Here is a 60,948-nt window from a genome sequence, read left to right as displayed (position 1 = left end):
ATTTAAACTGGATCTTGTCCTTAAAATTGGCGATCTCAGGCATATATGGGGAGAATGAATACCTGCAGGATAGACAGCATATACTAAATATACATGTCATGACTTGAAACTCACTTTAATTGTCAGTTCTTGCTTGGACCAAGTGATCGAATTTGAATTATCAACACGACACTGTCATCTGTGTGTGTTGCCCTTCTCTTTCTGAGGATGTACGAGAGAATGAACTGTTGCAGACAGCAAGCACACTAAAACTAAAACCAGAGCCATAAACTCAAATCCATTTTAGTTACAGTTATGGGCTGGTTAAAAGGTGTGGACTTAAATTATGAATCCCCCTTCCTCCATGAGCTCATTAAGCTAGCTGTCTTGCAGCACTAATGAGGTAATGCAGTTTCCCTCTTTGTTTAGTGTGAAAATTTCCCAAAACTATATAGGGTCCGCACTAATATAAAACATGGATTGAAGAAAAACAAAATTAACAGCGCTTAATTAACGAAGAGCAACCACATGAACTAGAGACCAACGTTGCAATAACAAATCTCCCTCTCCTCTATACCATTATGCCCAACCCCTTTCCCCCCTAAAACCAAAAGAGAAAAAATCTAATCAAAGAAAGTGAAAGGGAAAAAATTATTAGTTCCTCATATATATGATCTTCTTTGAGGACTACAACATATATATCTCCAATAAGCCCCAACACCCCGCCTAGTAACAGATACATTAGAAAGAAAGGCAATGTCATGCATATATACATACAAAAGAGAAAATCAACTTAACAAGGAAGTTGCACCCAAGGATATCCTTTCTTCAAGGAGACCCTTCACACTGTCTAGTTGATAATGATACCTTAGGCCGATGAGACGGAGAGGATCCGAGGTTCCTCTCAGAGCAAATGGGGTTCCTCAACCTTGTTCATAAAAATAACAGGCTGAATTTTGCTGCTGACATGATCGCTCCGATCCAAACTCCTAGCTCCCATCGTTGCTTTAACTCCATATATATGTATTTTTGTTTTTTCCTTTATGAATTCCATCCACTGTGACCATAAAATTCACTACAAACAGAAGTAATCAGCAGAAATCTAAGTAGCTAAAAAGACTCGGACTATTAAAAAAGAGGGAGATGAGAAGAAAAACGATAGCTGGTTGGGCTAGATTAGAGAAGTGACGGAAGACCCCATGTTTGGAAGATCGGACCAGGCGCCGAGACTCGTTAAGTTCCAGTAAAGAGAAGGATCAGAGGAGCCGATTTGCTCCATCTGATTCTGGCAAGGAACACTATTCCACTCCAATGTGTTGTGGCCTTGTTCGCTTTTCACTTCTTTCATGGCCATGCTGGTGTTCCCTGATATTTGCAGGTCTTCATAGGGTACTAAGGGCTGAAAATGATTAGCTCCTCGACTTTCTTTTAGATCACCATTCATGAACTTCTGCTGTTGCAGGCTAGAATTGATCAAAGAAGCCATTGTTGGAGTAGTGGTGGAAGATGAAGATCCAAAGATGGAATAGTTTGAGAGAAGTGAGCTTGAAGTAACCAAATCTTGGATTTGTTTAGCTGGATTAAAGCCATTTCGGTAATCATCAGTGCGAGCATCATTGGCTATGATCCCAGAAGAAAATCCTAATCCAAGAGCACCCAATTGAGGCTGGAGATCATACCCAGAAACAGTATCCTCATTGGAGGCTCTAGAATTGAACCTTGGAAATGGAAGATTGAGCTCGGAAGGATTACTAGGTAAGCCATAAAACAAAGGAGTAACATGGTTTGACGAAGCGGATAGGTCGATCTGGGATGGAGGGGGAGGGTTAAGAGCAGCAGTAGGAGCAGAAGAGGGAGCATCAACGGAAGAAGCCGGCCTCTTCACACGCTTGTTCTTCCTGCACCCACCTCCTACAGGAACGTTTCTGAGGGTTCCACCTCTAGTCCAGTAACGCTTACAGGCCTTGCAGAAGTGCCTAGGCTGAGACAAGCTGTAGTTGTTGTAGTAGCAGAACTTGGTATTGGAGGAATCACAACGAGGACACTTGAGGGCTTGCTGCTCTTGGCCTGGTTTCTCCATAACCCTACCCGTTGAAGCCATCAACCCCTTATCATCTATCTGATTCTACACCCAAAGAGAAAAAGGAAAAAGAAAGAGTTCAAAGTGGCGTTTTAGGGTAAAATAACAACACAGCATCCATATTCTCTTCCAATAGCTAACATACAAAAATGGGGTCATGTTTTGTCTAATAATTGAGAAAGAGAAAGAGAGATGAACCTCTGGCCAATCGTTTGTAGTTGATGAGATGACCACCATCTTCTCACAGTTACCCAACATTTCCTTTCTCAAAGGAATCGTTGAAACAAAGAGTAAACAGACAAAGAGCAGGTGGCGACTTGAGCCTTCCTTGATGGGTTTCAATATATTTAAGACCCCTTTTGTTAATTAACAACGCAAAATTAACCCATTAAACTATTTAATTTCACGTGATGGGTCTGCCCTAAGATCCAATTTACCATTGCCATTATTCCTTTTCTTTTTTTTTCTTTTTTTTATTTAATGAAAAGAACATTCAAAATCCAAGAACAGGACACAGGGTTAAAAGAAGAGAGAGAGAGCAGCATTGCAGATAAATCTCAGCAGCTTCAAGAAAGAAACACTTCATGACTATACACAACACACTACTCCACATCACTACGTAACATTCCTTTGTTTGAGGGAATCCCTAGAGCTCAATGCCCGAGGCAGCGCCCACTGCAAATCCCACTTCCCACTTTATTTATTTCTGATCATTGTTGTGTATTATTTATCTACGGTTTCACTATTAATTTCCTGAAAAATAATTACTAGGAAGAAAGACATCTATACGTGTGGTGCACCATAGAAGCAACACTTCCCTCGATATTTATCTTGATCTAATGGCGCAGGTATCTCAATTTGAACTTGATGGGCTAGCTTTCCTCGAGATGGGTGTGGAGCTTTGACACTGTTGAGGGCGTAGAATAGTCATGGGACACGAATTTTGGAGTCCATCCAAGGGTGAGGAGATGGTAGTACTGAGGAGGGAACTGTTGATTTTGTAGTGAAAATTCCAAGGGAAAGGGACAAGAGGGGCCATGTGGGCATGTACATCCCGGGTCTCAAACATGGGAAGACCACGCTTTATTCGCGAGGGGCTCATGCTGTGGTTCCTTCTTCTTTTTATCTCACTCCTCCGTTGGGTTTGGAGAAAAAAAAACCGTTAATATGGTGTCAGAGGGGAATTGAGATGGAGGCACAAGAGCCCAGACCCATGTGGTGGCAGCTCAGCTTCATAAGAGTAAAAAAGCAAAGTATGGTTTAGGGAACAAACGGATTTTGTAGTCTCCCAAGGGATCTTCTCATCTGCCTCTACATATCCCATCATTATTCCTTGCAGTCTTCCCCTTATTAAACTTTGTTCTTTGCTAATTTCAATAATATTGCCATTTTGGTCTTCGCATCAACTACACATGTTATTCTTCTTTTGAACTTTGTGTAGGGCTGTGAATGATTTGGGGTTTGAATGTGGACAACACTGACCTGGTTTCCATGAAAATTAATCGAGTTGATGGCTTTTATTTACAAATACATGGGATCTGTTTCAATGCACGTCTACTACTGGAATAGTATATCCCACTTATTATTGATCATCAGGATTATCTCCCACGGCCTTGCATGTTTATAATGTGAATTCAAATCATCACAACACATTTGGGAAAAGAAACATGATGTACTTCTCCTGTGGCTATTTATTTTAGTAGTTCCTGTTAAGCCTAATTCAATATAATACAAATTACCATAATGGTTTTTTTTAATGTCTTTGTGCCGTGGGTTGACCTGTGTCCATTAGCCACTGATATAGACATGCCTCCACTAAGACAGATGGGGAGTATGGACGGTAATTGGACAAGTTGAGTGTGTACGAGTTAAGATGATTCATGGCTATCACTCTGGCCTACCATCGGTATTGAATCTCCCATATCATGACCCCCATCGATTGAGATGGGCAGAAGCATACACAAAAATCCTATGAACTTCATTATGCATAATTATTAGTGCTCTATAACATATGGTAATATCCCACTTACTGTAAAATATATGATTGGAAAAAGTACCACGAATGTAATGATCAAAAAACAACAAAATAAGAAAGAGAAAAAAAGGGAAAATGCATGAAAAAGGAGTCACTAGAGACAAGTTGGTTAGTGAAACCCTTGATTGATGTTGGATCGTATTTGCTTTGCTGTAGGGACATGCATATTCACCAACACTGGTAGGTAAATTGCTAACTCTGAAAATGGTTGAATGCTCTAAATAATCATTCTTGCACTACTCCCACTGTTGAAGAAGCCCTTCATCAACTAGTTGGCACATGACCCAAATGATTTTTTTTCTTTCTTTATTTTAGAAAAAAATTCTAAAAAAATTATGGGACCCTTTTTTTCTTCCATAAAATACTGTTAGCCTAGAGGGTCAGGTCAGCAGGTGTGAAAGGATGAAGTTTGGAAAGAATAGGAAACAAGAGGGTGGAGTGATTGGAAATAGGGGAAAGTTGTGTGTGAAATTGTGAATAATGTTTGATGGAAAGATAAAAGGTTGGTAGTGGGGAAGAAGCAAAGGACGGGAGAATGGTGGTAGTGAATAAAGGGAAGCGGGGGAGAGGGAGAGGAGGTGGGTCCTCATCACCACCCACACTGGGGTCACTCACCACCCCCCACCACTACCAGACAAGAGATTCCAATTTGGCAAATATGAAAGAAACCCAACGCGCACGTTAAAGGAAAATGTTGTTGTGTGAGAAGGAGAGAGAGAGAGAGAGAGAGAGAGAGAGAGAGAGAGAGAGAGAGAGAGAGAGATGGGATTGGGGGACCAAAGCATCAAATCCCAAGCCAACTGTACCCATCAAAGGCTGACCACATTGCACCCCAAACAATGTGCAGACAAAGATCTCGCACTCCATTTTGTTCGGTTTTCCCTCTTTAATTTCCCCCACTTAATCATCTGAGGCCCTTATCTTTGTAAAACTATGGTATTTCCCTCTTACTATAACCTCCTTGCCCTGTAGCAACAAGGCCACTTTTGACATTTTCTCATTAATTTGGTTGGTAAAGGTAAGGTACCCTAGTGAACACAGAGGTGCTTTCAATATTTGCTTCAATTCTCTCTTTTAAAATAATCTATAGAAAATGGGAATAGATTCTTTTTTTAATATCATTTGTGACTCATCTATCACGTACGTTTACTGTACTTTTGTCCAATAGATTAAAGCATTATGGATGGTGATCCTTGTTTTTTTCTAGCTTAGCTCATACCACACATGCATATGCTCGGTGATAACCCAAGAAAGGCACGTTTCATGAGCCAAAAGAAAGAAAGAAAAAAAAAAGGAAGGTAGGAGGAATCACTACCATTCAGACTATCCAACAAGCTCTGGACAAAGCAGTTTTTTGTCATTGGCACCATAGTTTGGCTCTTTTCAAGTCAATCCTCTTATCGGAAAATGAGAGGAAGGTGAATCAATGTTTTATGAAACCCCTTTTAGTGAAGCATGCAAAAAGAGAAAAAAAAATAAAAATAAAAAAGAATTCTTTTCCTCAAGTTGTTGGAGAAAGCCAAACTTAATTGGGAAAGGGGCCCGAAAGAACAGCGATCATGGAAAATTCATGTGACTAGTAGTAGTACTGCAGTCTGATCATATACATGGTCCTTAGAAAGAAAAATCAGCCACAACTCAAGTCCCTTCACATAAGGTTAGAAGGCATGGACTGTTGCCTATGGAAGTTTCAGGTGCCGACTGTCCTGTGGGGCCTTCAGAATGTTGGGGCAACAATCAGTGTTATTTTAATAGGGTGCCCTAACACATTCCTTGACAGATGGGAGAGGCCTTTGGAATGTTTAGTGTACAATCTCAGTGTTTTTTATAATGAAGGTGCCCTAACACGGTTCCACTATCGTCCAAATGTTGGTAGACTTAGGATAGAAATTAATAAGGTGAGTGAGATGTTGAGAATCTCCCACTTTAATGATATTTGCATATTATAGTCTGAGGGTCATTCTCTCCTAAGCTGTCAACAGGTCACCTTAATCATAGTATAGAATATATATATATATATATATAAATCTCACCTTTGTATAATTATGTTCATCTATATTGATTTGCTTACATCATTCAAATTCTCTTCATCACTTGTATTCTTTTGTCTTCCAAAGTGGTTAAACATGATCATGAATGATCAAAATATGATCATTTTACTTTAGACGTTTCATTTGGTTTATAATTAATTAGTCATTTTAATATTGAAGAGTATTTTGTTTAAATTGAAAAGGACTGCAACTGAAGCTTGTTTGTCAAACAAAAGTCCAACTCCTCCTCCTATGTTTTGTTGTTCTATGGGAAATGACCAAAAAAGGGAGAAAAAAGGAACCTATAGAATTAGTTAAACTCCTTAGTTCGGTTTGGGAACTATTTTCAGAAATAGTTTTAAAAAACAAATTTTGAAAACTAAAAATGATTTTAACTTATTTTTAATATTTTTTAAATGCATCTTAAAAATAATTTTCATATCTAATACTTTATTTTTAATTATTTTTCATTTTTGCATAATCATTTTCTTAAACAACTTTTAAAAAAACATCATAAAACAACTAAAATATATTTTTAAAACATTTTTCTTATTTTTTAATAATAAAAAATAGAAAACAGTTTATGACTGTCAAACATGTTTTTTTTTTTTTGTTTGAAGAATAAAAAATTATTTTTAAAAATAATTGTCAAACAAATCCTTAATTTTTATAAAGAAAAAAAGAAATGTGATGAAAAAAAAGGGTATAATTAAAGAATGGGGAAAAGAAAAATATATCGGAGTAAAGTTTATATATACTTGACTTTCATTTGGGTTTTTTTTTTTTTTTTCTTATCATTTTCCTTTTGATGAAGAAATGGGCATAATCCAAGGATGGATGATAGATTTGTTCAGTGACCAAGCCTGATTTGAATGATCACCATAATTATATATGGAAAACCTCAATCCAAGAGATATATATCCAATGATGACATGTTTTTTGCAGGCAATGCAGTGCAAGTGGCGGTTGGTCACTACAAAATGTTGGAGAATGCAATATCAAAGGGGAGGTACCAAACCCTAAGCATTAGGTGCAATTCCATCTATTACATCTCTACGTGACTAGCCTCATTGGACCACTGATTCACATCTTAGGTGATATAATTATGGTTCGTTAGAGTCAAATCCCATTAATTTTGTTTAACTTCAATTACTCTCCCACAAAAGCCACTAATCATGCCACTATCCGGCCCCTATTTATGGGGCCACACTTTTGTGTATTATTTGTGACAGCACTGGATCCATGGGTGGCCTCCGTGTGGCCACTGTTGGTCACAGTAACTGATGGGTTAGGCTGCATTCAGCGGATGGCTCTGATGTTTATTCTTTTCTTTTTTTTCTTCTAATCCCTCTTTTTTTTTTTCCTAATTTCTGTTGTTCATGACCATGTCGGTTTGGTTGGGCTTGTGAGCCCGTTTCTACAAAGTCAAGGGCCCATGAAGCGATATTGGGCTGCTGGCCCGAGTTGCGTCTAGGCTTCGGTTTGGACTGGTTTTGCCTTTTGGGTTAGTGTTCATCAAACAATTTCTGATGACCGATTCAGAATGCTTGGGTCTGGCACCATCATTTTTATTATCATAAAATTGTTGGGGCAAATGAGAGTGAAGTTTTTTGGTGATTCTCCACATGGCATGTAAATATTCTTTTGTAAAAGCTGAGGGTAAATGGATTAAGGTTATATTTGGTTTAAGAAAATTGGGGGGAAAATGCAAGGGAAAGAAAATATAAAGGAAAAATTGAAGAAAATAAAAAGTAAAAGAAAATTAAAAATAAATAAATTAAGGGGTTGTTTGGTACACGGGAATAGGAAGTGGGAATAGACATCTCATTCATTTTCTCCCTTATTCCTATGTTTGGATAAATGTTAAGGAGGCGGAAATGAAATAAAAAATTATTCCGGCAGAAATCAAATCCAACTTATGAGTCGGATTAGCATTCATTAAAAGTAGGTGGTATTCTGATTCATTAAACCTATTTGATAATATAAAATAACCTAAATTATTATTTTACCCTCTTATCTTGTTTTTCAAACCCGATGTTTATCTTCTTTGTAAAGGTCTATCCATTCATCATCCAGTTCTTATCTTTTTTTTTTTCTCTTTTTTTTTTCTTAGTAAAATATAATTCTATAGCTTTTTTGCATGACAAATTATTTAAAATTTTGATAAAAAAAAAAAAACGAATATTTAAAATTTTTAAGGTTATGGATTTTATCGGATATGATACTTGTTGAAAATTAGAATAAATTTGAATTCTTTTATTTCCTTTTTTGAAAATAGGAAAAACATTTGCCAGCTTTGAGAATTTAAATATTATAATAAATAATTTTTTTTTGAAAAATATAATTTTATAACTACTTAAGCATGACAAATTATTCAAATTTTTAATAAAAATAATAATTGAATATTTGTGCATTAGGGTTATACGATTTTTTATGGTTAATTTTTTATTTATTGAGTATATATATATTTTTTAGTCTTATTATTTAATAACAAAAACCTCTCAAATTTTTTTTTAAATAAAAGTAAAAATAAAAAAATATTTTAAATTATATGTAAGGATATTATTATAAATTTATTTTTTTTTCATTTTCATTCCTATTATTATCAAACATTGGAATGGAAACAAATAATTATTCCAATCTTATATTCCTAAGTTCATCCAAATGCTAGAAATAGAATCATCAAATTCATTCCATTCCACTAAGAAATAGGAAATGAAACAAAATATTATTTCCATTCCCTATTCCGACGTACCAAACACCCCCTAAAAGTCGATAAATTATTTTTACTTACTACTTCAAACTGATTTTACTTATTTTGACTCATCGATATAAAGATTAAATAATTTTAAAATACACAAGTTTTTAATCAGTTTTAATTATATTTGATTTTTTTTTATATTTTTCATAAAACAACAAAACATAAAAAAAATTATTTTCCTTTACATTTTTTTTTCTTTTCTTAACATTTTTCGGAAACCAAATATAACATAAGAGACATAAATAATTGAGACAAACTAAAAAAATAAAATAAAAGTTATTATTATTATTATTATTCATCTTGGACTTAATTACTTAAAAATAAAAATTAAATCGATCACTCAAATTTAAAATATTATAATAATTTTTAGAAACTAAATCAAATTTGGTTTGGAATTCCAAGTGACATCCTCTTAACCTTCTAAAATCTTTAAATTTGAAAAATTTTGTAATCAACGATTTGAACTTAAGACCTTACAAATTTTAATTTTAATTTCTTTTTAATAATATACTTATTAATAAAATAATGTCTTGTATTAGTATGCTTGTTTCGATCATCGAAAATTAGTTTTATTGATAATGCAATCATTGATTTGTTGTTCACATAGATATCTGTCAATTCTTTTTTATTAAGGTAAATTTTGAGTCAAATTGCATAACATATACATGATATTACTTCATAGGTTGATTCTTTGATGTCCAAGTAAATACAATATATCAAAAAAAAAAAAAAAAAGGTGCTTTTTCAATCATCCAAGTCTGCTCTCTGATCACCATTATTATACACAACATGCTTAATGTAAGACCTCACACTTCCTAGTAAATTACCTCAACCTTGTGTCAAGACTAGCAGATGAGTGCAGCTTCAATCTTTGTTGAAAATTCTTCGAAGGTTGGAGAGATAGAGGGCTATGATAAAGTAATGACTACTCACGTGCATAGGTTTTTATAGCAGCACCGTATAACGATATTCGAAGTAGGTTTTCAAATTAGGTTTATAAAAAAATTCCTCAAAAAACGTGAAAGACAAGTTTTAAAAACAAAAGAAACCAACCAATACGATTGAACATCAGGTTAAGGTACCAACATAATAACCAAAAAAGGAACAATCTTCTTCTCTTGAGTGAGATGCCATCATAGTTTCCAACAAAGCCAAGCCCCTTATAACAGGTTTCAATAAAACCCAAACTGAAGCGGCCCCTTCACAAACTATATATATATGAGCCCAACTCCGCTTGAAAACCAGGCAAGCTGTGCCAAGTGGGAAAGTTGGGCCTTAACTTGCCACCCTTTATAGAGGTAGCTGGCTGCTATGAGGCGCACCTAATCAGTTCCCTAAGCGTAACCCTCATTTTTCATCACCAAAATCAACAATGAACACATTAGATTTTATGGTATGGTGAAGCTGCCAATTCACAAGGGAGAGCTCCTGTCAGAATTTGAGGGAATGTCAATCAGCCGGTTACAATGTCAGATCAGTTCCATCATCTGCCGGAGTAATAATTGCTGAGAGCTTTTGTTGTCTTTCATTTGAAGCCAAAGGATTCAATAATTATGGTTTTCAAACCAGCAACTCGCGTCATATATAAGCTGGTGAAGAAAGCATCTCGCTTCCGCAAAACTCTCTTGTTTTTTCTCGGTAGCAGGAGCTTTCCTCCAATCATTATAACGCACGGACAGGTGTGGCAACTGGCAAGCTGTTTTTGAACATGAGGTAATAAAAAATAAAAAAATACAAAAAACAAAGGTGGATTAAGACGTCATGATAATTTAGAATTCATATTCAGTCCAAACGTGCCAAATAGGCAGAATTGTCTCTACTGTTTATTAAGGGATTTTGGGTATTATTGATGCTCTCAGGCTCAGTTGACCCTTTTCTCTTACCTAACCAGAAAAAGAAATAAGAGCATATGGCCTCAACCCCCACCGCCATGGTATAAAAAAACCAAATTATCGAATAACAATGACTTGTTCTTAAAAGAGATATATAAATATGCTGTGATGCATCTAGCCATAATAATAAAAACTAAACCAACTGATAGGACGACTTCAGGGTTTGTAAGTATAGGCACAGAGACACGCAGTTGACAATTGGAAAAGCAACCACAACACATGTTAATTGGCTGTGTCTGCAGGCCAAGGTCTTACATGGACCATTAATATTGTTGTTGCAGAAGAGGGTATCTGCAGCATGAAGCTAATCTTGAAGTGCAGCTCAGAAAAGGAAATGCCCAACTTGTAGTGTAGTGCCTTATGGATGGTTGATGGGTTTTTTTTTGTGCCCAAAAGGAAATATGAATCTGTAACATATGAATTGTTGGATCACCTTCCATGGGTGCGGTTGAACCCACTCCAAAATTTCCATGCTATAGCCAGAACAAAGTGCTACAAGATGAAAGGGGACCAACAATAATTCTGACGTATTAGTGTGGTCCAACCATGATGGAAGAAGTGCAGCCCACAAGGAGGACGGGTGGCCACTTTGCTGCAACCCAGTTGGCCAGATTAAATGTATTGCGAACCAAAGAGGAACTAGGGAAAAAAAATTCATGCAAGGACTTACAAAAGTATGGTCGTACAACACGTGTCAATGTGGGATAGGTCCAGCTAGTTATAATTGGACCATATCTATGGTTTTCACCTTTCACTCTTCAATAATACACCAAAATATACAGGAGTAGTCGCTCTCATGAAAAGGAGTACTGCCAACTGTTATGGATATCTCCAAATGGAATCCTCAAAAAATTAGGTGGCACAGGACCTATTTGCCTTTAGTGACCTTACATTTTGAGCAAAATGAGAATGACACACTCATTCCACAATGTTTTTATCGATTTTAGGCCATATTAGATAGGAATCAGACTACATCCACAAAAAAATTGGTGGTGCAACAGCCACCATAGGCGAAACACTGAAGAACTGATCAGGAGAGAGTCTAAAGGTGCCTGAATGAATGAGGGTTGGTGGCTGGAAACACTTCCAATTAATCTTGATCTTTTATACTGTGGGGTTCAAAATAGTCATGTGGTGTAATTATGTGATAATAGAGTCAGGTGAAATTAAGATGAGAGTAGAACGGAAAGGTATGAACTGTATTCTTGATATATAGCACTGGGCTGTTGCTGTCCTGTATAACCTTACTATATATAATGTATTGTTGGAGCTCTTCTAGTACTGTTCCCCTTAGCTGAAATGAAAAAAAATGGAGCTTGTGGTCCTCACATATTCTGGTTCTCCTTTTTTCACCTTTTTCTCAAGGTTTATTCTTCTTTTCTTCTTTTTCTTTTCCTTCTTCTTCTCCTCCGCCTAGTTGTCTGCCCCATCTCGATTCCTTTGGTTGCCTTCTCTTCTTCTCAAGTATGGAAATGAGCAAGGCTCAAGGTAAGAGAACCTTGATGGAGGAGGAGGAAGAGGATGATGAAGATGCTGTTGGGTTAGGGTTTGGAGAGGATGAGAAGAAGAAGAAAGCAGTGACCCTCACCAACAAGAAAGGATCTGGGGGAGCGGGGTCAACGCCGCCTTGTTGTCAGGTGGATAACTGCACCGCTGACATGTCCGATGCCAAAAGATACCACAAGCGGCACAGGGTGTGTGAACATCATGCCAAGGCTCCGGTCATTCTCATTGCCGGAATCCAGCAGAGGTTCTGTCAGCAATGCAGCAGGTTAGGAAACCCTAATTTTCCAAAACATTTCTGGTATGTAATAAATATAAGTTTCTCTCTTTCACTTGTCTGAATAAAAATTCTTATGGCTTTCTTTCTAAGATCTACTAGCAGTCTTTTAATTGAACTCATAATTGTCTAGCTACTAAATCTCTTTAGCAAAGCCATGTAACTTCATTGGCCAGGACACTGCTGCTCCAAGTCCAACTAATGCAGTGACTGTAGAATCCTCAAAGTTAAACCAAGTACAATTTCAAAGCCTAATCAAGCAAAATTATGCTATATAACAGTAGAGAGATAATTGAAAAATGAGTTGGGGCACTGACCACTGATTTCCTGATCGTTCATGCACAATAGAACCACAACTAACAGTCTCTTCAAATCTACTCCCAACTATTCCATTTTCCAAATTGGGAGCACACTAGGGCTCATGATCACATTGCACAAAGATAGGTAGGGATGTGTGCTTTATGGAATATCCAGACTCTAAACTCAAATATATGTTGTTGTATACTCCTTACCGTGGACTGCAAGAAATGGGAAAATAGGACAATTCTGGAAATCAAACCACGAAAAGGATGATCCATGGTGAAATGTTATGACATATATATATACAATTGTTGAGAGTTCAACTTAGAGAGCAGAGAGAGGCAGATGAGAGTTCTTGTAGATAATAGTTTTTTATGTCATCCTCCTCCTCCACAGTCATGTATATATAATTGTTGAATCACAAAATTTTGATATTTATGTGTTTATTGATCAATGTGATTTAGAGTGTGTTTAGTGATGATTTTAAGAATTGTTTCTAACATTTTTTACCACTTGAAAATTTTTATTTTTCAAGCATGAGAAAAATCATAAATGCTTCTTAAAATCATGTCACACTCTCTTAAAATGTATTGGACAGTGATTCTTGTATGTATTTCTGATCTTTCTAATACTCTGAAAATCAAAATTTTGAAATATTAGAAATATTAAAAGTGTTTCCTAAAATCACTTTCAAACTACCTCTTATCTGAGTTTCATCATGTAAGGTTATTTCACATCTGATATAGGATCCTATGTAGAACATCATGAAATGACATAGTTTCAACTTTTCACCAGCATTGCACTACTGCAATGATGGAGCCATCAGTGGGTGTTGCACTAGGCGCATGCAGGAGTTCTTATCATGATGGTTTTAGTTTTGTTGCCTTGTTTACTTCTATCACAGCCCTAGTTCTGTATGGATTTCCGTTCTGTTTCTGTCTAGCTAGTTTCTGAAAACTACTAGGAAGAGGATGAGTGAAGGAAAAGAGGAAAGAAAAAGGTAGAATACATAATAAATTTGAATCTAATAAGATTTTCATTTCTATTTTCCTTCACTATTCACTTCTGAATTTGTGTTATTCTTTCTTAGATTTCTGTTTCTTCTTGTTGCTTCACATTAGTGAGTCATATTCTTCACTCTGCAACATCAATTTCAGTGGAAGAACGAAGTCATTTCCTCCTTCACTTCACCTCCGTTCATATCTCTTCACAATGGTGGCTCTGCAGGTTCCATTTGCTGTCAGAGTTTGACGAGACTAAAAGAAGTTGCCGCAGGCGCTTGGCCGGACACAACGAGCGGCGCCGCAAAAGCTCGTCTGAATCTCATGGAGAAGGCTCCAGCTGAAAAGGGAAGACCCCTCATCTAAAGGAAGAACTAAGTTGCAGCAGGCTTCGGTAAAATGCATTTTCAAAACCGATAAGGTTTAACTATGCTATCTAGTATGCTCTCTATCTTCTGTCAATCTCCGGCTTTCAACTTTGAATGATTATGTAATTAAGAACCAAAAACAAATGACAGCACTGTGGTCATCCATCTCAGTACTGCTGTCTCTGTTGGCATCTGAGTCGTCAGTGACTCAAGATCGTATGAATAAATGGTGTGTGGAATAACCCTTTTGAATAATGCTTTTTGTGATGATTTTTATTCGATCTCCACATGCTTTTCTCTTCATGGATGATTACTTACCATATGATTCTACTCAGAAAACTCCATCCCAAGGCAGAGATGCGAGAAAGGTTCTCGCATTGTTTACCAAACCCTGTTCAAGATTCCTATTATTGTTATTTTCAATGAATTTATCAGTTTCCAATTCAACCGGGGAATAGGAAGTGATCATGTCTACTTTTTCTGAGAATATCACGTCTTCACTTTTGGTTGATCACTGGCATTTCGAATATATGAATATGTGATAGCTTTAACAGTAAGCTACTAGCTCTAGGGAAGTTCCAAGATATTGGTTTCTCAGCAGCTACTCCCCTGTAAACCTCTAAAGCCCACGAGATCTCTCCACAACAATTTCTCATGCCTCTGCCTTACTAGTTTATTTTGCAATCTCAGACATCTGCAGCAGCCGAGGAAGTCACATTTCCTTCCTTGGTGCGAATTGTTAGTAGCCAAAATCTGAATACAAGCCATTGTTTTGGGCTCCATGACCTCTTCCACTAAATTTCATGTGCTGGGTTTTCCATTGTCGTTTGGAGATACGAAGACCAGGAAAATGAGAAACAGATAAAGAATTAACAGACTAGATAGTCCATCATGCCTGTGTCTAACAAGGCAAACTGCAAATTGAGTGACCATATTTATGCTTGCAGATTATAGTTACATTCCGATGAACAAGAATTGTTCACCATGATAATAAGGTCCGTTTGCTGGACAGTACAGAGTAGATAAAGCAAAATTGTGATCAGAACAATCTTCACAATAAAGAAAACAATCTGTTTCCCCCAACACAGAATACTCCATCATGGACAAAGGTAGGTAATTCGAAATGGTTCCTATCAAATACTGAATAACAATTAACAGAGTTCGCCAACACTGAACCAAAATTGTTTGAGAAACATTTCCACCAACTAATCAATTATGTGACATTTCCTATGTAAAAAAGGAAACAGCAAGGAGCCCCAGAAAAATCCTCAAATCACTCGATATAGACCACTGTTAGCCTGGTCAGCCGCTCTGTTGGAGCGCTCATTCTTTCAGAAAAATCATCTTACCCTGATATATATCTGATTTGTACCATCCCAGTCACCGTGTCTAAAGAAAGAATCGTGTGGACAAAATCTTGCCAAAGGCAATCAATGCATGTGTGTTGAAATAGCAATAGACAATTTAAAATCCCTGGATAATCAAATGCCATACTGCTTTTACTCACGCTTGATACCTAAAAGTTTTATGGCAAGCTCCCAGGTAACAATTGCAGCTGCATTAGCAGGAAATGCTCTAGCTATTGTAGGACCCAAACCTGTATAGCATCCTCTAAGTCCAGCCCTTCTGTAAATCTGCCAAAAAGTATTCAATGAGCCCCTTCCTCTGCCTCTGCTAAGCAGTGTTTTCTGTACTCTCTCCCTTCCTTATTGAAATTGTCTTTTTTTTTTTTTTCTTTTTTTCTTTTCTCCTTTTTATTTTTTGGATTTTTCTTCTGAAAAGAAAATAAAAATGTAGGGAACCAGGATCTCACCGAGTTCAATATCCAAAAAGGATTTTTAGTAGAACTTTTATCTGAGGCAGTCTGAATTATTGTTTTTGCCACATCCAAGGGTAGAACAGCAGACCAGAACTGGACACCAAAAAAAGGCCAAAAAGAGAGGAGGAAAAAAAAAAATCAACAGCAGAAAATTGAGATGCCTGAACTGTGTTTCTGCTCAAAAATATAATAATTTTACCAATACTCACAGCTACACCACCAAGGCCACCAGTAACAATCCCAATTCCCACATCAATCAAGTCGTTGTGGTCAGATGAAGCAGCTTTCAGTTGCAAATGCATGTAATAGCGAACATACTCATAAACGCTGAAAAAGACAGCATTCCCGAAAAATTCTCTCAATAAGGTTGTAAGACCTCCACGAAAAATGCCCGTAACCTGAAAAGGTAATTCATCAGCCAAAACCCATACCATAAACCAAAATACCAGTAAGCACAGAATTTTCTCACCCCTTCAGTTTTCATGGTTTTAAGGGCACAATCAAGAGGACTACTGTATCTACTGGACTTTGGAACCAAAGAGTCAGTCCCTTGAACTTGCATCCTACACTGGAGAAGCTCAGTGTCACAAGTATAATATGGGAAACAACAGTGTCATATATGGACTTGCCAATTCACTTACCTTCACTAGCTCTGATGGACATAATACAAAACTAATAATAGCCCCACTGTAAGCTGCTGAAGGAATTATTACTTGGGGCTGTGGCCTAGTATTTTGTAGTCCTTCCTTCATAAGCCACAGAAAAAAAAAAAAAAAAAAAAAGCAGGAAAAGGGTTTATACCATAACCATATGATAGATTAAGAAACCCGTACAAGAAACTTATCTGCAGAATCATTTAAAATGACATTTTGTAATTGTGCATGACCCTGCCAGAAACAGTTCCTGCAGATTATTGCCAAATGGAATCTGCAAACCCCTTTCTACTTCACATTGGTACCAACCTGCAGTTTTTGTTTTGTTCGGGAATATATGCCAAAAAGAAGCGAGCTTTCAAAGGCCATCCCAAGGAAAGATGATGTTGCCCCTCTATAGAGTCCTCTCACCTGTGAAAGACACTATTCACTTAATTTCTTGCAAAAGAATGTGGAGAACATTCCGAATTTGGGATTGCTTCTTCTCGAATCATTTCAGCATAGAAAGGGAAGGATGTTCAGAAAGACGGACGAGATCATTTGAAAAACATTTTTAAATGACGACACTTTAATACAAGAAAACAAAAACTCATTTTCCTTTTCCAGTTGGGCAATAATAGACCATTAGCTTTGTTAGCAGTTAAAGGGTGAAGGCAGCATTCAAGCTCCTATGAAGATATGAACTTGAACCAAACTCTAAGGTCAGACCTCCAAACAACCTGATAGGATCTTTAGGGGGAAATGCCTTAACAATGTAAAAGACCTATACTGTTTTTTCCCAATAAATAATATTTGATTATTTTCTTATCAGAAGAAAATACTAAAATTATTTAATATTATCATCCAAATTAATATACAATGTTTGCTAACATGTAACCTATTAGTTCTAGACATGAAGTTGGTTAAACAAAAAGAAAACATAACGCAAATCAACAACTCCTAAGGGCGTAATTGGATGTCTACCAAACATTTCAACAAGAAGGTTAACTAGGAAGCAGTGAGAAGATTCAAATGACACTAGAAGTATGAATTACACCTGCTCCACATCAGGCCTTAAATTGCTCGTGTCACATTCAAATTGCATGATTTTACACCCATTATAAAGCCAATTAACCACCAAGGTACAAACCTAGCTTATGATGTCCCAGCACTTAACAACCAACCAAAACAGACAAGCATGCAGACAAATGGAACTTATATTTCCAATGAGCTATTTGAAGGTTCAATGAAAAACTCCATTAAAATAGAAACCTATGTTGGGGTGGGGATGGTGAGGAGGGGGGGAGGATTGAGAGAGGATCATATTACTTCTTTTTTTTCTTCCTATCTTCTTCTTGCCATCCCATCTCTGAGAAGTTATGAATAATATGAATTTTTCTTATAAGTTGTAACTAGGAGTTCTATCTCCTTCTTGTCAACCCATCTCTGAGAAGTTTTACAAAATAGTAATTAGAAAATAAGTTACTCTCAATTACAACTTATAAGAAAAATTAATAAGTTTTAACTAAGTGAGTATTTGGTAAAACTTAATACCTATTACTTAATAATCTAAGTTGACTTTAAGAAATCTTAAGTTTTCATCTTAAAACTTATTATTTACTTTTTTACTTTAAGCATTTAGATTGTTTGGTAAAGTTAACTTAAAATTTATTCTAAATTTATCAAATTGACATATTTATATTCATTAATTTTAAATAATACTTATCTCATTGATTTTAACTCATATCTATTTTTTTAATTTTAAGCAATAAATTTATTTATGAAACATCCATATTTAAAGTATTGTAGATACATAAGATAACCATAAAATATTTATTATAAAAAATGAGTTATGGATGTGGAATTATAATTCTAAAATATACTCTCATTGTTATGGGCAAATAAGGTAAAAAGGATTTGAGATTAAAAATAAGTTAAGTATGTTGACTTAATGCTTAAAATTAAAAGTAACTTTAAGTTATAATATTAAGTTATTTTACCAAACATGCTTAATCAACTTAATGACTTAAATTAAGTTATTAAGTCATTAAGTCGATTTACCAAACACCCGTTAACAGTAGCATATTTAGTTATTACTATTATCCACATAATTCTAATAATTTGGGCAATAGCTCAGTGCCGAATAAATGCAGGTGTGCACCTAGAAGATTAAGAAAGCACCTAACTTAGTTTAGCTTAGGCAATCAATAGACTAACAGCCCTAGCCATAAAAAAGGATCTAGGCACGCAGGCAACACGCAGGCAAGTATTGGACAACATTAGGTTACTTAGTAACTTCCCTTTGTGCTCATATTATAGTCTCATTTTTAGGATTTAGAGACAACTTTCCAGCCAGAAGTAAACAAAAATTAGCAACGTTTGTATAAGGAAACAAAACATTGTTACTTTAGCTATTCAAAATGCAAACATGGAGAAAATAATGACTTAATCAATCACAATAGAAAGTTCAAGAAGCATACTCCTTCACTCTTCACTATCCTAGCAGTGCAATGCAAGCCATTCTTGTACTTCATTCCATGTGCTTCAGTATTGTGTTTTTGCAACTTTACCTAATAGATAAAAATTAACATTTGTAAGAGCCACATTATCCACCATAATTAGTATTACAGAAGCAAGAGAAAACAAAGGATTATTGGAACTGTAAACATGCAACCACCAAAAAAAAAAAGGTTTATCAACTTCAGTAATTATTTTCACTTCTCAAAATAAAATCTAATCAGATGTTGGAGACACAATTGCACTAGCTTCATCGATATTCTATATGCAGAAAATTTGAAACTTAAACAAACAAAAGGCAAATAAAAAACACAAAATGGTCCAGCCCAACCACAGTAAAAGAAAAGGCTAATTAAATTGGAAGCTTTGTCCAAAAAAGCTGTTGAGTTCAAACCTGAATCATGAAAATGATTATGGTGACAATACAACTCAACAAAGCCTTAGTCCCAACTGATTAGGATTGGCTAAACAAATGCTTTTAGGCTATAAAACTCTTCCTAAAGCCATACCCTCCATTTGACCCTTGTGATCATGTTATTTCTCACTACCTTTACCCACATGTTCTTGAAACTCAACTTTTGTCCTTTGGATATCTCATTAAATTACTCATCTGAACCTGACCATCCATGGTCTTCATTAAAACAGTCAAACCATCTTAAACAAATTTTACTTGTCTTGTCTTGATTGGTGGCACCTCTACCTTCTTTCTAAATGCACTCATCTCTTATTATATCTTCCCCTGTATTGCTACAGATCCGTCCTGATATCATCATTTTGGCTACACTCATTTCCCAACCTGATGTTCCTTTATTGCCCAATGTCATCTACCATAAACACGTAGCCAGTCTTATAGTCATCCTAAAATTTTTTTTCCTCAACTTTAGCATTCACAGTACTCCACATGCGCTTCTACTAAATCCATCCTGCTCTAATTCTATAAGTCATGTCCTCCTCAATCTTCCCTTGCTTGGAGATACCAAGATAATAAAATGGTAATTTTTTTTTTTTTGATTGGAAAATAAAATGGTAATTTTTAGGTACCTCCTAACCATCAACTTTCACTATGCCCTCATTTCTACACCATGTCTCACCAAAATTACATTCTATATATTCTTAGTCTTGCTCAACCTAAAACTTATGATATTCTAATGTATCCCTTCATAGTTCCATGTTGGAACTAACCTTTACACTAAATTCATCAACTAAAAGTTCTAAACAATACATCAGCAAACAAAATGCACCACACATCCTTCTTGAGTATACGTAGTATTTCATCCACAACCAATGCAAAAAGGTAAAGACTCAATTCCAATTATTGATATAAGGCTTGATGCCAATCCTTGATGCAAGACTCCATGTCAATCCTTGATGTAAGCCTATTATTAGAAGAAGAGAAACTCATTTTCTTCTCCTCCAATTGTTCCCATTCTCCACATAATTGTATTTTGAAATGTGAAATCACAATGCAACAGCACAACCACATTTAGATTGTTACTAACTGCAAAGACACAACACAATAAGAAAGTACATATTATAAACCTGTAAAAACAAATCCATCACAGTGAAAGTTGGCACCTTAATAAGCAACATTTACCTAGGCTTACCAAATGGTAACACCATATGATAGTTCTAAAATCCATCCCCAACCATTTTGGGTTAACTTGATGTGGTTCTCTCAACTAAAACATGGCTAAGTTGTTCCAATATAGCAAGGTTAAAGATCTCTTCTTCATTGTGGTGGCCCTTATAATGAGAGTTTATTTCAATGTATAGCATTTTGCTGATTTTCTCACCACTAGACTCATCACTTCCCACCATTTTTTACAATATTTTGTTTCTTCATCAGCGCCTTGGAAGTTTTAACTTTGTTGCAGTGGTACATTCATAATAAGGGGAATCATGTCTTTACAAGCTAAAAGCTCCACGTAGAAAAAGCTTAAGAGATTCCATCATCAAGAGTTTATAAGCAGATAATCAGGACAGAAGATCTAAAATGTCCAAAAAAATTTGAAGGATATTACAGGTTATAGAGATAACACATGGGTATTCATGATTGTTCAAAGACAAATTGATTCAATACCTTTCAACATTATTATGCATGCTTGTAATTTCAAGCTAAGGTGAGAAACACAAGGTTCAAAAATAAAAATGCAGATAAACATATATTTGGCAGTAAATTAAATGCCTTTCTAACTTTTCATGTATATTGTTAGCCCAAGGTAGTAAAATAAGGCTTAAATTATGAGTAGCATAATAGATAAAGAACTTCAGTACAATTCAACACACTTCACAATCATTTATTTCTTCCTTCACATTACATTGGGGCAGACACTATAATTTCCGTGAGCTACCATCAAATGCAGCAGAGTAATGTCCCTTGGCTAGCCACTGGAAGCTCCTGTAGTAGGCGAGAACTGGGAAATCAGCCTTTAAAATGGGAAGCACAACACTTCCAAAGCTTTAAGGGAAGTGAGGGGAAGCCTGCTTCATGCTTTAGGATCCCACATTTCATGGTTTGTCTATTAAACACAAATCTTCTAAAAGAATTTTCAATCCTATTTCCAATATTTCTTAACCATGCTACATAGTCATCAGAAGTTTTTTCTATTACCAGAAATAAAAATCATTGGTAAGATTACTTAACCTCAGCAACAAAGAAGAATTTTCATTTTCTTGGATTGGGTATGTGAAGGTTAATAGTAAGGCTAGAATTCTATCTTGGTGATGAACCCCTCCAGAAAACTAGAATCCAAATATGTGGGCATAACCATGACATCTGTAATACAATATTAGAGACTCTTACTATATTATACTTTTGCAACCCATGTTTGCACTCAATTCTAGATGCTTCCTACTAAGTATACCACCGACTCTGCTTCTTATAGCATAGTCTAAACGATTCCGGACATGCTTCTTTAGGAAATCAGAACTGCTTCTCCCTTCTGGTTTTGATTTTAAGGCAATGGGTTCAATGATTATGATAGTATCCTCAAATGTGTCTCAAGGGGTATTGGAACAAATATCAAAACAGTCTTCCCAGACTCATCGCTGAGGTGTATTATAATGCTGTAAATCAAACAGGACCGCCCTTTCAGTGTTTGTACAAAGTCCAGAGAAAGGGCTATTATGTTAATTAATCACCAATGAGACAATTTAAAGATAAGATCCACAGATCATAAAAATCCCCCTCTTAAACCCATGCAAAATGCAGTGAATTTGAACAATACATCACTACACTAGAACTGGAACAATCTAAAGTTGATGAGGAAGACAGACCTTGACGGTGTCGAAGGGATGACCGATGACAACAGTGGCTACCCCGGCAAGCAAACCCGCCACATACTCCTTAGAGCCGGAAGTCTCCTCCATCTCTCACTCTCTTTCTGCCCCCTTTCTCAGAACTTCTCTAATTGTCAGGAAGCATCATTGATGTCCTAGTCAACACCCACCCACTCACTTTCTCACCCTCTCATTCCGTCTACTTGTGTTTTCTGACAAAGTGTATATCAGGCTGACAAGAACATGACTCACGAGATTAAGTTTGTGATGTTAGGTATTGGCTCAAGAAATGAGCCGGGCGGCGTCTGTAAGCCACAATGGAATGGGGATTTTATAACTTCCACAGTTAGTATAAATTCAATGAATTGGTTACCGCAAAAAAAACAATGCTTCAAGAAATGAAGCCCATTGGTTAGCCCCCGGGGAAAGGCCTCCACAATGCCGAGTGGTTAGCGTGGGTAATCACGTGCGTAGGATCAGCAACTGAGGGAATTTCTATTTTAAATTTTAAGTCTCTTTTTCATTTTCCTTTGCTCTTTTTTTCACTGATATTCATTTCTATTTTCCCTTTTTCCTTTACATTTTCCCTCAAATTTTCCAAGTATCCCAACTTGCTGCTTCAATTTGACCCTTCATCCTTCTACTTGGAGGCTCTAAAGACTGTTTCCTTTAAAGGGTCAAATTTATCTATCAAGGGAGCCTTCTCAAGCAACAATTTTATCTTTTTTCAATATCTGGTATAATTGGAACTGGGAAGTCTGGGATTCAAGGCCTTAGACGTATTTGGAATTCCATGCTTCACACTCATGACAATTGTTGTGTCTGCTTGTCTTTTCACCACAAAGATTGGGTCACTGATTTTTTACGACAGGTACATATCACCATGAATTGAGAAGGTGATGGACCCATTACCTGTAAAAACTCCAGTCTATCCCATGAGACTACAAAACTGAAAATGCTATGGAAACAGCATGGAATGATGTCATTTCCATTTTTTTAAAAATATGGGACATCAAAATTTCACTAGTTAAGTTACATCAAGTGCAATAACCAATTGTCATGAATTACATTGACTCACTTGGGCTTGGCAGAACCACAAAAAATTCCCCTGGTTTATTTCCCCAACTAGTCCATTCCATGAGGCTGGTGGGACTTAAACTCACTGCAAGATGGGGGGCATTGCAATCTGAACCTCATATTCTGATGGTAATCTTCTTATTTTGGTAGAAGAGGACTCCTTGATTGTCATAACTTACTAGGAATGATCTCATTAGCAAGCATTTCCACCTTGCCAAGTTGAGTGGGCTTTTTAAACACCTCATTTCTTTCAGCTATAAACTTGGCAAATCGCGAGCCCTTGCCTTCTTTGTTATCTTCCAGTAGAGATTGTGGAAGATTTGGAAGATTAGGCAAAGAGGGGCCTGGCTTGGGGGACAGTGGTGGCATCAATGCCCATACAGAAGAAAGGTGCTCATTTGGTTTGTCAAGATCTAGTAAGAGTGACATACCCTGCATGTCTGTTGAAGGAAAAGAAAGTGTTAAGAACTTGCAAATGTACTGCTATTTTCAGTAAATACACTAAAAACTCTACTTGGGAACCCATATGAAATGAAAATGATTGGTCTTCTTTTACAAAAATTGAAATTAATCTTTTTCTACAATTCTATGTTCATTGCAAATACAATAAATTAAATTTAGAAATCTAAGGCCATAAATTCTAAATTTTAATCACTTTTGCCTTACTATGCTGATTCTACCGTGTGTGAGTATGGATAAGTGTTACAACTACAATGTAAATGATGCATTTGAGCCTTGAAAAAATTGTGGAAAGCAAAGTGGAAACATTTCATTTTTGAATATGGAATCAGAACTCTGTTAGTGAAATGACCTTTCGAGAACTTGTAGACAGCTTGCAGGGCAGCACATGGAATGCTGAAGTTCAAATGTGGTATAACTGTCCCTCCACCATGCCGTGCATTGCTGTATCAGCAATATATCTCATTAAATATAGAAGTTCAATCTGACCATATAGAAAAAGCTTATAATAAAAGGATTGCATCTAAAATCACCTATAAGAATAATACTAGAGCAATTATGACAATTTTGTTCAGAGAAATTAGCAAATTTTACAAATTCACATTGTGCCAGTATGGATGTCCTTATAATACGATTCCTATCAGTGCTGTATAGGAGGCAAGTAATATGACACAAGTCTGTGAGTTAATAGCACTGACTTCGTATCAAGGTACACTCATCCATTTTATTCAACTCCCTTCCACGAGTTCCCCCTCAATGTCTTTTTTTCTCTTTTTAAGATTCCTCTTAATGTCCAGTAATCAATCATCAATGATATCACCAAAAAAAAAAAAATCCCTATGAATTCATCTTGGTGTGATATTCAAATCCTCCTCCTAATGGTATTCCCCATCTTCAAGAGAGGAACACATGCACTTTTAGCTGAGTGTGGTAATTTCATACCTTTTCAGGAAAATACTTAAGAACAAAAGTAGTTCTCAATTCAAGAACCTTCCATTATTCAGTTTTTCTTTTTTTTTTTTTTTGCAAAATATTATTTCCAGTACCTTGTAATGAGTCCAATCATACGACCTTCTGAATTAACAACAGCTCCACCACTACCACCAGCATGCACAGCAGCTGTTGTTTCAAGCATTGCTGGAAAATCTTCTAGTATATTCTCTTGCAAACTGGATTGACAGGACAGAGGCATCTTTGATTTGACTACTTTTGCCACTTCACCAACACAAACAGATGGGAAGAAGTCTGGTACAAAATTCAAAGCTGGATCAGATACATAAGCTCAGGGTAAAATAGAAGGTTAAAAATTAGTGAAATTCTTTTATGTAGTAAGAAGTAAGAACTAAGAACAAAACCTATAAAAGATCAGGGCATGTTTGAATATCCTATGGAAACAGCATTTGTCTAGTTTGTCTTCCATACAATTTGAAAGTAAAATTCTGTGCATTTGACAAACTAAGCTCATCCAAAATGTTATAGACGTAGTTTCTTGGGACTTCCAAACCCACCCAAAATAGATAAATAAGGTAAGCAAAACCTTACCGCATCGAGGCCCAAAGAGTCCATGTCCAATAACATATGCTTTCGATCCTGCAGATGGGCATGCGAAGTCCATAATAATAGGGCAAAGCTGACCTGGAACAAACTCAAGCTGCAGTAGGGCAATGTCCAAAGGTCCTTTAGAAACATACACTACCCTAGCATCACACCAAATCCTAGGATCTGTATGATCCAGGCGAATGCGTATGTTTCTATGGCCTCTGTAATTTGGACCAGATTTATATCCCCCATGTCCATCCATGACAGAAGAACCTGCAATATTCAATGTTTTTGGTAGCAAATCCTGACTCTTCTGGTGACTATAAGTGCCCTCATCCCTGCAATAGACAGATTCCTCAGAGGGGATAAAAGGTATCTCTGGTTCGGCTCCACATCTTCCACCTCTTGCAACTGTTTTTCCAAATCTCCATGGCTCCAGCAGGTGAGCATTTGTGAGTATCAAGCCTTGGCTGTTGAGCACAACACCAGATGCCCATACTCCATCATCAATGGTAACAAGACAAATAGAAGCCATTGCTTTTTCAATCAATGACAATGGAGGGCTACAACAATCAGGTTGCTGGTGCATACAGTTGAAAGGTCCATCTGAGTCATGGCCACTGAATAGATATTTCTTCCCTACAGCATTTAAGTTTCCCCTGTTATAATGTTTCATTTCCCCTTCATTTTGAACCTCCTTCTGCAGCAAGTCACAGCAAGCAGTTGCAATGGCTTCCCATGGGATTACCAGCTGTTACCAGAAGCTAGAGTTGTTACTTTCGCATGATGTGTTAAACAATTTAAACTACTTAAAGAGAGATCCGAATGTTTTGAAGTTACCTGAATTTCAGCACCACCAGTTTTTTGCCTTAATGGTCTCGTCAAGATACCAATCAGTTGTGCATGTTCATTAAAAACTGGACCACCTTCCATCCCTGACAGATAAAGTGTCAGAATGGAATCAGAATCCATTAGTACTAAATGAGCCAAGGATGATCTACAAGAGAAATGCTCCCACCAGGAAGACACCTAATGTCAGCCATCAACAGTGATCTTCCACAAGAACTTGGTGTATAGCAGTTGGCAATGGATCCCACTGATATACTGATTCAAGCAACAAAGGGGTTGAACAAAGAAGAATTAGGATAGAACAAAAGTGAAATAGTCTCTGCCATACTGAGAGTGTGTGGAGTGTGTGTGCAACCACACATACGTGCACATGTGTATGTGTGTGTGCATGTGTGTGTGTGTGAAAGCGACAGAGAGAGAACTATTAAACTAGCTTCCAAAGTCTGAATGGCCTCAGAGTATATGTGTGTGTGTGTGTGTGTGTGCACACGTGGAAGAGAGGGAGAGCATTAATTTAGCTCCCAAAGTTTGAATGACCAAGTAACCTCAGTTTGTACACTAGCATCATTTGCATCTAACAACTTTCACCACTCTCCAGAAAGACCCTAAATTCAGACCTATCAAGGGTGATATAAGAGAAAAGGGTGTCATTCAATCAAATATAGCACTGTGAAGTTCAAAGATGCTCAAATGAAAATAAAAATAATTTATATTTTAAAATTTTTAAGATGATAACCATTTACATAAGAGAATTTTCCCTTGGTTTTTCAAGCCTTTAAATCATCTAAGATTACCAACTTTAGGTTTTTCTGCATGTATCTAACTTACAGAATGCAACAGATCTCTTCTTTAAGACGTTGTCAACTTCAAGGTTTGACCCTCTTCTTTGAAGATTCTCTTTAAGACATTATCTCTTTCAAAAGTTGTGTCCCTTCAACATTTTCAAGTTCTGTTAAAAGGGAAGAAAATAGTTGCAAATACCTTGAAATCATTAAATTTCAAAACTTGTAAATAAAAAGTTCAAAAAATGTGAACCATAAATATTTGAACAAATGGTCAAAGCACTTAATCACTAAGCCAAGATAAAAAATTATTTTAATTATTTCACTCATTAGCACATATAATCTAATTTAAGAAATGGTAGATAAGGAAAAGAATTTGAAACACCTATAACATCTGTACCATCTATTTTACACTTCATCATTAGTTACCACAACCAATGAGGAGAAATCCACTTACTAGAACCGTACCAGGTTTGACCAGTTGTCTCCTCCATTTGATGGTGATTGACAGAATTTGATTAGATTTGGGGAGAATGAAAATCAAAGGAGGATAATTCAAATTTTGCAATACAATAAGATGAAAAAGGAGAAAAATAATAAAAGAACAGCAAAAATGAAAATATATTAGACAGTGACCAGCTTCACCTCTCCCTTCATATATACAATCCAATGTGAGGTAGGGATTGAAAGAAAACCAGCCCTATCAGCTGGAGATAGCACTGGAGGAACGTAAAAATTAAATAAAAGGCAATTTATTAAAAATTTTGAAGGTATGTTCCAAATAATTTACATTGAGATGATGCTTCACAGAGCAATCTTTTCAAGTAGCAAACCAAAAGTTGAAGCATCAAATGAATTTAGACAACAAAGGAAAAATACCTGTTAAAGAAGTGCACAGGTGAAAGGACACCAAATGGAGAACCCATTGCTAGAAGAAGATCCCCCCTCTTATTTGAGGGTGATATGGCTATGTTGGGCAGATCCTAAATTACAGGTATCCACCCTGTCAATCTCATGAATATTGACTAAAGTGTACAACTAAATGCTATGGGCAAGAAAAAAATTTCCTTTCAATTGTTTGATATTTAGTACATTATTAATTAACATAAGGAATGCTAATATAAATAAAATAAAAGGTTCATTACCTTAGAGTTTATGGAAGAGACCCTGAGAAGGGCAATTCTAGCAGTTGACCTTCCCATAAGACTTGGATGGGAGGAATCTCCCACCACAAAATGCCTCTGGCCCTCTATGGAAGATTTGGCATTACAATCAACCTGAAATTGTAGATTAAATTATCAAAAAGGAAGGTTATGCATATTGAGTTTTGAAGTATTTTTCAAATACAACCAGGCAACAATTGAAAACAGGAGTGCAATCATTTGATGGTTGAAAATGGCAGCTTAGATTTGTTTTTCAAGGCTATTAACCATCACCTTTGTTTAAAAGTTCAACTGTTTGTGGCATCATCACAAATCTAAGCATGTCATTCTGTAAACCTATGGAAACGGTTTCTTTCCTTACAGTCCTTCAAAATAGTGACTATTGATATCCTGAGCTGTTCACTTGTTCTGTCAATAATCTTAGAGATATCAGTTTGGAGCACCATGGCCATAGGTTAAAGAAACCTATCTCCACCATGAGCTTTCTGCCATCCACTTCTGTGATTAGACAAAACACAAATGACCTTTTCCCCTCATTCACAAATGTCAATTTGCAATAGAGTTGTCTTGCAGCAAGGAAGCTTTGATTAGTCCTCTGAAGAAATCAATACATTTTCAAAGCCTGGGGACATTAGGTGGGTCTGTATACTACTCATGTATGTTAACAAGCAGATGGCTTAAGAACAGACCGTTTGCACTAGTCCACATCATAATCGGGAAAATCGCTAAATTTAACAAGTCCCTTGAGCCTAAACCAATGTTTTCCTATTTTCTTATTTTTACTGGATTTTTTCCAATCATAACAAGGAGGATTAGATCCAAACTGCAGGTTAAAGGAAAGACAGCTACACCTTGGGAGGGGCAGAACCATGATACTCAGTAATTAGGTTTAGCTGTATTAGATAAGAACCATTTTGATCTTCAATATGCAAGATGATATCCAAATTTTTGAAGAAAAGAAAATAAAATTCCATCACTAGTGATGTATGGCAGTTGGTCATCTTCATAAACAATTCCATCTGTTCACAGATATGAAACATTCCCCACTCACAAGTCCAGGCAATCTGCTTCAGCCTTAAGCTTCACAAAAATGCCAGTTAACTGATAGAACAGAGGAGCATGCTACATCACTGATATCTTTGGATTGGAAATTTCCCTTGGCTAAACCATAATTCAGGTCACTTTCTCCTCTCATAATATGCTGAATATGTAGGGCTATGTATGTTGATGCAAATGCAATATCCAGTTTTTGTTTATGGCATATTTAACATTGAGTTGCACAGATTAGACATAAAATTATCCTCCATGCCACTTCCCAACTCAACTGTTATCAACTTCATTATCCAAGATATTACTTACAGAAAGATAGAACAATTTGAAATGTTGGCAGCTAATTGTTAATCATTGATAATCAGTTGATGACTTGGGGGGTTAATTAGCATTCATAAAGGCCAACTGAAGAAAAGGACAAAGACTGTAAAAGACAAAAATTATGCGAGACTAACCTGTGTTTGAATAGCATCCACCCAAGTATGTGAATCACCAGTATATGAGGCCAAGGACCAACCCACATCCCAGCCTTGCTCCCGTGAGCCAGAACAAGCTTCAATTATTGATTGAACAGCAAGGGAAAATGCAGGGACATCAACCTCCATAATGCACGATACATTAATAGATCAACATCAAGGGCCATTTTATATGTATCAGAATTAATCAAGCACATTGAATTTACATGACGATAAAAAAATATTCATATGTATATCAACACTAGGTATCAAGACCACTAGTGTGAAACAGAAGCATAAAACATTAGACAAAAAACACAGTTTCAGCACAACCATCAATCAATTTATCGTTACATCTAAGATAACTTTTAAGTAGAAACTGAACATGTGCAACCCCATGAGCAAGCCATTTGACTAATCCCAACTAGATGTTTAATCCACAACTAGGTAATTCGTATGCCTACCAATGCCAAAAGTTGGGCAGGTAGCCAATGTGGAGCTTTTTTGTCTAATTCCTCAGAGTTGTTTTCCTGCGGATCAAAAAACATAAATATTGAGAACTCAAGCTCAGATCACCATTGCTTCCACTAAAAGAATGGTTGTTGACATTTTTTACCTCTACCATTACATCAATTTGAACGCCATGTATCAACTCAGGATGGCTGCCCTGCAAGGAATTGAATGTAAAGAAATGCATGAATAATTCAGACCCAAAACAGAGCTATGAAATCGCAAACAGTATTTTATAACATTTTCAACCTGGGAAATGTTCTCTCTATGTTCTAGGGAGAGAAAAGGTTCCAGAATAGATGCAACAGACACAACCAACATTGAATTCCGATCATTATTGTTGTGGATATGCTTGCAAGCAGCTGAAATGTCAGAAAGGGTATCAGGCAACAACATTCCAGAAGCTGAAAGTGTTGTTTTTCCAGAGCTACAAATCACCCAAGGAGAGAAAATTTAGTAATTGCATAGAAAACGTGAAAACTACATACAATCATAAAGGTATAATTAAATCTTTAGCTTACTGATAATGGTGGAAAGCATGTTTTCGCATCTTTAGGCCCTTCGGGTCCTGAAATTTAGCAGAAAGCTCATAGCTCAGTAGAAGAAAACAGCAAGAGTGATGATAACAAATTCATAGAAACACCGAATGCCCATTTGGCTAGTGAGTTGTAATGTTTTCTGTTGTTTTTGTTTCAGAAAAATAAAATAAAATAAATGAAAAGCTCAATCGTTGCTCAACCAAAATATGTATCAGGATCAGCTGAGTAGTAATTCGATTTCTGAGACCCGAATAATGAAATTTAGCATTCAAATTCCAATTCCGCTTATTCACCTATATTTTTCTAGAAAACAAACGGCGCAGAAAGAAGATTAAAAAAAGAACGACATGGACTTACGGGGCCTTGGACCCTGACCATGACGGCGAAGTTACGGGCAAAATCAACGATTTCCGGCAAACCCATGTAGAGAAGACGATGATAGATTGGAAGGTTGAGCTAATATAAACCTTGGGACCAAGTGGATTGAATTCAATAGCTCGCGAAGCTTTGGACCCTCGTCCAACAAGGGTGATTTTTCCTTCAGAGGAAAAAGCCAATTGGAGTCTGGAACTTCGGAGGCCAGGCAGTAGCTGAGCAAAACGACGTCGTAACAGTGTTGCAGATTTGCCTCCTATCCGTCTCGGAGGTTTTAACGATGACGTGCACGATTCACGCAATTCAAGGAAGCCTTTTTCATAAACTTACAACCTCCCACCGAATTACTGGACGGCTTTTCTGAGGTAAAATAATTTTTTTTTTAAATTATTATTAATTGGTTATATTAGAATTTTGATTTGAAAAATTTGTGTGTGCTGATTGTTATCGTAAAAATATTTGGCAATGGAAGATTTAAAAAAACAAGGAAATTACTTAAATTTTATTTTAAAAATAATCCATTTTTAAAACAAATTTTCAAAAATTATTCTTCCAAGCATATTTTCCAATTTTAAGAATTATTTTTAAAACATAATTTTTGAAAACAGTTGTCCAAAACACATGTGGTTTTATTCTATAACTAATAGTTTTTAAAATAAATTTGACTTGAACCCTTTTAAAGCAATATTATTTTTCACACCTTGTTTATTTTCCTTTTAATAAAATAATTTTATTTTTTATATATTATAGTAATTTTAATAATATATTATGTAATATCTCATATCGAACGGTCTTTTAATCTTAATTTTATAGACTCGTTATAAAGTATTGTTTTTTAATTTAAAACTTATGACTTAATTTTTAATTTAAATATTAAGGTTATTTTGTGAAATAAACTTAAATTTTATTTTAAATAATAAATTGATATATTTATGTGGGTAAATTATAACTAATATTTACTTATTAATATAAAGTAATAATATTATTTTTTTAAATGCATATTAAAGTATTATAAGTACCTAAAATTTTATAAAATATTTATTATAAAAATTGAAATAATATTTTACTATTAAATAAAGACACACCGAATTATTTTAAAATCGATATTAAAAAACCAAGCAATATTTATATTTCAACATACAAAAAAATCATCTAAAATTTGTAATTTACTCACATTTAGTAAAATATAAGAATAAATATACAACCTTTTGATGAAACTATAGTTGTCTAAGAGAGGTTATGAAATAACAAAAATAATCCTAGAGATAATTATGATAAATAAAAGTAAAAATATAAAATAAAGATTATTTTATCAAATATATTTTATTTATTTAATATTTTAAATTAATTTATTGAATTATTTTATTAAACATCCACTTAAATTCAGTATTTTCAATATATCTAAATTTATAACAGTTTTTTAAATATTTGTGTTGATACGTAAACAATTCCATATTATTTAAATATATCAAAATTAACTTGTTCAAAATTAGGAATTAATTTTCATTTAATTTGATAGATCAAATCACAAAGCAAAAAGAAATTCAAATAAGGCCTTTAAAAGTGAAAATAATTTGAAAAGAAAAGAAAAGAAAAGAAAAGATAGAAATAAAGACAAAGAAATAATGAAAACACTTTTGAATTGATGAGAAATTGCCAAAGCAAAATTTGACTCGAGCATGATTGAGAAAATATAAAAAAACATATCATGGGTAACGATATCTTCCTCCAAAACATATAAGACTTTGTCTCCTAACCACAAATATATATATATATATATATATATATATATATATATATATATATATTTTAGACAAAATGAAAATATTTATTAGAGACAAATATGGTTCAGCCAATAGCCTTCAGAGCCGATTTTTTTTTGGTATGTCACACATGTTACACATGCAGTCAATATTTCCGGCTTTTTTTTTTTTTTAAATGGATTGAGCCTTTTGAAATTTCAGCATTATTAATTAAAGGTGTATTTTTTTTTTGCTAATTTTCATTTATTGTGAATAATGAATGTAATTATAATCACAGTGATGAAATTTTATGGCTACATCGTCCTCCCTCCAAGGTGTACAAATGTTGGGGAGCGTCGGAGAAATTCTAAATGTCAGAAACACCCTCAGCGTTCCGGCGGGGGGATTCCACCCAGGGTATAGGAGTAATTTGGCAGAAGAAACCACTGCTAAGCTGAAATGATAAAAGTACTTAAACACCCTCAAGAATGAAACGTGGCACCCAGTTGTACCGTCTGATTTTCCTCTTCATACCAGCAAGTACGTACAGAAAATCATTATTTATACCGATTTTCAGAAATTTGGTAAGACCCCGACCTTGAACCTCTTTAACTTCTGTCTCTCTCCTCGCAGCGGAGGGGAGGAGGAGACGCCGGTGCTCCACCGTCACACACCTACGTCCACCGCCGGCCGCCGCTTCCGGAGAGGGAGATAAGCGTGTGTAATCGGTTTGTTTGCTTTGTTTTATTCAGTTGATTTTTGTTTTAGTGGCAGCAATGCCAGCACAGAAGCGAGCTTTCGATGCAATGGAGGGTGATCCTCTGCAGCGCCACCACGGAAACCACCATGAGCCACCAGAAGATGGGGACGGATACGGTACGTATCTTCCACCATACCCTCCAAGAACCGCAAGATTTCGACCACTCATAACAGTTTGGTTTTCAGCTGTTTGATGGAATTTGACTGTTTCAAGTCTCTTTCTGTTTCCCAGAATCTGATCGAAGCCCTTCGTGGAGTAACGGAGAGAAGGACGAGTACGTTGTATCTGCGTTTTTTTCTTTCTACTTCCCATTCCGATTCGCTTATTACTGTTTGATCTTCTGTGAATCCCATATTATTCGTCGAGAATATTTTTTTCTTGTATGTGATGGTGGGTGCGGTTTGAGATCTGCATGCTGGGTTTGGTGGTACTGTTTGCTCACGTATTTTACAGCATTTTTGAAGATATGGGTTGTGGGTTTAGTCGTATCTGAGCCTGTTGAATTGCCAATTGTTGATTTGTTTTTTGTTTGCCGGTTTTTTTTCTGTGATGGGAGTTCCTCTGTTGTAGTTGAGGATGTTCATTTATGACAGAGGTTGGCGGAGTCTTCATTTGGATTTGTGGGCTCTTGGTGATTGCTTCGTCGATTTGATCCGCATTCGAGTTTAGAAATGAAATTTTATTTGGTGGTTTGACATTTTGATTTGCATTTGTGGCTGAAATCCGCATGTGATGCTGGTCGGAGATTGTTTGGCGAGCCCTATTTTTGCATTTCCTAACTTGCATATTCCTTAGAATATAAAATACGAAGTTTGGATCCTGAATTTTCCAAGTTTATAAGTTGCTTAGTAATTACAAGCTATTTGGTTGGGGAAGCTACTGAAGGTTGCATAGCTTACAATTAGCCAACTCGGGCATAATTCCATGTGGCCGCATGCAGGGGAGTATTTCAGCTGAGAGATTTGCTATTATGGTATCCTTTTGGTCTACTCGAGCAACAGTGTTGCATTTTAGTTTTTGGAGCAGATCCATTTCATGGTGTTCTGTTCTCCTTTGTGAAATCAGTTTGGAGTGTTGTTGAGATGGTTTTACCTATCTTCCTAAAGCCACGGGTACCTTTTGTGAATTTTTGGGCCACAATTATACAGTTCAATTTTTTATGCATCTCATAAGTGATTTAACCATGAGGAATAATAGGAGATTTCCCTGGATATGCATTGTCTTCTGGATTCTCTAGATATATCTTGAAGCATAATCCTGAAAAGTTAGACAAACATTGGTGGTTGGGAACTGAATGTGCAAACTTTCCTGTAATGATTGTGGTTGAGGGGAATGACAGTCTTTTCAAGTTAATCTCTTTGGTAGATGTTGATGCAGATCTTCTACTACATGCATCTTGCCCAGGTGCATGAAATAGAACTACATGTTAGGTCAATTTGTTTCTAGTGAATAACCTCAAACATGTACTGGTTCCTGGTTCTGTTTGGTGCACACTCTTTATGTTTCATATGGGCTTTAGACCCCAAATGTCCTTTTCTTTGGCAAAGCCCCAATTTTGGTAACATGTGTCGATTTGGCTTTGGAGGAAGCCCTTTGTTCTCCCTGAATTTTGTTTGCTGGAAGCTCCAAAATTTGGCATGTGCTTCATTATTTTTCTCAATGTATACAAATGAATGCCACAATCCTACAGTAATTGACAAGGTAACACAATCGCCCATAAGAATTTCACTTATGTACAAAGCTACTAGCCTGCCTCTCACTCATGAAAAGGACTTACCAAGCTATAATTTCAATGCTAAATGTTTCCATGCAGGCTCTATTTAGGTCCCTGAAAAAAAGTCAAAAGAAAGAAAAGAAACCTTTCTTTAGCATATTAAGCATTTTTCATGTTTTCCAAGAACCAAAGGGAGGAAAAAAGTTTCGTGAAAATGCTTCAATCTGCAACATTTTTGGCTTTACCATTCTCTTTTGTAACCTTATGTTAGATTTACCAGAAGAAGAAAGTCTACATATTTTACTACATTTTTACATGGTTTAAGATAAACCAGATGGAACTATATGGTTTAAGAGAAACTGGGTGGCTCAATGAATTGCAATGCTTTTCCTAGTTTTTTCCTTTGCCGTGAGTGCTGTAAGTTTTTGTTATTCATGATCAGTGATTCTGTTCATTAATATGTTGTATCTCAAGAAAAAAGAGGATGCACATGAAAGGCATACAATGGAAAACCTTTCAGCAGATAATTGATAATATAATATGCTAATGTTTTTTGTTTTGGTGTTTTCTTGTAGATTTGTCATAGTAAAATTGGCAGAAATACGCAAGGAAGTGCAGTGTCCAATTTGCCTTGGTATGGTTTCCAGCAAGTACTTGATTGTAACTAATGAGTTCTGAAAGAAAGTTTTGAACATCAGACTCTCAATTGTGTGGTTCTGTTGCAGTAATGAAGCATACAGAAGATTAGTATTTTTATCTTTAAGCATTTTATATTTAAACAAGAGGAATGTCTCTAAGCATCTCATCACATATGATTTTAGCATGCATGTATTGCAAGTGTGCTGCATCCCTTTAAGCTGAGATATGAATTTGTTGCATTAGGTCATCTGCAAGAAACTGCAAGATGTATGATTGCTCATCATTTGAAAGAATTTATTGAGGCCTATGATATCGCCTGCATGGTATTTGATGGAGATCTCCAGAGGCATTATTTTAGTTTGATTCTTCCTTCTGATAATTAGAGTCTTCAATTTTATTCTCCCTAAAACCTGCTATGCTGGGTGAAAAAATGTTGAGATTGCTGTAGCTGTGATTTAGTTTCCATGATGGAGTTCTTGACGAGATTGTATCCTTGTCATGCTTCAAGAAAGCCAAGATATTTGCTACCCTTTGTTGTCAATGCATTTCATCTTCACACGGTTTTCTCTTTCTCTTCATGAGATTATTGTAGAGCATGCAAGATCGGAAGGTTTTCAGTGGGATCTTATTTTTCATTTTGCATCTCCATGGATGGTCCATGGAATAAAATGTTGGAAAAATTTCAAATCAGTGATATTGGTATGGCATGATGCATTGAATTCTTAAATCTGCATTTTGTACAAGACAACTAAACAAAACTTAGATCCTTGTTTTATTTATAGATGTACTTCTACCTATATCGATATGGAGGGATGAACTGAGTTCTTTTGTTCACTGTTTTTGAATTAGCCCTAGTTATAAGCTTATAGCTGGTTAAAATGTTAGGTCAATCTATATATTTGACTCTTGGAATTCATAAAATGCTGAGCCAATTTGTCCAATGTTGTATTCTGTTATGTAGTGTATCGTAAAATAAAAGGAACCAAACTTCAGCTCATTTAGGTATGGCCTTATGAAGGCTAAGGACTTATAGCCCTGAGCTAATTTTCTTTGAATAACATGCCTCTGTTTGACCTTCTGTGTAGTATACATTCTATGGCACAAACACTGATTACCACTTCTATGGCTAGGGATCATCCGGAAGACTCGAACAGTAATGGAATGCTTGCATCGCTTCTGCAGGGAATGCATTGACAAATCCATGCGACTGGGGTATGTCATCTAACTCTGTTGATACAGTGGAACATTAAAATGAAATGTTAATATCAGGCTTTGATTTTTGGATGGTCTTGTATTAGTAAATTTTTTTTACTTGTTATAATCACTCTTATTTAACTTATTGCGGACCTTGACTGCAGTAACAATGAGTGTCCTGCATGCCGCACACATTGTGCTAGTCGTCGTTCTTTGAGAGATGATCCAAACTATGATGCTCTGATAGCAGCCCTATATCCAGATATTGATAAGTATGAGCAGGAGGTATATTTGACCAATTCAATGCCATCTCAGATTGGAAAGGTATATAGTGTATATTTTTTCATGTTGAGTACTAGCTGCTGAATATCAGGTTGGTTGCAGGAACTGGCTTTTCATGAAGAGGAGAAGACTCGTAATAAGCAGGTGGGTGTTTTCATGTTTAGATGCCAATCAGAAAAAAAAACCATTGTCATATTTAGATATCTGTTTGTTGTTTTTTTTTAGATTCATGTTATTATGGTTCCCATATGCTGTCCTCATTAAAGGTGGTGGAGGTAGTGCCAGATTGCCAGTCATTGTTGGTGAAATGAATTGCTTGCTCCTCTAGTGATTTGTCAACCTGAAGGAATGGGATGCTTATGCTGTGGGGGATACATCTGTTTGTTATTGTAGGGATGCTTTTGGCTTAGTTTCCTATATGCCATGATAATTGCTTTCATAGGATAATCTATAATGGTAACAGAGTCATTGGTCCAGACTGTTTGAATGTGAGGCTTCCCTGTAAATCTTTAGTCAGAATATGTACACACCATCTCTTTTTTTATTCCTACACTTTTGCTTTTAGGCCTTAATAATAAGATTTATATGGACAGATCCAAGCTTCTATTGCCCAAACTTTGCGAAGACAATCAGAAGCGCTTGGCAGGAAAAGGACAACAGCAAAAGCCACTGCGGCTGCATTTGCAAGGAGATCCCAGGGTAATTATCGACGGGGGAGGAGGAACTATCGAGCTACTGATCTTCTAGGATCTGAGGATGATGAGGATGCAAATGGTAATGATGGAGGCAAAGATTCATCTTCTGCTGAAGATCATTCTGCAGAAGTCAAACCAAAAAGAAGCAGGAGGTGGGGAGGAGTTCGGTTTTCTCAGCCTTCCTCGGGAGCCGCCAATGCAGATGGAGGGGGTGATGAAAATGATTTGGAACCAAACAGAGAAGCCATGGGTGCATCTGCAGGGCTTGTTGGCAACTCAGAAATACTTGCATGGGGCAAAGGTGGCATGCGGAGTCACACTCGATATGGCAGTGTGAGTGGTGGTAATGGTAAGAATGCACGGAGCAGCCGCCTCTCTAAGTTGGTAGATTATCTCCGTAACTTGGAGCACAATGATGATGAGGTAATAACATAATACATCTTTTGGGTTGTGATCTCATGGGCTCCACTGTCATAAGGAGTCATGAATCCCATATAAGGCTGCAAATCATCATAGATCGATGTGGGGTCAAATAACTTCAACCAATGAATGGAGCCAAATATTTGATTCACAGCCCTCTTATGACAGCTCGGTTTATGAGATTATCATATATATATATATATATATATATATATATATATATATATATGTATATATTTTAAAATTTATTATCATTATTTGCTGCTGCTGCTTTCTAAGATCTCATCTGCACCATCCTAACATGATTGGGACAATGTCTTCCGTACTGTTTTCTCAGTTGGATATCCATCTCATGCTTGTTTCACTAGATGAACAAAGAATACCGAGTCTGCAGACGCCATACCTTTGCTGCAGGCCCACTCTGTCTGTTAGACACCTCTGCCAGGTGAAACAATCCCCCACCTCAATCTGCAGTTTTTTCATTATGTTCCTTGAGGGTTTTTTCCCTCATTTCCACCGAAATTGGTGCTTTGATACAGTATGTTGCTCTTCAAACCCCATTGCTAGCCGATGAAGTTGAGATATTGGTGATAAAAGAGCAACTTTCCAAGATAAACCCTTCAAACTCCAGCAGCCCCGACCCATGCAGTGATAGGTTGCAAGTTTTAGAAGCACAAGAAACTCTGGCAGTACTCAAGACCATGCGCAATGCCAACCAAAGCCATCTGGTAAACCCTCCCCTCCAGAGTTTTTGGCATATGATCTTTGTGATGCATAACTAATCGTTTCCAGTTACGTTGTTTCCAGCTTCTTGCATACCGGAGAAAGTTGTCAGCTTAGGGAGTTCATGTGGAATGCAGCGTGGGTTGGATCATTAAGGAGAGGCCATTACATCTAGTTTGTACAAGGAATGTGGATATATAAGACTATACTCACAGTGGGATCTTAGGAAGGTATAGCTGTTTAGGTTCTCATGGAACTTTCTTCGTGGTTATGTAATGTTTTTCTAGGAACCTTAAAACCATAGAAAAAAATGCAGGTTATATAAACATGGCGGAAATGCTGTGGTGTTTGATTTTGTTTCACGCGGCTTTCTCAATTTCGTTTAATGACTAATGCGGTATTGCCTACGTTTTGAAATGTTTCTCAAAAGTCATTTCTTCAACAAACGGACACGTGATGATGTGATGTGATCCAAATTTCCAACAGGATCAAAGGACATCCTGGGCCACGCCCCCAATGATTTCTCAAAATATGGCCCACTCATCCGCCATCACTGCCCCCCTCTTTAATCTTATCTTTGACCCTACGCATTAAACAGGGCCCACATGTTTACTCAAAAATCAGAATCCAACAAGATAAGCATACCGGGTTAAATTCATTAAAAAAAGGAGCATACACATACCATTTCTTTATTATTATTATTAATAACAGCTGCAATAATAATACAAAAACATACTCATCACCACCGTTCACGGTAGATCTGAAGTTAAAACAACCCAAAAGGACTCGTCTCAACCGTGTCAGCGCTTCACACCTTAACAAAACCCAATTTTAAGCTTACTTGCTCAGCTCACACTCCTAGCTAGGACACGTAATCACAGAACCATTAAAATGGTGATGACACGTTGCAGATACTGGAAAGCAAAAAACAGTATGTACATGCAACCCCCGGTAACCGCCGTCTCAGTGGTGGTGCTTGGTCCTTGTCTCCCCACTGTAAAGCCTGTGATCCCGCACAACGCATCAGTACATGTAGGAATATAAAGCCAACAAAATGGACGGGTCCAAGCCGTCGGATCATACTAGATCATAAAGAAATCACCTCATAAACTCAAAAAGACACCAGATCTAACGGCTCGTATGTCTTGAAGCAAGTTGTGTTAATATATCATGCGTTGCATGAGTGTTCCCCCACGCGACACCATGATCGCGTGGGAAGTTCTAGACAAACATGAAGCCAAGTGTTCGTGTCAGTCTCCGTTTGGTTGGTGAGAAAACGGAAGGAAGAAAGGAAAGAAATTTAAGCCATCTTTTGTATTATTCCATTTTCCGAGGGTGTTTGCTAACTGCAGCTCCTTTTTCATTCTTCCGTTTTCTGGGTACCCAAAAGGAGCATCAGAGAGTTTTTGAGTTTGGAGGCTTCTTACTACGCTTTACATGCATGGAGATGAACAGGCGTAGGTACGTACCAGTCGTAAACAGTTGGGTTGTCCTTCTTAGTTGGCTTGTCGAAGTAATCAGAACCCATCCCCTTGGTGGCGAGGTTGCTACCTGGGTGGAACACGCTCCTCCAAACGTTGTCCTTACGAGCCGACGTGGGAGTGGTGGGAGTCATAGGCGTCGCCGGAGTTCCAGGGCTCGCCGGCATCGACATGGACCTCTGGTACTTGCTGCTTTCTCCTTCATCTACCAAAAGCCCATCACAAAAACAAATTAACAACCATTATCCACAAAGAAAAGTTGAATAAATGAAAGAAGAAGCACCAGTTTTAACGCTCAAGGGCTTGGTGGTGAGCTTCCTGAGCTTGCCCAGACCACGATCAGGCTGAGGCCCAGCCACAACATCATCCCAAAGCTTCTCAAGCAAAACCATCTTCACTCTCTCCCTCTATCTCTTTCTCTCTCTCAATTTCAATCTTCCCTTGATTACTACGGCCTGGGGTGTCTGGCTTATATGTAGAAGTTGGTGCACGAATTATATCCAACTTGCCGACTCACATGAACATAGGATATTTCCAGCCCAGTTTCATATGCTTCCAAGCATCATTTATTTTTGTCTCTATAACTAAAATTACAAACAGACAAAAAAATAAAAATTAATGAAACTGGAGATAGGGAAAATAAGAGTGGGAATAGGGAGAAAGCGAGATGAGGTGGGCAGATAAGGATGAAGACTGGGTCTCGGGGGACCCCCGAGATATTATCTCGAACACAAAAGATGAAAGAGTAGATAGAGGGTTGCTTTACGAGAGTCTCCGTCTTCTCTCTTCTCTGCACAATTGGTTGTCCTATTCCTCAGACCAATATGGGGTCCACTGCAATTGTAAGAAATGGGCTACTGTCTACCACACATGGGTCCCATGCCTTTGATTATTGCACCATCTCTATATATTTTAGTTTAATGTCATGATCACTTGATCCACTAATGTCTTGTAATTTAATCACTATGATGTACAAATTATTATATTGTATGATCAGGAGACCGATTTCAGTTTGCCTTAGTGGAAAAAGATTCCATGGGCCATGATGCCAGATACGATGATATTTTCATATTTTGAGTGATCCCATTCAACCGTGGCACTAATTAATTGGGTGATAAATCTAGCATTCAATTATGTATGTGACGTTTGATTTTATTTCGTTGGATGTCTTTCTTCGAGTATTCTAACTTGAAAAAGATATTACAATAATACGACCTTAACCTACTAAGAGTAACTTATAGACATTAATACTAGTGTTTAGACACTAATAAAAAACACCCAAGAAAAAAAAATAAAAAATTCTTAAACATTACACTTGACCACTCAATTCGAATTTAAGGTCGATTTGAGATATTTAGATTTCAAACATGTCATTACCTTTGGCCAGGGAAATGCTTAAGCGTTTTTAGCTTGCAAAACTATACGTGTGGTGGTCTTTGGCCACAAAAATGATTATGCATAATGATCCAACACGATTAAGGATGCTAGGTGAAAATTGCTTTAAGGAACTCAATCACACTTAATTGTTGTGGTCCAGGGTGCTTAATTGTTTTGATTGGGACTAAATACTGAGGATTGGAATGTGATAACGATTAGTCGTTATTTCTATAACAATCGAACATCTCTATTCGAGGTTATTTGTTAAGAATTGGGATGTGATGACATTTGATCGTCATAAATGTAACAATTGAACGTGTCATATTTAACTAATTTTGAATGCTTAATGTCAATTACATGTAATCATGGAGGCCACAATAATTGAGATTTCTTTTTTGAAATCATTATTCTGAATAAAAATTCTATTACGTGTAGTCGTTATAGTCAAACAATTAAATGTTTTATAACTTGTTAGATGAATGTTTGGTTAATTTCATGTTTTGATGATAATAAAGTAAGATTTTGATTTAACGTTTACATTTTAATATGATAGGAAATATTTTGTAGAGCTGTCAAGAACAAAATACATCAAACTATGAAGGAAATCAAGAAGAAGAAAGATTCTTTTCAAGATAAATCTTTAGGGCCTTAATATATATAAGATTATGGGTGCATTAAGTTAGGATTATATTTCATATTTTTGTTAATAAACACTTTAATCCATCTAAGTGCCTAAATCTCTTTTATATTTTCGTAAATTGGATAAATTTTATTTTGAAGAAAAATCTAAACTTAAATTGGTTAAAACTATTTTTATAAAGGTTTTTCAAAATATTAAGGAGTTCATAGTTGGTTCATTCCCTATATTTCTATACTAAAACTTGTATATTTTTCAAGAAAAAATAAGGTGAGAATTGGTTGACATCTAGGTCAATTGATCGAGATGGTTTGCCAAAATCGATTTAATTCTTCACTCAACTAATCAAGTTGCAAGACCCAATGATCACATGTTATACTTCTTTGTCATCTTAAGAAAGGTCAACTAAAAGGTTGACTGATTGAGCCCAATTGTGTTTAACGACTAGTTTGGCCTTTCAATTTTTATATAAAGACTCCCCACTTGGACATCACTTGGAGAGTTCAAGCATATTGACGCTCTAATTCTTTGAATTTCATTTCTTCTTCTTAATGTAGTTATAAGATGAAAAACAAATATAGCCCTTTAAAACTAAGAATCCAAGTGTACAAAGTTGTAAAACTTAATTTGAAATCTTAAAGATAGTGAAATATCGAGTTTGAGACTGAAGTAAAAGGGACCGAATGTGATTCAAATTATCTCGAACGATTATAAAAATTTTGTGTCTATATCTCTATATTCGTTGTCTTCTATATTTTATTATACTTGATGTTTGCTCATAATTGTTTATATTTGTGATCTGCATTTACAAAGCTCGAAATGAATTAAAATTGAGCAACCTCATCGTTGGATAACGAGTTCAACTTATTAAATCCATGTACCTTTCTCATTACAATTCCAAATCCGTACATCAATAACATCGTTGCAAAGAAATGGGTACAAAGAGAGGAATTATACCCAAGGAAGCTATTGCAGTCTCTAGTTGTAATAGTGACAACCTCCTAAATAGCTTCCTCTTCCTGGCGTTTGCTCTCAAAATCAACCCAAGATTTAACTGAAAAACTAGAACCCAGACTGCAATTGAGATCAAGTTTCCTCCCAGAAAATGGCCCAAAGATCCTTCAAGTTTCCCCTTTACAGAGAAGTGGAATTCCCCTCCGGAGGTCCCAAAGTTCACTCTCTCTTCCATTTAAAAGGTAAAAGTTCCTTCTCTGTTCATCCTTGTCTCCTTTTACAGCTAAAAGTTCCTTCAGCCATACCCATCTTCCACCACGTGTCCTTCCCTTTATTTCCACATTTCAGGCTACTTTGATCACAAGCTGCTCTGTAGGTGAGCTACTGAGATGATTCCTTCACATGGGTGCACAGGTTGAAGACGATTGAGTCTTTTCATGGACGATCTCAGAATGAGGTACTATCAATAAGCTTAAAGCATGGGGTTCGTTTCAAGCATGATCCAACCCATTCCAAAAGACTCATCAAAACCTCCTCAAGAATGTTGAAGTTTGAGCTCTCATCACCACTACTTCCCTTTTTGCTGCTAGTTCCTTGACTATAAAAAGTTAAAAACAATGGAAAGAAGGGACATAAATTAAGCCAAAGCTCCAATGATGAAAAATTTGAAGTGTAGCTATAGACATCAAGAATGATAGTGCCAATACTCCTCACAAAGTCAAATATATGAATATGCGAAGGACAAAGTTAGGGATGTACAAGGCCATAAAGCCCATGGTTGTTCAACTGATAAAAGGCTTTGAATCGGGTCCCAAATATAGCAACTCTAGTAGTAAGATTGGGGCCATCATAGTTGGTAGAACAGGAGACAGAGCCCCACAACCGTAAATATTAGGGACATAAAAACTGAAATTTGGACAAGTTTCTCGCTTAAGGCGCTTTCTGTTTTCCAACCAAACACCCACATGGAACCCCACTTGGTTTCTTTTAGCCTTCTCAATGTTATCATATGGCCTCCTAAACAACGGTATTCAAATACCTTAAAGACTTTGGTAGTTTGTTTACTGCATATTATGTTCAGAGTACAGACAACTTCCAAAGGACATTGTAACTGCCAAAGAATATTGACCATCTTCCCAAGCTCCTGGCCGAAGTCGCTCTCCATAGCTCTTTTTCCTTAACCTGAACCCATTCTACAACATCTTGACCTTGGTTAGTGGGATGATGCTACTACAGGGATAAGCGTCTTATACCCATGTTTAGAAATCAAGCAACCTGGAAAACAAACATGCATTATTCAGGTGATCATGGTGAGCTCACAAAAACACAGCCTTATTTACAATAGCTCTCTCTACCAATCAGATTTGAAGACAGAAGCAATAAAAATAACTTTGAGATAGTCCTTTCACCTTTGATATATCAAGCCAGCAAGAGATCAGCTACCAACAAACGCCCGGCCATCCCTATGAAACAGGGCACAACAGAGGTAGGAGTCCATTGAAAACGACTGAAATCAAGTTTATCACTTCTTTGGAAAATCCATCACAGTGACAACATCAATATCACCATGGCCTTTTGCATAAGGTGATGATGACACAGCACATAAGAAAAACCCACCACTGAGATCATTCAGCCAAAGAAGCATTGTGACAAAAGTTGCCGTACTCTCCTGGTGATGTCAGGATAATTCAACATAAAATAATATGTCTCCATACTCAATTCATATCAGCAGCTAAGCAGTGTTTGGAATAAGAATGCATTGCGAGAATAATCCGCACAGCTTTGGGATATCCACCAGTACAAAACCAGCTGGATAAAATCTTTATCCTCGTTTACATCAGCTACTCAAGCAAAGCCAGGAAGAAGGCAACAAATGTAACCTGACATTTTCAATCCAAAGGAATATTAGTCAAAATTGCATGGCATCTTTATTGTTGTATTTGGTTATAGGAAAGTAGCAAGGAAAGGAAATAAATGTTAAGTAAAATGATTTTCTCTTATTTGGCTTCAAAAAATACAAAAGAAAATCAAATTTAAAATTTAGTTAGACCAATAGATTTTCAAATTATTTAACCTTTATATAAAAGAGCTAAAATAAGATAAGTAAGTTTAAAATAACATATGGAATAATTTATTAACTTTAAATTTATTTTTAATTTTCCTTTATTTTCTCTTTCCAGTAACTATTTCTCTCTATTTTCTTTTTCTCTCATTTTTCCTCAAATTTTCTAGAAACCAAACATGGCCTGTGATTTTCAAATAAACTGCAATACTTTCACATAGTACAGACAATGTTTTATGTTATTTATAGATTTCATTCACAATGGGATGACAAGGCATGCCTCCATGTTAGTATATGAAGGGAAGGTACTTTAAATACCTAAGATAGCTTCAAGGATTTTAAATAAATGATTTAAGTTTTAGTCAAATTAATCAACTTTACAACTTAACTTCTCTGAAATTTTCTGAGGATTCTCACTATTTTGTATTACAACTTTTTCAGTTAATCTGTTATAAATGCACAAACACAATGCATGTTTCTACCTCTAGTATTTTAAAGACTTGTATCACTCTTTCTCTCAATTTCATTCTTTAACTTATTTTCTTCCTATTTTCTTTAGTCAACTCCGATATTAAAGATTATTTTAATGACAAATCACTTTTCAAATCTAAATCTATCAATGCCCTCCCTTAAATAAACAGAACATAATTACATCAAAAGAAAAACAATGAAATAACAAATACATTATTGAACAGTGAGATATGTTCTTTCTGAGACAAGCAACTTGATTCAGTGATTATTTATAAATTCCATTTGAGATGTGTTCTCTCTCTCATCTTCCATGTATTCCATTTCAAATTGACAAAATATCAATCTTCAAGCAAATGAAAATTAATAAATCACTGAATATGATTCTCACTTGAAGGACAAAGAGACAGTTATCACGGCAAAGGAGTAAAACAAACAGAATTTAACAAATAGAAGACAGATGGTTCATCATGATGGCATGACAAATCATTATCAAAGTTTCCAAGGTTTGTATGTACTTGCTAAGGAATGCTGGCAACCAATTTTTTCCAAAAGCTTGATGATGTTTACAAGGTTTGGATGTGTATATATACTGTGAAATCCAAAAACAAAGCTTATCAAAATTCCCATGGGAACCAACCTGCAAAAGAGGACATCTTTTGATGTTCCCACAGAAAACAGTTTAAGCAAATCCCTCTCCTTTGCTGCTCTTGTTTCTGTTCAAGAACAGCATCTAAAGTCCCCATCTAACAATGCAATCCCATTCCAAACTAGGAAACAAGACCCAGAATTTGAATTTGTTTCTGATAAACCAGGCTCTGGTGCCACTAATCCAATCAAGAATTCCCCAGCTGATACATCGATCTCCAATGGCCCACTCCTACTACAAGCATTTCTGTCTCAATCAAAACATTCTCAGATGATCAAACACACCAGCTCCAAAGACAGGTCAACGGGGAGACGAAGCAGTAGCAACAGATCAAGTGCAATAAAAGCTTCCCCTGGAAATCCAAATCTTGAAGTGAGAAACCAAGCAAATAAAGAGCAGACCACTGCAAGCTCCTGGTTTGGCAGCAGAATTCTCCAGTTATTTGTCTCTCCTTGCAGAGAAAGCCATGCCCTTGAGCCATCAGTGAAAGGACACACCATACCAAGAAATTGAACTAATTCTACTCCTAGCTATATTTCTTTTTATTTTTTATTTTTAAATTATTTTAGGTGGCCTATAATTATTTAATCTAGCTGAAATTAAGTGCTTAAGATCGTGTCTTTGCTTTTCACAATTTCAGTGACTTAAATACTGACCATCATTGAACTACATCATCAGCCTCTCTTTGCTACACACTATTGCATCTCAATTTCCTTTCTCAAGCCAGTCTACTTGCTACCATCATATAGCCCAGCTTCCAACATTCTGCATATTGAAACATATCCCCAAAATTCATAAATTTTAAACTTATCCTTCGAGGCTATGGCATTTCGGGAATCTATTGGTTCCCAAGGTACTTTGTCGGTAATGATTTTCTTGTTTCAAGTTTCAGTAGTCATAAGAGATTGTATTTCTGGCAGAAGCTATTACTTTGTGTTATATAATTAGGCCGAGGAATATACAATAGGAGAGACCCGAACTAAAACCTCTAGTTAACATAGCTTTGATGCTTTATAAAGCTACCAACTTTCCTAAAAGCCTAAGCTATTAGAATATGAGCCTACAATCTGTACTGGGCTAGCAATTTTAATTAATATGGAAGTTTTGACTTGTATAAAAATGCCAACAATCAGCAAATCAAAATAAACAGAATGTTTACAAGTGCAAACTATTCTGTGTTTTCAATAGCATCTGCAGTTGAAATTTGACTCATTTATCAAATGACCATCAGTTCAAGAACTATAAAGCATGGATGTTGATGTGTATGTTATTTTGTAAACCCAAAATAATATCATACTGTTAGATGATATAAGGATTACGTCAAAAACTCTTATTGAGGTGGCATGTGAAAATTGCAACCAAATAAATACATCAATTATAAACTCAAACTGTTATGAGCAAAAGAGAGATGAGTAACGCACCCCCAAATGTCTCCTTTTGTGCTAGGATGTGAGCATGATGAAGAAAATAACATGCATATATCATCCATAAGCACAGGTATCTGAAAAAACAATAAACAATGGAACAAAAGTAAACTTCAAGATATACTGCTGGGAATATTGGAACTCAGCTAATTCTGGAAAGTCGAAAATGATCATGAATTTCAGATATCTACACTCACACAACCACAAATCTGAATTTTTTTATCTCCATAAAATCTACCCAAAAAGAGTTTTAATATGACGTCATATTCTGCTGACTTCTAAGAAGACAGTCCAGAGGAATTTGTTACTCCATTCTATTTAGGAAATAACAAAAGGCCGGTCATCTGTTCATACTCGTTATAATACCTGGTGCTTATAGCAGATATATAAGGATTAGTTTTGCGAATAAAAGTTCCTTTGCCTATCATTTCCAAGGCACCAAGGACTTGATAGTGTACTGAAGTTAATTTGACTTGAGAAGGGCTTTCAAGAGAAGTTGCACATACTGATAATCAAAGTCCTTGCAACTGAATTTAAATCAAATCATTTGAACAATTTTCCATCTATCCTGAGGTGGCATCCACTTGATTCTTTGTCACACAACTCAATGCTAAATTAAAAAACCGACATGATTCCTATAGTTTAATGCAATGTATAAGAAGAACAAAATTATAAAGCTGAGCAACAAATTATGAAACAACATGATTCCTATAGTTTACTCAATTTTAAGATGAGGCATAAAAAATGCACAAAGCAAGATATATCATAAGAAAATTCACAAAAGTCCACAAGAATCTCAGTTTTACATATGCTGAACATAGCCACAAACAAAATGATCATGCCCTCAAGTTTGTAGGATGTCTAGGAAACTATAGAACAGAAATGCCCGAATTCATCCTGCGATGTTTCTCAACATACCCCTGCATGTAAAAGAAGTACAAGAAGTAAAAGTCAAATTCTCAAAACTAGTTATATTCAAAATCCAATATATAGGAAGTTTCTGGTATTTATCATCTTTAGAGCAAGATACCCCACCTGGATGAGTTTGGCAATCTTTGGTTGGGACACAGAAAGATAGTGATGAATGGCTTCTTCGGTTGAGGGAATTTGGTGGGGTTCTAATGTGCTAAGTACTTTATCTACTGATCTTTTTACTATTGAGTTGTGTGCATCCTTGCTCAACTGTCCCCTGTGCCAAGTAGGTCTCACCAAATCTTTTATAAAATCTATGAGCACAAAACGAAAATGTCTTAGGGCTTTTGATTCTTTTTGCACATCCTCATCTATTTTATGATCATCACATTTTGCATTACTTTGCTTGCCCCATTCCATTTTTAATTCCTCCTCGTGGCTTGCTCCATCACTATAATTTCTAGGATTTTGATCTGAAACATCTTCAACCCGTGTATGGCCATCAGGCTTCCCTTCTTTAAGCTGAGAATCTTGAAGTTCAGCAACAGAACTTCCTGCAGGCTCTGTTTCATTCGTAAAGAAGTCTCTCTGATGTCCATAGACACCCTTGTCCAAGGTACTCTGATCGAATTTATCATGAATATGAATAGATTCTATATCAGCATTATACTCTGGGCCAAGAGTCCCAGGTAAAACAGGATCATGATATACCCGCTGATGTGATGAACCAAGGATGGATGCCCCTTGTGTAGGGCAAGACACTTTATATGGTCTATCTCCTAAGGGGTGTTCCTCACAGGTATCCCCAACAGTGTCATGCACGCTTCTTGCAGATGACATATCTGTAAAAGCAGCAAAATATGATGGACGAAAAGGTATAGATGGCTCCCAATCATCTGAAGAAAACTTTGTTTTAGTATCACTGTCAACACACTTCTGGACACAAGGACCAGCATTCTGCGAGAAGGAATATCCTCCCCAGGCTGAGCTCTGATGAGAAGGTAACAAGTTTGTTGTTTGAAGAGTGGTGTCCACCCTTGGATTTGGCCGATGGCTTAGAACTGGTGAAGCATAATCATTGAGTGTGAACTCATTTTGCTTTCCAGCCAATCCTTCTAGACTTGTTGCTTGGGAAGATAAAGTCCTGCTGGTTTGATAAGTTTTTGATGATATAGCCAAGGTGCTTGAGCCAACTGAGAAAGATCCATACTCAGGAAACAAGTGATTCCCAAGTATAGGATAACTGCCTTCAGTGTTTGGTGAAACGTAGTTTCTAGGTCCATCTTTGTACATGGGGAATCTTTGGGAGTCAGCAGGAAAACCATAAGATAGGTCATCTCTTTGAAGAGATGAGAATCTGTGCTTGCCATTGTACTGATGCCACGTTAGGCTTTCTTCATTCTCCCATTGGCGGACCCTCCCAGGAAAACGAAACAATGTAGTTCTTTCAGGAATTTCACTCAAACCTGACAAAGGAGGAGAAGATGCATATTAGGAAAATCATAGTATGGGTTTTGAAAATCCATACTCCATCAGAGATACGAAATACCTTTATCTGCTTGGGATTCATATCTCCTAGTAGCAATGGCTACATCTCCCCCAATCTGTTGGTTAGTATTGTCCATGCTATCTATGTTGTGCATAAACCTGCAATTTGGCCCATTGACGCACCAACCTTGGGAAAAATATTGACAAATAATTGCTGGCCTTTTGTTTTCATCCTTTGAATCAGTAGGGGACAGACTTCTACGCCTTAACAGACTAGCAGCCAGCCTGGAAAATCTAACGGTCATTATCAGCTGGTTCAAATATTATCATAGAAAAGGAGATATATTTTACCAGCACAAGAAAAAGATTAAATAAGCTTAATCCAACACTTTTAGTTGCATGGAAAGTAAAATTCCAGAAGATTCAGAACCAGTAACACCCCACCTCGATGCTCTTTGGTTCATTTCCTCCGGTGACTGGAAGTCTATCTGCTTGATTTCTTTATTAGAACATTGAACAATATTAGCCTCCTCACCAAAGACATCTCTCATCGGGATCACAACAGCAGCCCCTTTCCCAGGGACACTAAATGGTTTGGTGTTCCTAGCATCCATAATTTCGCTTTTCTTTTCTGGCATAGCCTCTGTATATTTCCCATCAACAGCTGATTTTGTATTTCTGTTCTCCTCATAGGGAAAGAAATGGTAGCCTAATTTTGGATACTTAGAATGATCATCATTGACACATGATTTTGTCTGCTCCTTTGAAAGGCCAGAAATTTTGAAACTGCTACTACCATCTTCCACAGCAAGGGTATCTGATTGTAGACCTGCTTCGAATTTTCCTAGAGTAGAAGAACCTGACGGTAAGTGCTTGACATGGCCCTTGGACTCCTTATCTCCGGTAACATCTACACGAAAGATAAAAAAAAATAAATAAATAAAGAAATGGAACAAAGCAATCATATTCCCTAAAGCAAATGCTTGGAGCCAAAATATAGCATTGATCAACTTCTAAAACACAATACTAAGGAGTCCATCCAAAGCACTGGTTCACCCAGCAAAGTAACTTTTGAATAAGAGCAAGCTGATCTCATCCTTAATGATATGAAATAACTGCCTAGAAACACCAACCCTAAGAAAAGAACAGAGAAGATCACAATGCAAAACAAGAGTAATGGCCAATTTCCCCCTAAATGACCACTTTAAAGACTCCAACCTGCTCCTTTGGGTTTTGCAGGTCAATATGCTTACCCTCTCACCGAATAATGGGCCTTAAACTGGGGCAAGAGTAACAAATTATATTAAAAGACGTCTGACAGGAAACTGCAGTATTTCAAGAAGGAAAACGATTTGCATGTTTGGCACCATTTCTGAAGAAGGTCAACATTCTGAAAAGGTTTGATTTTGTGAGAAAATTTGTCAGGGGTGTTCAAATGTGAAAGATCCAAAGGCTATTTAGCCAAATGGATGATAATACTTTCATCAAGGGTAGAAGAACTTTTACTAATCCAAAGCATTTCGACTAGCTCACATAAATACCTTCTTTCGCTGATCTATAAACCTAGAGAGTTTTCTAAAAGAATGGGTTCCATGCCCAGTTCAACTATAATTTTGTGAAGTATGATTTGGCATAGAATTTACAATAAACACCACAACTTTGGCTTTTCTTCTACCACCACCAGCCTGATAATCATCTATGAAATAGAAACTAATCAGTGAGATCATGTGGGACATTGTTGGCCTTGAAATTCACTGAGAAATCACTGGAATCTAAACTATATGGTTTGCTAAATTAGCAGCAATGTAGTCAGATTAGCAATTGCAAGAAAAAAAATATAATAGGCAATCTTGAAAGTGATGATCAATAAATAACAAAACAAGACAATCCATGAAAACCAACTCCAAAATCGAGCAGGTGAAAAATCAAATGCCTTTGAAAATGTCACTTTTAACAATAAAAGAACTAGGATAAGCAAGATTGCCCAAGACGTGACATAATCCTTCAAAATTTTCTAGCACCATTGCTCACAAAATCAAAGAAAAACACTCCCAAAATCTGCACCAACCCAATCTCACCCAAAAACAACCAATCACAAAGCCCTCAACTTGAACAAAAAAGCATCAAAACCACCAATCACACATGCATGATCAACGCACACACCCCCAACTGCAACCAAAAACCAAAAATTGACTTCACCTCGACGATCCCCAGCAGCTCCGATTGCAGAATCGGGCAAACCACGACCATCTCCTCCACCTCGGCCCCCGCCACGGAGAACGGCGCCGTTGGAGTGATCGGTCCACGGAGGAGGAGGGTGGGTTCCACCGTCACTGGGGGGCGAAGGCATTGAGACCTAAGTGGATCAATGAGGTTGAAAATTAAAACACCCTGAAGGGGCGGGGGGAAGCTTCAGAGGAAGAGAGCAGGGAGTAACCGATATCAGGTGAGACCTGCTATGGCTGCTACACGAGTAGAGCACCACCCCTGATTGGCGTTTTATATCGAGTGACAGCATTTAAAGCGCAGATGTGGAGTCCCCTGTGTGTGACACCCAGGTCGCTCTCATTCTAAATCTGGACTCCTTTTATACCATGTGGATTTATTACACCACCTCCTTCTCTCATAATCCCTGCTGTCTCGTGCCTATCGCTTTGAGATTTGGTGAAATGGCTGAAGTGGATTCGGCTCTGGATTCTAACATTTTCACCAAGCTTTTCTATTTTTGTTTTATCTCTAAAATCATAAATGTGTAATGTAATGGGATTAGGGTTAGACTTAAGCCATCACCCTTCTTTTTCTCCTCAATGAATTTGATCATTTTAATTTTCTTTTTTCTTTTTTATTTTAGGGCGGGTCACCATTGTTTTCCAATGAAGTTCGAAGAAATGCTTTGATAGGAGGAATGTTTTCCTTTTCTTTTTTTCTTTTTTTTTTTAATTTCTCTAATGCAAAATAAAGTCTATAGAAGGGATGTTTTCCTTTTCTTTTTTTAATTTCTCTAATGCAAATAAAGTCTTATATAATTGATATTGTATGATAACGAATTGACCGTTAAATGTAGTTAACGGTTAAATTATCTATAACTAGTAATGGGTGTTAATAATTGTGATGCTAAATCAACTTGATTGTTAAATTATGTATTTTTATAACTATTAAAGAACTATTAACGAGTATAACGATTAAAATGTTAAATTCGTTTTGTCGTAGTCGTCATTGTTTCCACTATTGTCATATTAGAAATATTACAAAAATAGTTGTCCATTACAGAACTTTTTGTTTGCATCTCGTTAAGTAGTTTGAACGATCAACCAATTATTTGGAATCACGAGTGATTGTCTCGGTCAAAATTTACTTTTCCTCTTACAATTTTGTTGTTTCATTGTCGAACATTTATTTAGTGAAAATGTATGTTTGCGAAGTGTGTAAAGTTTTCAAGCGTTAGCAATTTGAATGTTAAATTAGGTTTTCAACAACAGTGAATCTTTCTCGTACAATTATTCCATATAACATGACAAGATGACTTCAGTTATAAAATTTTATATATTCATTTGAATTGTAGTTTCCTTTCTCTAACAAGTCTCTCATTTCTTTTATTAATGTTACATTTGCAAACAAAATGTTGAATGTTTATAAAAAATAATTATTTAATCGATAAATCTTATTTTTCATGACAACTAATGTTTTGTGGAATTGGTTTCACTGTATTCTTATTATCAAACTTTTATATCTAACAAAAGTATGTTTATGAAAGGTTTAAGATTTCAAGCATTAATTATTTAGACATTAGATTAGGTTTTACTTATTGTTAGCTCTCTTTAACACCATTATTATTTAAATATCATAAAAAAAAAGTACATTTATTATAAAAAAAAATATTTTACTTTATCATTGGCAGTCATTTTAGGTGATTATGAGACCAAACCTACTAACATCTCAAAAACATTCAGAGTTGACTCCTAAACCTAGAGTTCTACCCTAGGAAGCAAGGGTTGTAACTTAGTGTTCCATCCCAAGAAGCAATAGCCTTTTAATCTTTTATTGGTACATGGACAATCGTGTGGATTGATGGCCTTACTAATTCTTTCCCAATTGGAGTCTCAGCTGATTCATGTCCTCTCAATGGTCCCTGACAGTGGTGTCATTTGATTCGTGTCCTTTGATTGTGGTCCTCAGGGAGTAATCAATAAAATTTATAACCTATTACACCATGTACTAGGATAGCCTTAGCTAGCATAGCATAGTGGCTCTAGGGTCGTTCACTGGGATGAGTTTTCACTTCACAATTGATATTAATCCAAAGTTGAATCGGTGATTTTTCATTTCAAGGTTAGCTCTAAAAGAAAACATAAAGATGTTTGAATGAAAAAGGTTGGGTTTTAAACTAACAAAAAATAATAGTAACTGATTTTAATTACAAAGAAAAGTGTTTCTTGGAGTTTAGATCACTAGGCTCAGATTCCTCATACAAAAAAAAGAGTTTCGGTCACTTGTTTCTTTTCCTCGCATTAGAGAATTAACATATAGTTAATTATCTAACCGGTGTGGTATAGATGCTTCCCATTAATGGGTTCAAACACTAAATCCCTCTCACTGATGCACCTTGCAATGGCTCATGCTTCTCACCTAGCATTTGCCATTCAAGGTGATCTTTAACCTTGGATTACCCGTCAAAAGCTCGCAAGAGAAAACTAATGGATCTCCTTAGAGTCCAAAAGCTTACCAAGTGTTGGCTATTCTTGAAAATCCTACCTTCAAACCACCTCCCAAAGGCTCGCAAGAGATAAACTAGTGCATCTCAATGGATGAAGATCACTTGCCTTACCAAGTGTTGGCCCAGGTGATTTAAAGGCTTTTTAAGTTAACTAAAAAAATAAAAACCATTAACGGGTTACACTTTCTCTTCATTAAAAACGAAAACAACAAAACTTCCAATTTATGCATGAGGAAACTCACCCGGCTTTCTTCACTCCAAGAGACGAAGAGCCTAGCCTCTCATCTTTTGAGGAAAAATCCTCAGAGTTTGATTGGTTAGAAAGAAAACTAACGAGAAAACAAAAATATATATGAAAAACAGAGCAAGTGCTCTGTATTTTATATTTCTTCCTTATACAAAAGGTTGTCTCCAAGAACAAGCTCCCGAGAGATTCTATCTGATTGTAAAGAAAATTACAACTATATAAAAAAGGTTATTCACCCCTTTGTTCTTACTTAAGGACTAAGGAATCCTATGATAGGTGGGTTACAAGGAGAGTTTGGGGATTTAGACATCAAATATCTAAAACAAAATATCTCAAGATGTCGTTCAGAAATATCAGGAAGCTTCGGGAGAACACCACGGCACTGTGCAAAATCCGGGTAATCTGAAATGTCGGTCGCGGATGCTCTCTGGATGAGCGCTATCAGAAGATCCGGACATGCCTGTTCGGGGAAGTTGAAACGTCTCCTCTCCCATCCGGCGTCAGGGGATCCGGATGTGAAATATCCGATCAAAGGATCCGGACATGTCTGATCGGACATAATTCCGGATGAGATATCCGGACGTCGCAAGGAGAGACCGTCTGCGTGTGTAAGGTGTAGGGACCCATCCAGCTCAACTCCATCCGGATTCCCCAATAGGACATGCGCCGCCATGCTATCCGGCTCAACTCCATCCGGATTCCCCAAGAGGATACGCGCCGCCATGCTATCCGACACTCGTGAACATCACACTCCGGATGATAGCATATCCTATTCGGATATGTTGTCCGGATCATTGACTACAGTGAGCAAGCTTTGCTACAGCCCACGTTCCGTCGCTCTCCAATGGTGTGTCTAGACGCCCTGTCCGGACATCTTTGCCATGGATTCCAAAGAACTCTCCTTAATTTCGGATTGCTTTGGTGATCAAAAAGCTATCAAAACACCAAAACTTAACACAATTTGATTAGAATGGATTGCAATGGTCCTTAATATGTTAATTGGGTTAAAAGGTGATAACTATTACTCAAAAGTGTTTAAAAAAGTTAATTACAAGCTATCAAATAGCACTTTTTGAGTAGTAATCACTTACTAGCCTTGATTTTTACAAAGGACGATGTTGCCACATCAAGCCCATTGTTGGAAAGAAATTCTAAAGAATGTCTTCTATCATAAGGTTTTCTTGTCTTTTGTGAATGATGAAAATGGGTGAAAAACTAGGTTAAAGAGATCACCATTTTGGAGTTTTATAAAAATTTGCTTTGTGTAGGTAGGGATTCGATATTTCTTTAATTATTTTGTAAGAAAATATAAAAGGAATTATTTCAACAAAGACGTGAATCAAGAAGGATTGAATGACAAAACATAAACTAAATATTGAATCTTGAAATACTTCAAAACAATTTACCACAAGTTATATTGGTAGTTATGAATCATTTGATTGAAATGGGTATACTTGACAATAAGAGTCATTTAAGAAATAGATGCATTCCTTCTATAGTGGATCTTTTACAAGACCAAATTGGATTAGCTTTAAATTGCTTAGAAAATAGGGTTCAAGGAACAAAATACAAAGGAATTGGGCATTAACTGATATCTACACCTCAAAATTGGTAGTTTCAACTCTAGCAACAACTACTCACAATTTTTTTTTTTTTTTTAAATTTACACCCATTATCTCAAGTTTTGGATCAAACTAATCCATTAACATAAATAAGTCACGAGAGAAAATCGATTAATGTAGGCCTTAAGGATTGATAGAGTGAATTGCTAGTTTTTGGATACAAGATATCCATCCTAGTCAGTATGGATGCATTTGGCTAATTGACATGTTTGACAGAATCAATGTTGGACTTATTGAATCCTTATCAATTCACGCAAGGATTGATCATTAAAGAACTCTAGAAAGCTCATTTTATAAAATTTTCAAGAGAATAAAAAAGGTACAAATGTTTTATTTATTACCTGGTAGAGTGAATTATTATATAGTACCGACAAAAAATTATTCATTCCTAACTCAAGGTATTTAGGAAGAACAAGTTGTTCCAAATCAATACCGTTAAGAATTTCTAATTATTACATGAGAACAAGTTCTTCTGCAAAGTAATTTTTATTTCCAACATTTTTCTATTGGAGCTTCCTTTATTCTTTTTACCAACATAATGATATGAAACACAATTTAATGAGTTTAAATATTTCCACTCTCTCAACTTGATAAGTGCATTGTTGGAACTGGGTTAGAATGTCAAGAAGATCTACATTTAGGGGCGTTCCCATTATAGGCAAACATGGGGGAAATATTGTTTATATTGATATTGATAAAATCATTTCATTATGTCATGGAGATACTTTAAGTATTCCATTAATTATGCATTGATGTTCCGATAAAAATGCTCGTATGCATAAAAAAAATCAGGTGGGGTAAATGCATTAAAATAGATAATTTCAATGAATAGGATTTTTACAATCAACAAATAACTAGTATTCGAGAAAAATGTATTAGTAGCTTATATGATATAGGAAGGTTACAATTTTGAAGATACAATACTGTGAAGTCTAATATATATGAAGACATTTGTACTTCTTTTCACATAAATAAATATGAATTCAGACCCATGTAATAAGCTAATGCCTTAAAATTATCTCTAATGAAATAAAACATTTAGAAGCACATTTACTTTACAATTAAGATAAAGATGGAATTGTAACACTATAATCTTAGGTAAAAGTGGATAATATTTTAGTAAGTAAATTAACACCTCAGATGTGTTGAGATAATACCTTGGAAAATATGACATTATGTAATAGTTTTAGATTCATTAATAAATTTATTTATTTATGTTTTTTGTTCACTTTACTTTCTCATATGTATTAATTGATTATCTAAGCATATATGTCGATATCACTTGCATTATATGTAACTTTGGTGCATTAAAAGTTGCATAAATGATATAAGTCATGGGTTCTTTGTAAGATGATAAGTTGTTTACAATCAGTTCATAGATTTGGGCAATTCAATAGAAATTATAGTGCACCATCTCCAAATTTGGGGGATGATATGTTTGACTATCGGGATGAGTTTTTTATGGTGAATGTACTAGTGTGTATGGTTACATATTGAATATAACTTATAGTAAATCATAGTGTAAGATTATTAATTATCATAATTCATCAAACTACTATACTACATGGATTATCGATTTTGAGAAAATATTGAACTTGTGTCAAAATCAATAGGGGGTTTTAACCTATAAATGAGACCCTAATGTAATTATAGATTCCTATGGATTTGGTCATTATTGATAGAGGCTGACGGTAACAAGTATTCTTAATAAAAACACTGACATCTCATGAAAGTGAGATAGTGTGTCCTTTAGGTGATCCAAATGACATATAATTTAGAAAACTATGACTATAGCATTTCTTTATTGGAAATTTAACATATATTCCTTAGAGCTAAAATATGTCAATCGATCACATAATAGGTGGATCTGTAACTTAAGGATTTGAGAGATAAGTTTGATAGATGATAATATTATGAATTTGTATGCAATGGGTAATAAAACACAAACCCGAGGTTCGCCTCACTGTAATTAGATGGGATAATAGAGTAAAATTGATTATTTTTAATGAAATGTTAAATTAACATGAGAATTGGATCATGAGAGAATCAATATCTTTTAATAGATCCTAGAAGTCCCCACTGGAGCACTTATTTCACAAAGACATGTTTTATTTGAAGAATTTGATTTTTTTAATTCATAAGTGTGTATAAGGCTGTTTTGGTAAAAGTACAAGACTATACTAAATCTTATGATTTTTTTTTGTATGAGTTAATTAATTAATTGAAGCTTATTATAACTAATTGATTAATTATGACTTAATTGAACTTGATTAGGTGACTAAATCCTAATTTTAACTCAAGTCACTTAAGTCCATAATGAAGTCTATCAAGGGTTACATCATATTGTTATACCTAGTCACCCATGTGTGGTATTTGAAATGTCTTCCCAGTTATGTCATGAATAGGTTAGTTGAACCTCTTAAAGAATCATAAGGCATAGTATACTGCAATGTGTGATTTGACTAAAATTATGATTTTATATATTTAGAATAAGAAATTGTCCTCCTATTCAATCAAATTGGGATGCCTATGCTTTGACGCATCTATTGAGAGGAGTAACATGAAGCTTAGAAACGTAAGTGCATCTAACACTACCAAATAAAATGGTAACTGACCTATGGTTGATTCTATAACAAAAAAATAGGAATGATTGGTTTTGTTTTATGAAAAAAATACTTATTTCTTTCACTTCTATGGAATTAGCCATTTCTATTTTTAAAAATATTTTATTTTTATTTCTATGTTCAAGTAAATAAATATATCATTTTCTTTTGCTACTTGAGATGTACAAGAGAAAACTTTACATCCAAATTTGGGAGAGGGGAGGTCCTATAGGATCCTATCCTCGATTTTCTTTTGCTATACCATGGATAAAAATCCTACTTTCTTGTTACATTTGTGATTGGTTTGAAAAATGTTTTCTAATTTTCATTTTCTAAAATAGTTTTATTTTCAATTTTTAAAATTTTTTTAAAACATGTTTAATTAGGAAAAGTAAAAACCTTATTATATTTTTTTTATTTTAAAATGGTTTAGTACAATATTTTAGTGTATTTATAATTAATGAAATAAATTATTTTAATATAAAATATATCCATTTGTAAGAATCTAGAGTTTGATAAATAGACAATACTTTTAAAATAATATTTGATTTTATATATATATAATATTCATATTCATTTTATATTGTGGGTCCCACATGATGATTTTATTCCTATTTTGTTCTTAACTTTTTAGAAAACATTTTTCCCTTTCGAAAATTTTGAAAACAAAAATGATATTTTCACTTTTTTGATATTTTTAGTTCAATATTTTTAGAAAATTTAAAATAAGAAAATATCATTCAAATATTTTTTTAAAAAAAAAAAACAATTTTACCTCTCCTACAATGGCTCTTAAATAAACTCCAAGAAATATTTAATTTTTTTCTTCTTAATATCCACATTGATAAAATTACCTTCCTCGTCCATCCT

The 60,948-nt window shown here is 35.9% G+C and overlaps 7 protein-coding genes across 17 annotated transcripts; 2 read left to right on the top strand and 5 right to left on the bottom strand.

Moving 5' to 3' along the window:
* Positions 1 to 459: 459 nt before the first annotated feature.
* Positions 460 to 2,395, bottom strand: LOC117924312 (dof zinc finger protein DOF1.4). Its single transcript, XM_034842920.1, has 2 exons — positions 2,258 to 2,395; positions 460 to 2,104 (listed from the first exon to the last, which is right to left on the bottom strand). The coding sequence occupies exons 1-2, from the start codon at positions 2,315 to 2,317 to the stop codon at positions 1,151 to 1,153; spliced, it is 1,014 nt and encodes a 337-aa protein (XP_034698811.1). The 5' UTR covers positions 2,318 to 2,395; the 3' UTR covers positions 460 to 1,150.
* A 9,376-nt stretch (positions 2,396 to 11,771) lies between these two features.
* On the top strand, positions 11,772 to 14,527 carry LOC117923848 (squamosa promoter-binding protein 1). Of its 4 annotated transcripts, none has more exons than XM_034842342.1 (2): positions 11,772 to 12,581; positions 14,015 to 14,177. In XM_034842342.1, the coding sequence occupies exons 1-2, from the start codon at positions 12,244 to 12,246 to the stop codon at positions 14,106 to 14,108; spliced, it is 432 nt and encodes a 143-aa protein (XP_034698233.1). In that variant the 5' UTR covers positions 11,772 to 12,243; the 3' UTR covers positions 14,109 to 14,177. The 4 variants fall into 4 exon arrangements, with proteins under 4 accessions (XP_034698233.1, XP_034698235.1, XP_034698232.1 ...); XM_034842344.1 differs by having other exon boundaries at positions 11,776 to 12,548; XM_034842341.1 differs by having other exon boundaries at positions 11,778 to 12,581; positions 14,085 to 14,527.
* Positions 14,528 to 15,124: 597 nt separating this feature from the next.
* Positions 15,125 to 22,825, bottom strand: LOC117923847 (mitochondrial arginine transporter BAC1). Of its 3 annotated transcripts, none has more exons than XM_034842338.1 (8): positions 22,471 to 22,814; positions 19,158 to 19,247; positions 17,008 to 17,109; positions 16,687 to 16,791; positions 16,515 to 16,613; positions 16,255 to 16,443; positions 16,040 to 16,138; positions 15,125 to 15,860 (listed from the first exon to the last, which is right to left on the bottom strand). In XM_034842338.1, the coding sequence occupies exons 1-8, from the start codon at positions 22,561 to 22,563 to the stop codon at positions 15,726 to 15,728; spliced, it is 912 nt and encodes a 303-aa protein (XP_034698229.1). In that variant the 5' UTR covers positions 22,564 to 22,814; the 3' UTR covers positions 15,125 to 15,725. The 3 variants fall into 3 exon arrangements, with proteins under 3 accessions (XP_034698229.1, XP_034698230.1, XP_034698231.1); XM_034842340.1 differs by having other exon boundaries at positions 15,769 to 15,860; positions 16,245 to 16,443; positions 22,471 to 22,825; XM_034842339.1 differs by lacking the exon at positions 16,687 to 16,791 and having other exon boundaries at positions 22,471 to 22,818.
* Positions 22,826 to 23,423: 598 nt separating this feature from the next.
* LOC117924055 (glyoxysomal processing protease, glyoxysomal) lies at positions 23,424 to 31,547 on the bottom strand. 2 transcript variants are annotated; one of them, XM_034842605.1, is made up of 14 exons: positions 31,254 to 31,547; positions 30,879 to 30,925; positions 30,607 to 30,784; positions 30,464 to 30,514; positions 30,312 to 30,377; positions 29,848 to 29,991; positions 28,325 to 28,456; positions 28,059 to 28,162; positions 26,567 to 26,652; positions 26,389 to 26,483; positions 25,552 to 26,299; positions 25,056 to 25,254; positions 24,362 to 24,453; positions 23,424 to 23,990 (listed from the first exon to the last, which is right to left on the bottom strand). In XM_034842605.1, the coding sequence occupies exons 1-14, from the start codon at positions 31,317 to 31,319 to the stop codon at positions 23,719 to 23,721; spliced, it is 2,280 nt and encodes a 759-aa protein (XP_034698496.1). In that variant the 5' UTR covers positions 31,320 to 31,547; the 3' UTR covers positions 23,424 to 23,718. The 2 variants fall into 2 exon arrangements, with proteins under 2 accessions (XP_034698496.1, XP_034698497.1); XM_034842606.1 differs by having other exon boundaries at positions 30,607 to 30,719.
* Positions 31,548 to 33,609: 2,062 nt separating this feature from the next.
* Positions 33,610 to 39,845, top strand: LOC117923672 (putative E3 ubiquitin-protein ligase RING1a). The gene is made up of 10 exons (XM_034842084.1): positions 33,610 to 33,889; positions 34,005 to 34,047; positions 36,063 to 36,121; positions 37,257 to 37,338; positions 37,485 to 37,605; positions 37,705 to 37,746; positions 38,196 to 38,720; positions 39,055 to 39,162; positions 39,257 to 39,445; positions 39,525 to 39,845. Exons 1-10 carry the CDS (start codon positions 33,790 to 33,792, stop codon positions 39,555 to 39,557), a joined length of 1,302 nt encoding a protein of 433 aa, XP_034697975.1. The 5' UTR covers positions 33,610 to 33,789; the 3' UTR covers positions 39,558 to 39,845.
* A 268-nt stretch (positions 39,846 to 40,113) lies between these two features.
* Positions 40,114 to 41,370, bottom strand: LOC117923673 (auxin-repressed 12.5 kDa protein-like). The gene is made up of 3 exons (XM_034842085.1): positions 41,205 to 41,370; positions 40,910 to 41,126; positions 40,114 to 40,443 (listed from the first exon to the last, which is right to left on the bottom strand). The coding sequence occupies exons 1-3, from the start codon at positions 41,311 to 41,313 to the stop codon at positions 40,404 to 40,406; spliced, it is 366 nt and encodes a 121-aa protein (XP_034697976.1). The 5' UTR covers positions 41,314 to 41,370; the 3' UTR covers positions 40,114 to 40,403.
* A 2,429-nt stretch (positions 41,371 to 43,799) lies between these two features.
* Positions 43,800 to 53,586, bottom strand: LOC117923671 (protein FRIGIDA-ESSENTIAL 1). Of its 5 annotated transcripts, none has more exons than XM_034842081.1 (8): positions 53,092 to 53,586; positions 51,337 to 51,802; positions 50,954 to 51,186; positions 49,528 to 50,870; positions 48,490 to 48,569; positions 47,060 to 47,420; positions 45,299 to 45,769; positions 43,800 to 45,164 (listed from the first exon to the last, which is right to left on the bottom strand). In XM_034842081.1, exons 1-6 carry the CDS (start codon positions 53,240 to 53,242, stop codon positions 47,399 to 47,401), a joined length of 2,295 nt encoding a protein of 764 aa, XP_034697972.1. In that variant the 5' UTR covers positions 53,243 to 53,586; the 3' UTR covers positions 43,800 to 45,164; positions 45,299 to 45,769; positions 47,060 to 47,398. The 5 variants fall into 5 exon arrangements, with proteins under 5 accessions (XP_034697972.1, XP_034697970.1, XP_034697971.1 ...); XM_034842079.1 differs by having other exon boundaries at positions 47,060 to 47,481; positions 50,954 to 51,177; XM_034842080.1 differs by lacking the exon at positions 47,060 to 47,420 and having other exon boundaries at positions 53,092 to 53,585.
* Between the last annotated feature and the right edge of the window lie 7,362 nt (positions 53,587 to 60,948).

Source organism: Vitis riparia, chromosome 10 (assembly GCF_004353265.1).
Source record: "Vitis riparia cultivar Riparia Gloire de Montpellier isolate 1030 chromosome 10, EGFV_Vit.rip_1.0, whole genome shotgun sequence".
Taxonomy (NCBI): Eukaryota; Viridiplantae; Streptophyta; class Magnoliopsida; order Vitales; family Vitaceae; genus Vitis; species Vitis riparia.
Note: the sequence above shows the minus strand (reverse complement) of the source record. Positions and strands in the feature narration are given on the sequence as shown.

Excerpts from the sequence above, each read along its gene's own strand:
- LOC117923671 (XM_034842079.1), bottom strand. The coding sequence starts at position 53,242 with ATGCCTTCGCCCCCCAGTGACGGTGGAACCCACCCTCCTCCTCCGTGG. Across the intron at positions 51,178-51,336 it reads ATGAACCAAAGAGCATCGAG|GCTGGCTGCTAGTCTGTTAA; the intron begins GTGGGGTGTTAC and ends TAGATTTTCCAG. Across the intron at positions 50,871-50,953 it reads TGAATCCCAAGCAGATAAAG|GTTTGAGTGAAATTCCTGAA; the intron begins GTATTTCGTATC and ends CTCCTTTGTCAG.
- LOC117923848 (XM_034842341.1), top strand. The coding sequence starts at position 12,244 with ATGGAAATGAGCAAGGCTCAAGGTAAGAGAACCTTGATGGAGGAGGAG. Across the intron at positions 12,582-14,084 it reads AATTTTCCAAAACATTTCTG|GTTCCATTTGCTGTCAGAGT; the intron begins GTATGTAATAAA and ends GTGGCTCTGCAG.
- LOC117923673 (XM_034842085.1), bottom strand. The coding sequence starts at position 41,313 with ATGGTTTTGCTTGAGAAGCTTTGGGATGATGTTGTGGCTGGGCCTCAG. Across the intron at positions 41,127-41,204 it reads GCCCTTGAGCGTTAAAACTG|ATGAAGGAGAAAGCAGCAAG; the intron begins GTGCTTCTTCTT and ends GGCTTTTGGTAG. Across the intron at positions 40,444-40,909 it reads AACCCAACTGTTTACGACTG|GCTTTACAGTGGGGAGACAA; the intron begins GTACGTACCTAC and ends GCGGGATCACAG.
- LOC117923672 (XM_034842084.1), top strand. The coding sequence starts at position 33,790 with ATGCCAGCACAGAAGCGAGCTTTCGATGCAATGGAGGGTGATCCTCTG. Across the intron at positions 37,339-37,484 it reads GACAAATCCATGCGACTGGG|TAACAATGAGTGTCCTGCAT; the intron begins GTATGTCATCTA and ends CCTTGACTGCAG. Across the intron at positions 37,606-37,704 it reads TTGATAAGTATGAGCAGGAG|GAACTGGCTTTTCATGAAGA; the intron begins GTATATTTGACC and ends GGTTGGTTGCAG.
- LOC117923847 (XM_034842338.1), bottom strand. The coding sequence starts at position 22,563 with ATGGAGGAGACTTCCGGCTCTAAGGAGTATGTGGCGGGTTTGCTTGCC. Across the intron at positions 16,792-17,007 it reads GAACAAAACAAAAACTGCAG|GAAGGACTACAAAATACTAG; the intron begins GTTGGTACCAAT and ends TGGCTTATGAAG. Across the intron at positions 16,139-16,254 it reads GTGGCCTTGGTGGTGTAGCT|TTCTGGTCTGCTGTTCTACC; the intron begins GTGAGTATTGGT and ends TTTGGTGTCCAG.
- LOC117924055 (XM_034842605.1), bottom strand. The coding sequence starts at position 31,319 with ATGGGTTTGCCGGAAATCGTTGATTTTGCCCGTAACTTCGCCGTCATG. Across the intron at positions 30,515-30,606 it reads ATAGAGAGAACATTTCCCAG|GGCAGCCATCCTGAGTTGAT; the intron begins GTTGAAAATGTT and ends AATTCCTTGCAG. Across the intron at positions 26,300-26,388 it reads CTGGTGGTGCTGAAATTCAG|CTGGTAATCCCATGGGAAGC; the intron begins GTAACTTCAAAA and ends TTCTGGTAACAG.
- LOC117924312 (XM_034842920.1), bottom strand. The coding sequence starts at position 2,317 with ATGTTGGGTAACTGTGAGAAGATGGTGGTCATCTCATCAACTACAAAC. Across the intron at positions 2,105-2,257 it reads CTACAAACGATTGGCCAGAG|AATCAGATAGATGATAAGGG; the intron begins GTTCATCTCTCT and ends CTTTGGGTGTAG.